This window comes from Halichoerus grypus, chromosome 7 (assembly GCF_964656455.1).
Source record: "Halichoerus grypus chromosome 7, mHalGry1.hap1.1, whole genome shotgun sequence".
NCBI lineage: Eukaryota > Metazoa > Chordata > Mammalia > Carnivora > Phocidae > Halichoerus > Halichoerus grypus.
The window spans coordinates 148,760,167-148,822,034 of record NC_135718.1 but is presented as its reverse complement, the minus strand read 5'-3'; the positions used below and the strand labels follow the sequence as shown (position 1 = coordinate 148,822,034).

The following is a 61,868-nucleotide window of genomic DNA, read 5'->3' as shown; positions in this document are numbered from 1 at the left end:
ATCAGTGGTTTTTAAATCTATGACTTAGATGAAAATGTGGAATGTGTATTTATGCTGAAAAGTTCACTTAATATGTGAGGCGTCAGGATCTGGAGTCAGAAAGATGCTGACTATGGAATGAAAGTATAAAATTATAAAATTCAGTAATGGGAAGTGCAAATCCTTGCTTAAGGTTCAAATAATTATGTTAAGAAAAACATGGAGAAGTCCTGGCTTGATATCAATGGGTCACATTGAAGAAGTTCTGTGAGTTTTAGTTGATTGTGTGAGTGTGTGTGTGAGAGAGAGAAACAGAGACAGAGTCAGTAAGTGCTACAGTTGTAGACTAGATTAGCGTGGCCAATGTCTACTATATTAATATTCTGCCCTAGGCAAACCGTACCAGGAGTATTGTGTTCACTTTGAGCATTACATTTTAAGAAGACATGGACAAAATTGTTTTAGAGGAAATTGAGTAGAATGGTAAAGTTTCTAAAATAATGTCATATAAGCAGTGGTTCTACTTAAATTATACTTAACCTTAGAGAAGAGATGGCTAAGCAGAGATGTGATAACTTTCTTCACATTTTCAAAAGTGGTGTCATGTAAACAGAAATTAATACTTTCTTTGTAGTTGCGTTGACCAATGGGTAAAGATTACAATAAACAGATTTCTACACAGTGTGAGGAAGAGTTATTTAATTATTAAAGCCATACTGAAGTGGAAAAAAGTTGCCTTGAGAGTTAGTGAACTTTGTGATGTTTGCACGTGTTCACGCAGAAGTGCCAAGTTGTTTGTCGGTCATCTTTCAGAATGGCTTTCTACATTTATCAGAGGTTAGGAAAGTTGCCGAAGCTTCTTTTAACTATAATATTCTAAGAAATATTAGGCACCTAAAGAAATGGATTTCCAGAATTGTGGGTCATTTCAGTTTGTTTGCAACGTTGAGTATATTCACATTGGGGCTCTTGAATTATGCTGCTTCCTCACAGAACAGGTGATCTGTATGTAATAAATCCGATATTGTCAACTGAGACGCAGAGGCGGTGGCTGCAATGGCTGGTGCTCCTGCTGTTACTACTGCTATCCTGCCGGGCACGGCTAGAAATAAGAAGAAAATGCAAAGGTGTCAGCTTACGGGGGCTCAGAATGTAGTGTCAGAGTTCTAGAAACCTCACAATACACTGTGGCAGGTATTATAACAGTTAAAGGCAAGGCTCTAGGACAGGATTTCTTAACCTCAGCATTATTGACTTTTGGACTGAATAATTCTTTGCTACAGTGGAGGTGGGGGGGCTATCCTGTGCATTGTAGGTTGTTTAGCAGCATGAGCCTCGAACCACTAGATTCCAGTAGCACCCCCATTCCAGTCCTGACAGCCAAAGATGTCGCCACACATACCCAGATATCCCCCCGCAGGAGGGGTGCAAAATTGTGACAATGACTGCTGTAGGGGGACACAGGTGGGAGTATCTCACATCTGAGGACATTAGGGGAAAGTGGTTGTTGTTGTTTTAAGTTATCTATCTGGTGATTGGAATTCCTACCAATTACAGCATTCTATTTTTACTGTATTTTTTCCCCTCTCTCTTCCTACGTGCATCTTAAATCTTATTGCCCATCTCACTATGTGTACATCAAATAGGATGTTAGATCAGAGTACAGTTTTATTATCCTTATGTTGATACTGTTTATATAGAGCTTCCGCTGATAGTGTTGCCTATATATCTTGCCTTGAGGATTAATTCTCAAGACCAATCTTGTTAAACCCTAAGTCCCCCAAATTTAACAAAGAAAAAACAGGGATTTTCACGTATATGCGAGCAAAGTCCTCTTTCCCATATGAAAGAGAAGAGCATTAGGAAATTAGAGAAAGAAAACCATTTCAGAATAAAAGATATTTCAGAATACATACATGTATATACACATTTATAATCTAGGATATACATGTGTATGTAATTTGTGTTATCTTACTAGGATGTTTGATGATAGTTAACACTACTATGAATAGTTCAACGTTAGCTTGTTAATTTTGCTTATATTTATCAGCTTCCAGATAAAGAGAACAGCTAGTTGTCCATGTTTCTGATCTTTGCTTTTTCTTCCTTCAGACTAGGAGATTCCCAAGATGGAAACTTTGTCTTTCCCCAGATATAATGTGGCTGAGATTGTGATTCATATTCGCAACAAAATCTTAACAGGAGCTGATGGTAAAAACCTCTCCAAGAATGATCTTTATCCAAATCCAAAGGTACAATGTGATTGTGTTTCCATGTGGATGATGGTATTTAAAAAGAAATGAAACTGCTTGGCCTATCGTATTTGCAAAAGGGCATGTACCCTACTACTTGATGTGGGCCAGTCATTTTAATCCAGAAGCAATCTCTCACCAAGTGTAATTTTAAAATAATGTTAAGTTTATATGTGAGGTGACATCTACATTTCCATTAGGAATTCAATTCCTTAATATGGTTGTTTCCTTAAAACAAAAGAACACTTCTAAATCATAGACTTATTAAAGTATATTAAATTTTTTTTATTATTGTAGTGGTGGTCTGAGTGTATCATTTATTGGTAGGGCTTGAAGGAACCTATTCCAAGTGGTTTCCAACCATAAAAAGTGCTTAGAAACAATTCTCTTTGGAAACTTACAGATTAATTTTCTTGCATTATGCCCCAAGGGGGGGATTGACTTGTTTTGACAGGCTTCATTCTTATTTCTTTAGTTATTAAATGCAAAAATGAACTATTTATGTGTCATAGAAAATCCCAAAGTCTCCTTCCATTTTCCTGCATTGGTCTTGAAGTAATAACATAATAAAACCTGGTTTAATGATGTAGAACTCAAACTTCTTGATCTCAGTCCCTTTGTAATTCTTTAAAATGGAAGGAATAATCTCAGAATAAATGAACTTGTATATGGGTCAGAACAGGTTCTACAGGCCAGTATTTGGCAGCTGCTGAATTAAAAGATAAAACTTTTGAAAATTCCATGCTACTCTATTAAATTTATACCCCCAGGATAATAGTGTTCACTTAAACTTTAACCTCTCAGGAAACCTTAACATCTAAAGTGTGAAATAAGTTTGCCCATGGTCTTTAAAAAAAAAAAAAATACACCCTCAGTGTGCCGTTATGTTTGCCCCATGCCTGCCATCTATTTTGAAAGACTTAACCCGTCTTCCCTAATGTGGATGGTTTGCTTGGATTGGATTCTGTATATAAGCTTAAACAACTGATCTTATTGACCACTTATTATATCTGAGCAAACTGATAAGTATATATGTGTTTTAAGATTTGGAAAAATTAAGAAATATTTCAAGAGAAATAGAGTAACTTTGTTACTCTTCTCTTTGCATCCATTGTCTACAATATCAGATGATGGTGATTCAGCTGTCGAGTCATGCATCAGAGTATTAAAAGTTGTTTTTCTGTTGTAGCCTGAAGTCTTGCACATGATCTACATGAGAGCCTTACAAATAGTATATGGAATTCGACTGGAGCATTTTTACATGGTGGGTTTAAGATGAGGCAAAATTACTTTCTTTTGCTGCATTTCCCTTGTTCATATTGCATACTGGTTTCAGGATAGGAAGTTCTTGACTTTATTTTTAACAAAATCAAAGGCTTGTATAAAAGTAATGTCACTGGCAAAAGAATCTTAGGTATAATAGTGGCTTATATTGATAGCTTTAGTAAGACAACAGTAGTAAAAGACTTAAATGACAGAAATTATTGGTGCTGTGTGGTTATTCACAGATTTACAGGTTTGTCTTCAGAGGCTAATGAGCAACAGCACAGTCTTCACACATACTCTCTCTTCTGAGAAACGACTCCCAAATTAGAGTGTGTGATGTACACTAAGATTGAAAACAATTGAAATAAGGCATCTGAGCTTTTAGCAAATTAGGTATTGCTAGTAGGAAAAGTCATTTTTCTTAATTTTGTTGTTGCTGTTAAATCCTCAGGGCATGATCTGAAGTTTTACTAAGAATGTACTATCTTTAGAATCTCACCAATATGATTACATATTGTTTAAAAATCAAAGGCTTTGCCACATATTTGCTATGAAACCTTGCTAAGGCTTACTTTCTTTGTGTATAAAATAGGGATAGCACACTGTTTTAGGGTAGTTATGAAAATTAAAGAAGAATACATGTAAAATGCTGAGCATAGCTCCTGATTTAGTAAATGCTGACTTGACCTCTTCATTCATTCATTTAAAAAATCTTTACTGAGGACCTGCTGTGAACCTAGCATTATTAGTAACAACTCTGGTTTTGTGCTAGGATCGTTATTGTTTACTAAGTTTTAAACATTTAATGATAATAAGGTTATTTTGATCTTAATTTATGATTAACAGGGGGCACGAGGTTGGCTCAATGGAGTGTATGACTCTTGATCTAGGGGTCATGAATTCAAGCCCCGCATTGGGTATGGAGCCTACTTAAAAAAAAAAGTTATTTTGAGGTTGAAGACTTTTCTCATTTTGTCTAATCAATGTGTAACTTAGATTTTGTGATATATTACATTTAGATGCCAGTGAACTCAGAAGTCATGTATCCACATATCATGGAAGGCTTCTTACCGGTCAGCAATTTATTTATTCATCTGTGAGTAAAGTGGTTTTATTTTCTGAGACTACATACATTTATTTTCTCATTACATTAAGCTTTCTTTTTTTTTTTTTTTTTTTGAGATTTTATTATTTGTGTGAGAGAGAGAGAGAGAGCATGAGAGGGGAGAGGTCAGAGGGAGAAGCAGACCCCCGCCAATCAGGGAGCCGGATGCGGGACTCGATCCTGGGATTCCAGGATCATGGCCTGAGCCAAAGGCAGCTGCTTAACCAACTGAGCCACCCAGGCGCCTGCATTAAGCTTTCTTAATGACAGGATTTTCTTGGAGAATTTCTATCATCTCCCTCTCCACTCCATCAGTACATTGAAAATTGTAGACTTCTTCAAATAGAACAAACTGCTTCCCTCTGTGGCACTATCAATTCTGCTTTCAGTGGGGTTTTAAGATGTTGTGAATCTAAAATTGTTTGGAGGTTTTGAGTTTTTAAAGAGTCCTAGTACCTCCAAAAGTGTGTGTTGTTTATTAGAATTTATAACTTTACCTTGGTATTGCTTGAATACTTGTGTAGTGTACAGAAAACATAGATTTCTGTGCTACAGGATTATGCGTGGTAGTTGACTTCTGACTTGGTCTTTGGACATTGAGAAACATATCCAGAAATCTCTTGGAAAATAAAATGTTTGTAGTGTATGGTTTATATATAACTTAAAATATTCTTTCTCCACTTCATCTTTAAGGGATTCATTTCTGCCCATCTGTCGGGTGAATGACTTTGAGATTGCTGATATTCTATATCCAAGTAAGTGAGAATTTAAAACAATTTTTAATGTCTGACTTTAATATTTTACTTCTCTGTCAATAAATGTAAAAATAAAAACTACAGATAATTGGTTTTAGAAAGTTTATCCCATTTTTAAGGATGAATTTTTTTATATCCTTTTACTGGAATTGTTTTCCTTTGTAGGTCCATAGGAAAGCTGTTTTTCTGATCCATTTTTCTTAACTCCTTACATTTAAAAGATATCCTGTAAATTTGAAAACACGGATATGAGTAATATGCAAGCTGTGATACTGCATAGTGGATTCATCACACTAATTTTCTCAAATGTAGCAATTACTTTTTACTATGAAGAAAATATCTTTTAGCACTGATAAGAATAGTCTTGATATTATATTAACATGTCAATTTCTCTTAACTTTATTTAAATGTCCCTTAATTCATTGGACTCTGATATTTATACATCAAATTATTTTATGTTGCAAGAGATTCAATGTGCTATTTAAAAATGTTTTTTTTCTCTTTCTGTTCTACCTTTTTGTTTTGTTATTGGTCTATAATTTACACAAAATAAAAATTCACCAATTTTAAATGTATAACTAGAATTTTAACAAAGGTACATAGTTGTATAACCACCGCCATGATCATGTATGGAAATTTCGGTAGCCCTACAAAAGTTGCCTCGGGTCCCCTTGAAGTTGATTACTTCTGGCCGACCCCTCTTCCCTGGCAACCACTGATTTGCTTTCTGTCACTGTAGTTTCTTGACTTGTCTGATATTTGATATAAATGAAATAATAGTCTGTATTCTTTTGTGTCTGGTGTCTTTAACTTAGCAGAATGCTTTTGAGATTCATCCATGTTAGTTACATTTATTAGTTCTTTGTTTCTTTTTATTTTGGAATAGTATTCTATTGTAAATATAAACTGCAATTTATTTACCCAGCTGATAGACATTTGGATGTTTACAGTTTTTGGCCATTATGAGCAAGGCTGCTCTGAACGTAGGTTACAAGTCTTCGTAAGGTCATGTGTTTTCATTTCTCTGGGTAAACACCTAGCAGTAGAAATGCTGGTTCATGTGTTAAGTACACACTTAACGTTTTAAGAAACTGCCGAACTGTTTTCTAATGTGGCGGCATCATAACCATCAACAGCATCTGTAGTTTCAATTGCTTCATTTCCTCCCCTGGACTTGATATTGGAAATTTTTAATCTTAGCCCTTCTAGTGGCTATATAGCTGTATCTCATGGTTTTAATTTTCATTTCCCTAAGGACTAATAGCAGCATATTTTCATATGCTTATTTGCTGTCCATATATCTTCTTTGGTGGAGTGTCTTTTTGAATAATTTTTTTACGTAATCTCTGCACCCAATGTGGGGCTCAGACCCAATCCTGAGATTAAGAGTCACATGCTCCACCAACTGAGGCAGCCAGGCGCCCCTGTCTTTTTTTTTTTTAATTGTTTGTCTTATTATTGAATTGTAAATCTTCTTCAGATATTATAAAAACACATAGTTTATCAGATATGTATTATGCAAATATTTTCTCCCAATCCATTACTTGACTTTTTAGTATTATAACAGTGTCTTTTGAAGAGCAAAATATATTTCCATTTTGAAGATTCTAATTTATCAATTTTTTTTTCATAAAAATTCATAAAACCATTTTTTTGTGTGTACTATTAAGAAATCTTGGTTTCAGAGATGCTAAGATTTTACTCGTATATTTTAAGCATATTATAGTTTTATTTATTAATTATTTATTTATGAGAGAGAGAGAGAGCGAGCCAGAGTGCGCGTGTGAAGGGGGAAAGGGAGGGAGGGAGGGAGAATCTCCTTGGGGTTCTATGGGTTAGATCTCAGAGCCCTGAGATCATGACCTGAGCCAAAATCAAGTGTCGAACGCTTAACTGACTGAGCCACCCAGGCACTCCAAGCATATTATGGTTCTAGCTTTTGTTATTTAATGCTTGAATTTTTATACATGATGTAAGGTCAGGGTCAAAGTTCAGGTTTTTTCTTTTTTGCATATAGTTATCAAATTATTTCAGCACCACTTATTGAAAAGATTCTTCTTTTTTTTTAAAGATTTATTTATTAGACAGAGAGAGACAGCGAGAGAGGGAACACAAGCAGGGGGAGTGGGAGAGGGAGAAGCAGGCTTCCCGCTGAGCAGGGAGCCCAACGCAGGGCTCTATCCCAGACCCTGGGATCATGACCTGAGCCGAAGGCAGACGCTTAACGACTGAGCCACCCAGGTGCCCCAGAAAAGATTATTCTTTTCCCATTGAATTACCTTGGCGCTTTTTGTCAAAAATCAATTGACCAACCACCACACACCTATTAGAATAGCACAAATCCAGAACACTGATAATATCAAATGCTGGTGGTTTATTGCCAACGCCCCTGAGTGAGCTTTGGTGTTTCCCCTTTTCAGGGAATTTATCCACTTCATTTAAGCTGGAAAATTTATTAACATAAAGTTGTTCATAATTTTCCTGTATCATTTTTAACAGTCTTTGGGGTCAGTAGTGATGTCCCCTCTCTCATTTTGACATTTGTCATTTGTTTTTTCACTCTTGTCGTTTTCCTGGACCAGTCTGGCCAGAGGCTTATCAATTTTGTTTATCTTTTCAAAGAACCAGCTTTTGGTTTCATTGATTTTTCTGTATTTTATTTATGTTTTTGTTCTATTGGTTTCTGTACTTATTGTTATTCCTTCTTTTTTTCCATGCGTAGTTTGGATTTGCTGTTTTTTTCCCCTATTTTTTTTTTTAAGGTAGAAGGTGAGGACGTTAATTTGAGACCTTTCTTCTTTCCTGATATACCTGTTTAGTGCTATAAATTTCCCTTTCGTCCTGCTTTAGCTGCATACCACAAACTGATGACAGATGTGTCTTCCGCGTGTGTGCGTGCATATGCACACCTGCCTTTGGATTATAAATCTAAGCTTGTCTTCAGCAGAGTCGTCCTATGGTCTTCTGCTGCTGGGGTTGAGGCCACATCCCTCCTGGGATACCTTCTGCTTTTGGCAGTTGTTCCCGGGTTATCATTGGCTAAAGATCACTTTTTAATTCCAAATTTTGGGAGTTCTTGGACCACATATACAATTTAATTCAAACTAAAAATCCTTATGGCAGTAGGTTCAAGCTTTGGAATTCTCGAGATCCTTTGCTCCCCAGAGACAAGGCTAGGAGACACTAGGAGCTTTGTCATTTCCCTCACTGGCATGAGAGATTTTTCTTGCCCCAATCTACCTCTTCACTAAGGATGCAGCCTTCCTAGAGTCCCCCATCTGCTAGGGTGCTCAGCGCCAAGCCCCTAAGGCATCAGCAACGATTCCTACATGAAAGTTAATAATCCAAACCACTTGCTTACTTAGCCTGGACTTATTTTCTTTTGGTTCTCCCCCGGTCTAGTTGCTTGTAAGACTTTCTCCTTATCACAAGTTTTTAGCAGTTTTATTATAATGTGCTTTTGGGGGATTTTCTTTCCGTTTGTTGTTGTGTTCCTCTCCCCCCGCCCACCCCCACTAAGACTCACTCATCTCCTTGGCTATGTCTGTAGTGTCCATCAAATTTAGAAAATATTTAGATATTTTATACAAGTTTTTTCTGCCAGTCTCTTTTGTGGGACTCCAATTACACATTTGTTATGCTACCTTGATGTTGTCCCTCAGCACATAGGTGTTCTATCCATTTTTTCTCTCTGGCCTTTTAGATAGCTTTTATTGTTGTGTCTTCATTGTCCCTAATGCATTCATCTGTCAGGTCGATCTGCTATTAATCCCACCTAGTGTATTTATTTTTGCAGATATTTTATTTTTTAAGTACAAAAGTTTGATTTGGGTCTTTTTAAAAAATCTTCCCCTTCTCTTTTAATGCTGATGCATTGCTCTGTCTTCCTGAACAAACAGAATATATTTATAGAATATATTTATAGAGGCTGTCAGGAAGATAGAGTTTAGTTGGGAGAGGCCAAGACCTCTAGAACTCATAAATTCTAGTTGCTTTGACCTCTCCAAACTCGAAACTCGATCTTTGTGACTTAGCAAAACCCGTGAGTTGTTTGTGTTCTCCCTCCTTGCAGTACAGCCTGAAAACGCCCAAGTACTGGGCTGGTGCATTAATAGGGTTCACCTCGTTTGTTTCTCTTAGGGATGGCTGTCCTGTATTCCCTGTTGTCTGGTGTCTAAAATTGGTTGCCTTGTATATTTTATCTGGTTTTCTAGTTTAAAATGGGAGAGTAAATCTGTTCCTTATTATTCTCTCTTGACCAAAAATGATTTACCTTTTTTTTTTTAAGTTATTAATGCAAAGATAATTCTGATCTTTATATTAGAGCACATTTTTTGCACTTTGGTTCGTTATAGCATGCATGCAGTTTTATTCTATGTGCTATGAGCAGAGTATATTGTGGGAGAGAATGAATTTTTATTTTTACATTTGTTTCAAAGATTTACTTAAGGAGTCTTGCTTTCTATTTTAGAGGCAAAACGGACAAGTCGATTTTTAAGTGGCATTATCAACTTCATTCACTTCAGAGAAGCATGCCGTGAGACATATATGGAATTTCTTTGGCAATATGTAAGATTTATACATATTTTTGAGTCACGTAGCAGATCAGTAATATCACTTACAAAGTGCTGATCTGTTTTGAATTAGTTGTCACAGATACCTAATTATCAGATGGCTGTTAGAATCAAATTTATTTTAATATTTATGTAAGTTGCAGATTTTCGTTACTGGAAAGCATGTATCAGAATGAGATTTTCTTTGCTATTGGATAACATTAGGGAAAGGCTGGGTTTTTTGTTCTAATCTTACAGCTAAGGCTCCTTTTCCTATATTAGGAAATGTAAGGGAAGAGAAATAGTGACGAATTCACATTTTTTTCCTTTGGAGTTTAATAGATAGTGCAGTGTTCTTTATTTAATTGAGATATTTGAGGTTTATGTTTGCTTTCTAAAAAATGGCCTAAAATGATGTTTTATCATGCTTGCCCAACAGTGCATTATAAGATCCAGTCCAAGTAAATCACTTTAACAGATGGAAACTCATTTCATCAACAATTTAGAGAATTTGGAAAGATTATGGGTCATTCATGTGATTTGTTTCCATCTGTCCTCAGTTTTGGGTTATCATATTCTTAGAAAAGTGCCAGAGTAACACCAGATAATTAGAACTTCAGCTCCAGCGACACTGAGCTGTATAGATAGAAGCTTCCTTGCACAAATCATGTCAAGCTTATACTTCCCAAACATCACACACTCTCCAAAACTTCGTGTAGATTTGCTAATATACACACAGAAACATACAATTTTGCTTGGCTGATTTCTCCTCATTTTTTAAGACATAGCTCAGACATTTTTACAAAGCGCCCTGTGATGCTCCTCCCCAGCCGTTACCCAGGTTGGGCTGGATGTCGTTATATTTAGTCCTGTAGCAAGTTGTTTGTAGACTTACATGCATGTATCTGACCCTTCAAGGAGAATGAGCTACTTAAATCCCAACTATAACTACTTCTTCTTGGGTATTATTCTTGGCACTTAGCACAGTGCCTGACTATGGTAAGAACTCAGCATTTATGCGTGAATAAGTAAATTCCTAATTCACTCATCATGAATGCCTGTTCTCTCTTAAAAATGTCTTATTTCTGATAGTGAAAGCTGAGGAGTAAGCATTTTGCAGTGTGTACCGGTAGATGTTTTTTTTTTAAACACATCACTGTTTGTGTTGAAAAGCACTAATATGAAAATTGCTTTAATAGAAATCATCTCTGGACAAAATGCACCAGTTAAATACTGCTCACCAGGAAGCGTTAATGAAATTGGAGAGACTTGAGTAAGTAGGAGATAAATGTATAAAATAAAATAAATGTAATTTCAAGAGGCAGAATGAATCATGAGTAGTATTTGACAACCCTGTAGTCTACCTCAAGTCTCCTTCACCTTCCTCACTAAATAGCAGACTATTTAAGTTTACCTGTTCCAAAAAAAGAAAAACTCGTTCTCCTCCTTTCTAACTCTTAGTACATAATATATTCTTTTACTTTATTCTTGTTGTTAGTGAATTAGCCTGAGATGTTTAAAGCCATTAACTTGCCTCCTAAATTATGTCTGGAAGTATTTATCTTGTATAGGTGAGTAGTAACTAAGTGGACTCTCTTTCTTCCTTAAAGCCAGTTAATTCTGTTAAGAGAGCTTTGTTTTGTTTTGCCTCATCGGTCCCATTGGAGAGTCATTCGGGAGTTAGAGTTCTTGGCCAGATAGATAGATCGATTTTGAGCAGAAAGATTTCCTATCCCTTCTCATTTCTTGATAGCTTTGAGTTTCTTTGTTTCACGGGAGAGCTTTCCTAACCTGCCCTGGTATAGACTGTCTTAGAGACAGCAGTAGGCTGCAAAGACTGGGAATAGGAGGCAGATACTAAAATTTCACAGGTAAATTTAGTGCAAACTAAGTTAAGAGATAAATGACAAACTGGGGGTGGGTATCTGCAGCCTACCCAGCAGAGCAGCACCGTCCCTAGTAAGAAAACCTGTGTAATACTCCTAAAATACGAAGAACTCCTACAAACCAAGGGCAAAAGGATAATAGGAAAATGGGCAAAGGCCAAGAACAGGGGATTTACAGAGGAATAAATACAAATAGCTAATTAACAATATGTAAAGATTATTAAACTCACTAGCAGTCAGGGAAATGATCATTAAAACCATAATTCTGTACCATGTCTCAAAAGCAGAAGTTGAGAATGGTGCACATGGCAGAGACTTTTACATGGGCAGGTGCTGTTAGGAAGGACAGGCAGAGCAAAGGGAATGGATGATCCAGGGGAGGGAGGCGAGGAGAGGAGCCAGGCAGGAGCCGGCACTGAACAGGGAAGGGAATGTCGCGCTTCTTGTATTAGGAGCTGAGTTAGAAAAGGCGGGTATGAATGCAGATGAGTCCATACGCAGATTCGGTGGTGGAAGGCTAAAGGAGCCCATCTGATCTTTATTTTCTGTGTTGTAGAGGCCAGGTCATCTATTTTAAATCTCTGTCACATGGAAGGATGAGAATTCAGAAACACGAAAGCAGATAGTTTTTTTTGTTTTGTTTTGTTTTTTTCCATTTGAGTCATTTGAGGACAGAGACTATTTTGGCCTTGCAAAGTTAAGAACTTGATATATGTTATTTTCATCTATTTTGCTGTGTTTAGTTCTGTTCCAGTTGAAGAACAAGCAGAGTTCAAACAGCTTTCAGATGATATTCAGGAGCTGCAGCAGTCACTGAATCAAGAGTTTCGTCAAAAAACGGTATCAGCTGTGTTGACCTTAAAAATTAAACAGCCAGTTATCTTATCAGCAAAAATGGGTTTATTTGGGAATAGCAGAGAATTGCAATTTGGTACAAGTAAACTGCAGCAAAAACCATAGGCTCGTCCAACAAACAAAGGAGAGAAATGTTATTTTATGGAGAAGAAGGAGGAGGTTGGGAGGGGTTGTTTGGAATCAGAGTCCTTGGAAGAAAAGCAAGAGTCTAAACACAGAGTTTGATTCATTATATGACAAAAAATTCTTCTTTTTGGGCACTTTGGTTTTGTTTTTGCTCACAGCTAGGGAATAAAAGCAGAAAGCACGGCAAAGTAATTGCTATGCAGGAACTTTGAGAACGCTAAGAGAACCACCTTTCTTGGGCTCAGAAAAGACTAACCTAGCATGAGGGTGGTGATGGTTTCTCATTGGGGGAGTTGCAGGGAAAGAGGCTTTCCTGTAGAGACTCAGTGGACCTCTTGCCCTGGTGGGGGGCCTAGTTGATGAGGCTTCTTGGAGTTGACACGGCTTCGTGGGGGCTGAGAGCTCCCCCTCCTGGCCTCCCGACTCCATGTGAGCGAGGTTTCATTTTATTTTCACAGTTCACATAAATTAAAAACAACTTTGTTTTTTTTTCTTTTGGCTGTGGAGGACGTAAGAGCACGTTACTTTCAGTTACAAAAGATCTAGGGTATATTGCTGTGCCCATTTGTGCTCCTTATAATGGATATATATTTCTGTCAACCATGGTTATCAATTTGTGTTGCCCAAGTCCTGTGCTGTCTTGTTGACTAGAATTTTTTAGGATTTGCCTTTTTCTAAACTTGCTGTTCCCAAACTCTACGGAGGCACCCTGGACTTCAGGGGCTTTGGGGTATTTTAAAATTTTATGGGAAACAGTGATTGTTAGCATCTCTTGTACCCTGCTTGAACTCCTAGCTCAAGGCACATTGCCTTCCATTCATATCTTTGTGAACCTGGGTTCTGGCATTTGTCGTGGTGAAAAACCAGTACTACGTGAACAACCTCACAGAACAGGAAATGAGAATGTCTGTGTCCAATCTGATTCCAACTTGTGTGAATTTGTGCAGGGTCCAATAGGTACACACATCCAATTTGGAAGTAGTTGTGGTTATTTAAGAATAAAATAAACATTATTTTTTTCCAATTTGTATGCATAATTTTTTCAAAGGGCTACTAAGTTGTTAGGATGTAAATACTTATGCAGTTATTTGGACTCTCCTACTTAGTAAAGAAACCGTTAGGTATTTCTTCTGGCCTGGGGGCATCGTAAACAGAGGAAGTTTGAGAATATCTGGTCTAATCCATTTAACTTCTCTCCTTCCTTACCTTTATTTTATGAGAACGCACTGAGTGGCTAAATTTAAATCTGTTTTGAATCATCACAGAAAACAGTTTATTGGCGTTTTTCCTTAGATAGTGCTCCAGGACGGAAATTCCCAAAAGAAGTCTGATATTTCAGAGAAAACCAAGCGTTTGGTAAGCGTCTTTGCATATAACCAGCATTTAAGGTTTGGATATTTTGTGTGGTGGAGTATCTTAACTGTGTGCATTGTTACAGTAAATGTTTCTCCCTTTTTCCTTAAAATGAAACTAGTTTAACTTTTTTCAGTTTAAATATAATAGCTGACTACCTTTTTTTTTTTTTTTTTTAAATGGAAACATGGAAATGTGTGAAGAGAGTAAAAATCACCCGGTGGCTCACCACACAGTCTGATGTGTGCATAGACGATATTTCTCTATGCAGAGAGCCATGTGTAATGTTACCTCAGAGCTGTGAGACTCTTCATGCCACAAACCTGCCTTTTTTCACTGAACAAAAGAGTATGAATACTTACCACGCCACCATAGAGCCTCATTATCTTAATGGCTGCTTATGGTTGTACGTCACACTGATGTAGATCCTTCTGGTGTCCTGTTGGTGGACATTCACTGGCTTCTAATGTTTCTGCTACTAGACAGCAGCGTGTGTATGCTGCACACCCACTCACGTACTCACACACCGAGATCTGTGTACCAGGCTGCTTTTCATCTTAGACCAGATTCCTGCTTGTAGGATTTCTGGGTTAAAGGGAATGCACATTTAAAACTGACCCACCTTGCCAAGCTGGCTTCTAAAAAGATACCCATTTACTTTCCTACCAATAGAAGATGAGAGTGTTCTTTTCCCTACTGTCTTGCCAAAATGGGAGGTTTTTAGTTTGCTTTCTCTGTCTTTGTCGCTTTTATAGGAAAAAAACACCTCATTTTCATTTTGATTTTTTTGATTCTTAGTGATTTTGACATCCTCTTCAATGGTTTGTTGTTATGTCTTATTTTGTAAACTATGTGTGTTCCTGGCTTCTTTCATTTTTTTTTTAAAGAAACTTTATGAATTAGGGATATTAACTACTTGTCTTTTAAATTCGTGATTTTTTTTCCATTAGAAGGCTTATGTTTTTAATGTAAAATTTATAGACATGGCCTTTATGGTTTGTGGCCTTAGTTCTATACATAGAAAACCCTGTCCCATTTCTCATGTTTTTAATCCCAGCTTGTCTCATTGTACTTTTATGTCTTCTCTATTAACACGCTATATAGAACCACCTGAAATTTACTTTGGTGTAATATATTCTGTATTTTTCTGTCACTCTTTTTATTAGCAAGTGCTTTCTTCTGAGTAGTATTGACTGGTTATTTTATTATTCATTTTTTTCTGTCCCATTTAAATCTACCTTAAAACAAAATCATCTTGTAATTATAGTATCGGGTTTAGGCTTCTTATAAAGGGAAGAAATGCGATGAAAGTCAACGTCAGTCGTAAGGAGGTTGGGCTCTGGTTTTGTAGAGCACGCGAGAGTAGAGTAGACGTTGTGACTGTTTGCTAGAATAACAGACATATGGTGTCAAACATTCAATTTTGGGCTCTGAGTTGATCAAAATGTAAGATCATTTGTGGTTCTTTTTAGTTGAAAGTAATTTGTAGACAAATTACAGAAGCCATCCAGTAATACATTCCTGTTATAAAATACTCAAATGACGTGCCTCTGTGTGTGTGTGTGTGTGTGTGTGTGTGTGTGTGTGTGTGTGTGTGTATCGTGAGAGAGACAGAGAGTCAGACACAGAAGGCCCTCTTCTCTGGGCCTGCTTCCCCCAGGTTGCACCTTCCCATTCCTTTCCATGACGTTGCATGCACTTACATAGACACATACAGTTATCTATTGCCATTTCATTATTCAGTGTTCCTAGAAATGGGCCTGTATTGTTTGTTGATCTATAATTGATTCTTTCACTTAATATTTCTTGGAGATCTTCCCATATCGATACATAGAGAGTATCTCAAAACAATGTAAACATAATTTATCAACTAATACTTGGGGAGGAAGTTCATATGAATATTTTTTATCTTTATATAATTTTAGACTTGCAGAAAAGTTTTCACAAAAATCTCCGATGCCCTTCACCTCAATTCTGCAAATGGTTTGAAATTCAGGAGAGGAAGGAAATTTGTTTTAATTCAGCAGGCATGTATTGAGCGCCTGCTCAGTGCTATGGCTTTGTCTGTGTTCTGGGAGAACAAAGATAACTTCTCACAACCCCAAGCTGCTCAGTCAAATTCAGCCACACAGATTAAGTACATAATTACAGCATTGCATGTACAGTGATTGTACTGTTCATAGAAGGAATGCAGGGGAAGTGGGAGCAGGATTTCCAAGGATTAATGAAACTCAGAGGCGGTACAGGGGTGGGATGATGGTATTCAGGAGGACCGTACTGATCAAAGAGACATCACTTGCATCTGTTCAAACCTAGGACTGGTATTAGCAGGCTGTAGGTATGGTGGGGCACTGGCAGCAGGGGACCTTGCAAGGACAGGAGAAGTACACAGGGAAGGACCTTGAATGTCCTGCTTTTAGGGGCTTGGTCTTTGGCCCATAGACAAAAGGGAGCAAATAAGCAGGTGATCATAATTTAATTGTTCCCCCACTACAAAGAGCACAGACCCAATTTCTTTGTTCTTTTCCATTATTGTAATGGTAAGTTAACAATTTTATTACTGTATCTAATATATAAATATGTTTTCTCAACAGAATGAACTAAAATTGTCAGTAGTTTCTTTGAAAGAAGTACAAGAGAGTTTGAAAACAAAAATTGTGGATTCTCCAGAGAAGCTAAAGAATTATAAAGAAAAAATGAAAGATACAGTCCAGAAACTTAAAAATTCCAGGGTGAATTTCCTTTTTTTGATTTTAATGCTTTTCTATATATTTTTTTCTTTTTAGCAACTTTTGTTTAATCGTGGGTACATTTTGTGATTTCCAGTTTATCTACACTTCTTTTCCTCTTAAGCTTTTTGCCCTTGTCTCTGATATGTTGCTCTCCTCTAAAGTAGGTGTAGGGAAAAGAAGTACAATTTCAAGACATTTGTTCAATGATGCAACAAATTTTTGAGACTTTACCCTGTGTGAGCAGAACAGAAATTCTCTGTCCTCCTGAGACTTACTTTATATGATGGAGAAAAGTATTAAGTTTATAATCAGTGATATAATTACAGGTTATATATTATGAATACGTATAGGGTGTGCACATGTTGGGGTAGGAAGTACATGGGAAATCCGTGTACCTTCTGCGCAGTTCTGCTGTGAACCTAACACTGCTCTAAAAATATTTTTTTAAGAAACACCAAAAAGAGAAACAAAAAATAGTATAGGGTTCTTTGAAATAATGAGGGTAGCCTAATTTAAATTTTGGAAATCTGGGGTGGAGAGGGGAAGGAAGTAGAAATTGATGCTGACATCTGAAGAATAAACCATGGTTATCCTACTAAATTTGTACATGGAAGACCATTGGAGGCAGAGGGAACAGCATATGCAAATTCTTTGAGGTAGAAGGAAGCGAGGTATGTTCCAGGAACAAAGCCTCATGCATAAGAAGGGGAGTGGCATGAGGTGACCATAGGAAAATAAGCAATAGGCAGATTATTCAGGGAGCTGGATTTTACTTTAGGGGCAAGGGTCATGAGGTGACCATAGGAAAATAAGCAATAGGCAGATTATTCAGGGAGCTGGATTTTACTTTAGGGGCAAGGGTACACCACTGATTAGTTTAAAGGGGGATGTTGGAACATGATGTAATTTATGTTTAACAAGGTGATGGGTTGTTGTGGGAGATGGATAGAGGCACGGTGTGACAGAAGTAGAAGGGGGCAGACAAGTTAGCATCCTTTGTGGGGCAGAGCTTTTAAGCCATCAATTAACAGAATGTTTCTGGTTTACCTCTGAATTTGCTATTCTAGTCATTCCTGATAATTAAGAATTATCACCCAGGAATAGACAATGATTACAAGAACAGAAATGAGAGCCAAAAACTAGATCTGAGTATTTATGAGAAAAGTGTAGTTTATTTAATAAAAAACAGTTCTGGTTCAGTTGGTTGTTCACATAGAAGAAAAGGGAGCTGGGTCTATACCTTGCACCATTTACAAAAATAAATTCTATGTGGATTAAAACTTCAACAATTTTAGAAATTTTAGGAGAACATTTGTATAATCTTGAACCGGGATAGATTTTTTTTTTTTTTAATTAAGTTAGAGAAAAGGAGACCTATGGATCATGTTTATAATGCATATGAGAGGTAACATGCAAAGATGCAGAGTGGTTACAGATTGGTAAGAAAAAAGACAACAAAAATGAGTAATGATATGATTAAGCATTTCACTGAAGACAAAATCCAATTGGTTAAGAAGGTGGTTGGAGGGATAGGCTAGTGGGGAGAAGAAAAGTAAGTCGGTATTGTTACATGTTCATTTTCTAATTTTAGAAGAGGAATTAATCTTTTAAAAAGAATCAGCTGTAGTAATAGTTATTATACAGATGAATAGGAAGATCATAATTGGTAATACAATTTGCCCAGGAGTAATTAGGAGCAGTTTGAATATTAGCAGACATGAACTCTTTTCAAATCATCATGAATAACCTTTGGAAGGTACTTCAGTGAGTGATTTAGTAAAATTGTGGCAGTTTTCCTTTGTGTAAGGATATTTGGCAATTAAGAAGCATAATTATATGTACTTAGACACATGTCAGTAATAGCGCTTTCTTACTGACCTAGAAACTTAATTGTTCTCTGCTCTTAAGCTTTCAGTATTAAGTGCAGAAATTATTTAAGAGCAAACAAATTGACAGTACTGCAGTTTCATAAAGGAGACTATCAAACTGGTTTTTATGTTTTCTTTCTTTGAAAGCAAGAAGTGATGGAAAAGTATGAAATCTATAGAGACTCCGTCGACTGCTTGCCTTCATGTCAGCTGGAGGTGCAGTTACATCAGAAGAAAATACAGGACCTGGCAGATAACAGGGAAAAATTAACCAGCATCTTAAAAGAGGTTTGTATTGTGTGGAATTTTAATGTTTTTATTATGGAATAGTTTACTATAGTTCCTTGGCTTTGCTTTTACTTTGTGTTACTATTTTTCCTAAAGAAAGGCAGGATCATTCTAGAGTATAATAGATGTGGCAGTGTTCGCTGAGCAATACAACAGTTTTCTTCTTAAACACAGCCGTGGTAAGACCTCTGTTAGCCTTCAGATGAAATGAATGATTAATTAACATGGCACGTTGCTGTGTATATTTTGGAGGAAAGTAATGGAATTTTAAACCTGTTCTAACAGTTGGAAATGATCTCACCAGTAAGCCCAAAGTCCCAACTCACGGTCTCACATCGTACCTGCGATTTAAGTTTATGCCCTTAGTGCCTGCCCTGAAGATGGAGAGTGAATGCCAACATTAATTTTCCCAGGCTAGAAGCTTGAAAATCCTTTTTTACTTCTTAACTTGATCATAGTAACCCACGCTGTCCCCAGGATCACTAACACTGCATTTGATAAAGGATTTCTTTTTTTGAGGGAAGTAGGGGTTAGAAGGCGAGGTGACCTGAGGTATTCTATCCCAACCATACACTCCCTTGTCTGCCATCCAGAGTCAGCAAAAGAAGGTTGAGGTTCACTGCTTTTAATGGTTCTAGGGTTTCCCCTTTTCTCTTTATTCCTCCTACTTTAATACAGACCCAAACCCCCTTCATGTAGCCCTGCCCAGGGTCCTGTTCCTTCCCAGCGTCCCCAGTGCCTTGCTGTGGTCCCCTCCCAACACTTTGCCTTCTTCTGCTCGGCTTTAGGCCTGAAACAGTTTTATCTCATCTTCAAATTGTATCTTCTTATAGCTCATCCCAGGAAATAGATGTTTGTTTTGTTTATAAATCCTAATTGGTTGTATCGACTTTAAGTACTTCCTGTCGACTATAGAGCCTGAACTTGGAGGACCAAATTGAGAGTGATGAGTCAGAGTTGAAGAAATTGAAGACGGAAGAAAATTCCTTCAAAAGACTAATGATCGTGAAGAAGGAAAAACTCGCCACAGCGCAATTCAAAATAAATAAGAAGCACGAGGATGTCAAGCAGTACAAACGCACAGTGATTGAGTACGAACTTGTTTTCAGTTTAATGTGTTAGAAAATAATTGGGAAAAGCTAGTCCACTTTTCCCCCCTAAGATCCCGAAACTCCTATAATTTCAACAGGGTATTCCACCTTTGGGTGAATAAAAAAAGATGAATTAATTATGAATTTTATAATGCTGGGTCTAGATTTAGAGCTGTTTTAGGTCCTAGTTTTTTCCCTTTCCAGATATCACGCTTCCACATCCTTTGCAGGATTCTCCAAAAGGGTTCTGGTGCCCCTGCCCATTTCAGTGCACTCAGAGGAGTGGGCTAGGGCTGCATCAGATGAGTCACCTGGTCCATCTTACGGTCCAGCTGGGCTCCGGCATTGTAGCATCCATGTTTTGAGAAAAGGTCCTATTTATTTATTTATTTTTTAAATCCAGGTAAGAAGTAATATTTCACTAAGCGTTTTATGGCCGTTAGCCAGCATGCTGGGGTGTTCCCGTGGTAGAGCCTTCTTCCCGTCAGTTCTCAGAATATATTTTTAGAATACACCCCCAGATACGTCTATGAGATGTCCTTGTTTCAGTCTGCACGTGGTGAAAATTTCCTTTGTTCTTCCTCATGCGGATGAAGACAAAGGGCAGAACAGGCGGATTTTGTATTTGCTGCCCAACTGCCTTGCAGAAGAGTTGTCCTGAGTCACATTCCTCCCAGTAGTACGTACGTGAGCACAGCTGGGGAGTCACCTTAAAGTCTCCGGCGTAAATAACAGCCCTCGGCTCCAGCACCCTCTGGGGTTTGCAGCTCTTTGCTTGTATGTCCCGAGAAGCGGTTTAGGTTTGTCAAACAAATATACGTGATCTCTTTGGAATCAAAATTAGAGTTTCATGTTTTCCTTTTCAGATGCTTGAGCGGAATTAAAATTTAGCTGTCTGTTTTCCTTTAGAGATTGCAATAAAGTTCAGGAAAAAAGAGGAGCTGTCTACGAGCGAGTAACCACAATTAATCAAGAAATCCAGAAAATCAAATTCGGAATTCAGCAACTGAAAGATGCCACTGAGAGGGAGAGGCTGAAGTCTCAGGTGAGTGGGTGCCCACAGGTGCCTTTTTAACGGTCTCACCAGCTCACCGTGGCGACTCTGCCGCCCTCATGTTCAGGATATTGCTGGCTCTGTGAAGTAGAGATTGATCCCCAGTTCCTTGGTTCTGATTCCATTTACAGCCCCTTTTCCATTACCACTGTTTGTTTGGATTTATGCCTCCTTCATACATTTTTCCCCCCATGTCCTTTCCCCTGACCTAGCCGAGCATCCGTGCTCTGCTGTAAGAGTGCATGCTCCATAAAGGTTCTGAAATTTTTTTTTTAATTAATTTATTTTTTAACTTAAATTCAATTAGTGTATAATGTATTATTGGTTTCAGAGGTAGAGGTCAGTGATTCAGCAGTCCTATATAATACCCAGTGCTCATTCTGAACTTTTTTGATAGATGAACTTGGATAGTGATTTTAAGTAATGTCCTTTAAAAAGTTTCTGCATTTTTTCGTCCTTATAAAAGGATCTCAGAAGTATTTCTAGGGGTTCCTGAGTGGCTCAGTCGGTTAAGTGTCTGCCTTCGGCTCAGGTCATGATCCAGGGTCCTGGGATCAGAGCCTGCTTCTCCCTCTCCCACTCCCCCTGCTTGTGTTCCCTCTCTCTGACTAAATAAATAAAATATTAAAAAAAAAAATGTTTCTCACCATCAGTGTTAAATGTGTTTGAGCTATTACCTGAAACAGAATAGCTGAGGGTGGTCCCTATGTGATGAGAATTTTCATGATATCTTTATCATAATTGCCTAACGTTACTTGCTGCTTCTATTCTTGGCTTGTTTCAGTGTATTTATTTTATCATTTCATAAACAGTTCTAAGTTTAATGAGGACAGACATTGTCTACATTTTTGTCCTTCCAAAATGTTAGTACAGCGCCAAACATCAAATGTTTACCTCTTTCTGTCCTTTTCTTAACTGCCAGTGTCTCCAAGAAGTCGTCTATTCCTGATACATGTATTATACCTCATTTTCTCTTAACTTTTGAAGTTTGACCTGTATCTTCCAGATTGCCCCAAAATGCTCTACTAGAAATCACTAAAAACAACTTTTTATCGTGTAAAATCCCACGGCCTCTTTCTTTTTTCCCCTCATTCTTTTTCACCTTCACTTTATTGACATATTGGATCCAGGTTTCCTAAAACTCTGATACCTGAGAAATATTTAAATACTTGCTGTCTCTACCTTCCACCACCCACATCCAATTTGCAAGGAGTCCTAAAACTAAAAGCCACTGCAGACAATCCCCTCACCCGTTCTCAGGAACCTGTATCCTCTCGAAAGATGGCACCGCTGCCCGTGCACATGGAAGCATGCGTAGACGTACCCCAAGTGCTGTCTCAAGGCTGCTGGGAAGGGAGGAAGGAAGGAAAAGAAAAGAGAATGGCCATCTTCCCTACTGTGGTCGGCCCAGTCTGCTGTCCTGACTTTCTGTGTTCTTCCCTTTCTTTCCACATTTCAACTGCTTCTCTTTCTCCTGCCCCTGAACGAGATATTCACCAACGCCCAGCTCTCTGTTTCTCTCTAGAATGCAGGTTAGAAAGATCGTAGGAGATATTTAATCCTACTTCTTAATCAGGGCAATCAATCAGTGAATATATATATATATATTTTTTAAGATTTTATTTTTTGACAGAGACAGCGAGAGAGGGAACACAAGCAGGGGGAGCGGGAGAGGGAGAAGCAGGCTTCCTGCGGAGCAGGGAGCCCGATGCGGGGCTCGATCCCAGGACCCTGGGACCATGACCTGAGCCAAAGGCAGACGCCCAACGACTGAGCCATCCAGGCGCCCCAATCAGTGAATATTTATGTTATCACATGGTCAGGCCCAGTTAGCGAACCAGCTACTATGTGCCTCAGCACTTCCAGCCCATCAGTCGTAAAGGTGCCCCTGCCGGCCTCACGTCACTGTGTTTAGTGTCTGTGTCTCGCCAAGAACATGTTCAGTTTCTCAACAGTAGCAATCATGTATTTTCTACCTTAGTATGTCCTGTCAAACCATGCCTGGAATGGCACCTTATATGTAGTAGTTTTTCATCAATATTTGTAAACTTGGATGGTCATCTAGCATGGTGTTTCTTAAAACCAGCTGCATATTAGAATTCAAAAATGAACAAACAACCCCCCCCGCAAATGTCCTGAATTAGAATCATCAGCAACGAGGTTCATGAACTGGAATTTTTTACTGTGGCTTTTGAGAACCATTGATAGGTTCTGCTTCATTGTTTTCAATATCATCGAGCTCATAACCACCCAGGCTGTTCTGCTAGGACCGCTTTAGTGGTTAAAATGTTATTTCGAATTTAAAATATAATTTCTGTACTCAAGTGAACCAAGATCTCTCTGGAACAAATCTGTATCATCCTCTGCTTAATATCACTTCAGACATTTGAGGATAATGATCATGGGTTCCTCCAGCCTTCTCATCTGGGTTAATGAGCCCCAGTTTTCCAGCCATTCTTTATATAGCTTAATTTTCAGATTCATTACTATCCTGTTTACTGTCTTCTCCCCTCTGTTTCCTGTTTGTCATTATTCTGTGTAAAATGTAGGACCCAGGACTAAACATAGCCTTCCAGATAATGCTGGGACCAGTCCCAAAGCACAATGCTTCTGTTACTGAAGTGTAATTCTGGCTTGGATTCTAGCAGCCGCATCTCGCCCACTTAGCTCATACGGAGCTGCTGATCAATTAAATGACCCCTATCCGTTCCGCATGTAGTTCTGCCTAGTTGAATTGCTTCCCCGTACATGAATGCAACCATTTCATGGGACTTTTAAGTCAGAATTTTACTAGTATTTCGTTAAGGCTTCCATCTATTTACTTCTATGCAGATGTCAAAGTATCAAGGTCATTTTAAATCTTTGTATCATTCACATTTATTTCATGGCTTAGCGCCACCTGCACATTTGATCAACATGCATATTCTCCAAAATAAAAATGTTGAGTAGAATTGGGCCCTTTGTTACAGTAGATATTTCTTCCTTCAGAGTGGCGTAGAGCCACTGAGCAGAACTTTGGATACAGTTGTTGAAGTTGCTAAGTTGTTGTAGCTTTTCCCAGTCTGCATTGTGATACCCATGTGTCCTGAGCAGCATGGGAGAGTCTAAATCCTATGGCGAATCATGATGCATTTTTCCAAAGAGCTCCTTTTAGCTTCCTTCATAATCACCCTCCATGAGAAGGAAAAGACAGGCTACAGTTGCCCATTTGTTCTGGGTGCAGTTTCTCTAAGATCCTAATGATCTTCACATCCCTTTTTTCATTAAATATTCTTTCCCAGAGATCCTTATCTCTGCTGCTTTCAGTTAACACCTTTATTTAGATCGGTTTCTAAACTGGTGTCCTGTTCTGTCCAGTCACCCCATCCCTGCTCCTTAGTGGAGCTGCCTGCCGGATGTTTTCAGTGGGCTCGCTCATCACAACAAGAATAACATTTATAGAATGATTTCTAGCAGCTTCCAGCATCTCTCCTCCTCACTGTCTCTCTCCTTCCCCTCTGCCTCTCTCTCTTTCCCTTTTACTCCATTTCTTCACAAATTTCTTCTTATGCTTTGATGGCATCATCATTTTTCCATTGCAAGGAGTTGAAATTTTGGACTTTCTGTAGATAATCCTGACATCCAGACAAGCACCCGGTTAGTGTTCAGATTTTTTTAAACGTCATTGATACTGTTCATCACAACCCCTTTCTGTTCTGCTTCTGTCACCTAATTTTGTAATGCTCATGGATTGTGGCAAAAATCTGCTAAATTTCTTCCTTGACTTGAGATTCTCTGCATCAGATCTACCCTGAATGCTAAGTACTGCCAAATTTATCCTGCTAAACTATCCCTGTTGCTATACTTTCCTGCTTAAAACGGGAACTCCCGGTTTCCCTGTAGTGCATTCACTCAGTCCCTTGTTCACCTATGGCCTGTGCATCTTCTGGGCGCCAGGGGCGCCACCTGACTTGGAGTCAGTAGTGAATAAGGAAGACATGATCCCTGCCTTCTAGGACTTTTAAAGCTTTAGATCTAAGCTAATCATTTCAGTTATTTACAATTTACTAGAAAGTATAGTCTCTGATTCCTGTGACATATCTTCGATCTCTCTCTCTCAAATACTACTATAGTGCTTTTAGTTGATTCCAGATAATCTGGATTTGTGCTGTCCAGTAGGTAGCTACTGGCAACATATGGCTATTTATATTTACATTTAAATTAATTATAATGAAATAATATTTAAAATGTAAAATATTTAAAATATAGTACAAAATTTAGCCATCCTGTAAGCGCTTGGTGTCCAGTCTGGTCTGGATTATATGTTCCTTCAGGGTAGAAAGCACATCTGCATTTTCTAGTGTACTTATTATGCACAGTGCTACTTCTAGAAGGTACTCAATAATGTATTTTGTTGATGAATTAAATATGTACTTGTTGGGTAATGATTGGCTGTAAAACCCCATGTATATTATATACAATTGAACCTTGAACAACCCAGGGACTCAGGGTGCCAACCGCATGCAGTTGAAAATCCACATGTAACTTCTTACTTGCTAAAACCTTAACTACTAATAGCCTGCTGTTGACTAATAGCCTACTGGTAAGATAAACAGCCAATTAACACGTGTTCTGTATGCTATATATATTGTGTACTGTATTCTTACATTATGTAGGCCAGAGAAAAGAAAATGTTAGGAAGAAAATCATGAGGAAGAGAAAATACATTTATAATCCCATACTGTATAAAAATCTGTGTATAAGTGGACCCGTGCAGTTCAAACCCATGTTGCTCAAGGGTCAACTGTCCTCTTCAATTTATCTGATGTAAAAGTGAGACAGTTCCCTGGACCAGTGCCGGCCAGTAGAACTTTCTGCAGTGATGGGGATGTTCTTCTGTCCTGTTCCGTACGGGAGCCACTGGGTCCCTGTGTCTGGGCAGCAGCTCAGGAGCCCGGAGGTATTTAAATGTCCATTTTCTAGCCACAGGCACCTGGTGGTTACCACAGAGACACCACAGAACCAGACTGAATTTAAAAATATTTCACTTTAGTGAAGTCATCACCGTAAGATGTACTTATTTTGTGGATTAGATGTGGATTAATAATCTAAAGTTCCACTTGGATACAGAATTTAATTGGAAACTGAAATAGCATTTGTGAGGGCTGTGCTTGTTGCCATTAACATCCTCTGAGGGTTGCCTTGTTACTTCAGATGTGTGCTTGCTGCCTTCTGTTGATGTGCCCTGGAGTGGGCTTTTTTTTTCTTTTTTTTTTTAAGTAGGCTCCATATCCAGCGTGGAGCCCAACATGGGGCTCGAACTCATGACCCTGAGATCAAGACCTGAGCTGAGATCAAGAGTCGGATGCTCAACCCCCACCCCGAGCCACCCAGGCACCCCTGGAATGGGCTTTAACATGTCATATATGGTGGCTCAACCTGTGGGGTTTGGTTCCTCCATGAGAGTATCTTTGTTCTTGGAAGGAAATGGTTTCTTTAGGTGTGTTGAAGTGGTTGGTTCAGATATTTAGATTGTGTATCTTTATTTAACCACACTTAGTCTTAATAGTTTCTTATGAGTACTATCTTTCTACCAAATTTATTCAGCTTCCTTTTTAGTAAGAATAAATATACACTCCTATGGAACTAGGAAGTTAAATTGATCTATAGCTGCTGAATGTGCTGAGTTTTTTTTTTTTTTTAAATGGTGTTTACACAAGCTAGCAACTAATTTCACCTTGTTTTTCCTTTAAGATTGAAGAAATAAAGCTTTCAAAAATGTTTAATTTATTTTCTTAATGATTCGTATTCCATCACAGTTGTAGTAATTTGATGCCCAATTAGATCTTAGAAATCTAAATAGACTCTTCTATTTTTGTATTAGGATTTAATAAATATCTGTGTTTGGATTTTTGGAAAGTGTTTAGCCTTAAGCATCTGTTTATATTCACTGAATCTTGAGCAATAGCTCTCAAACTTGCATAGATGACAGAGTCTGGAAATAGTTTCATTCTTTTATGAAACACTATGAATTGTAATATATTAAATTATAATCTGTATAGTTTGTTCAAAATCAGATAGTATCTACACTAAAATTTAAACTAAGCTAAGTAGTACCAAACTATAGGTTTAAGAAAAATTTAATGGCAGGGATGATTAAAATTGAGAACATTGTACCCATTTACTACTTCTTCCTCCCATTGGAAGAGAACTGCTGTTTTATTTCAGTGATGAAAAACCATCAACTTAGAATACCACTTCTTGTGTCTGGATTTGAGAATTGTTTTGTTCAAGAAAAATGAATAATACAAGGATCAAAATTGCACTGGATGAGTGTGAGTGTTTGCAGGCCAACTGGCTTCTTTTATTATTTTATCCCATCTATAAACATTGTTCTCTCATTTTTTTCTTAATTCTTAGCACATCCACATAGGTTTATTAGAAAACTTATTATTGCTTATAGTAGAATTACCCAATAAGTTTATTAAAGTGTCTCTAACGTGTATTTTTCAGTCATACAGATGACTTATGAAATCTGTTGACCTGGGCGCCTGGGTGGCTCAGTTGGTTAAGCAACTGCCTTCAGCTCAGGTCATGATTCTGGAGTCCCGGGATCGAGTCCCACATCGGGCTCCCTGCTCAGTGGGGGGTCTGCTTCTCCCTCTGACCCTTCCCCTCTCATGCTATCTGTCTCGCATTCTCTCTCTCAAATAAATAAATAAAAAATCTTTAAAAAAAAAAATCTGTTGACCTATCTTTCATTGGTGATTGGGGCCAGACACAGAGGGTCTAGTTGTCCCGAGTAACCCAGGGACTTGCCTGGAGATGAAAAGCTCCAAAGTAAAAGCTTTTCCTTGACAATTACAAATACATTCTTCATATCTTCAAATCCAAGTCTTTGTTACATGTCTCTCTGCTCTGTTCTTTCTAAGCAGCAGACCTTTTTGATGTGTCTGTTCCGCCTAAAGAAGGAATTTTTAAAACGAGTAGGTCCATGTGTGTGTGCATGGGTGTGCGCATGAGATCATTTAGGCTTTAAAATGTTATTAATAAATATTAACGAGATGGTTAGAATTCTTGTAACTCTTATCAGTTTAGGTTGATGCACGGGATAATTCTTACTCCATTTCATTTTCCGCTTAGGAAATATTTCTGAGTTTGAAAGCTGCTTTGGAGAAATACCATGAAGGCATTGAAAAGGCCACAGAGGACGCTGGTGCTCAGTTAGAGCGGAAGACAGGTGAACTGAAGAAGAGGATGTTCAGAACGTCGACCTGATGGACACAGTCACTTGGCTTCCTGTAAACAGCTCACCGCCTTCATTTTACCTTTGGAAAGGGAACAGTTAAACTGAAGTCAACAGAAGTATCAGAAGCAACACATAATGTTCTATATCCTCTCATAGGTTGTTACTTTGTAAGATAATGCATTTAACGGAAACGTTTATTAACTTATAATTCAAATAACTTGTGTAGTGATTCATGTCTCTGCCCCTTGAAAGTAGTTGGAATAAAACCAAAATAGGTGCATTTGAAAGATGTAATTTTTCTATTGTTTTCCCGGCTGTTGGTGCTTTGTTTGTGGACATCAGGGGGTGTAGTATTTCTGATCATTGTGGTTGGGATCTCGTTTGATCCTCACTTGGGCAACTCTGGATGCATTTTTTTTTTTTTTAAGATTTTATTTATTTATTTGACAGAGAGAGACACAGCGAGAGAGGGAGCAGAGGGAGAGGCAGAAGGAGAAGCAGACTCCCTGCTGAGCAGGGAGCCCAATGCGGGGGCTCGATCCCAGGGCCCTGGGATCACGACCTGAGCTGAAGGCAGACACTTAACAACTGACCCCCCAGGCGCCCCTGGGTGCATATTTTTATTACTGCCTTATGGGTGAAGTAACCATGAGGGTCCTGAGATTAAACGGCTGAGCCAGAGTTTGGGCTGTGCTCTGTGTGGTGCGGGAGCCTGGAATGTCCCCCCCATACCACACTGTCTAATGTAATCATTTGAAAGAAAGTTTGAGTGTGGGCTTCTGCCCTTGATCCTCAGCCTCTTACTCCTGTTTGAAAACTTGTATCTACACCCACAGCTCCAATCACAATGGAGACATCCATGCAACTTTTACTGCATTATGTACATTTAATTACATTTTGCTTATTTCTCCTGAATTTCACACTTGCATGTCCAATAGTCAGTAGATGTTTTTAACCTTTTGGCATTCTGGCCGAGCCTAAAGGACCCACTCAAAATAATGTTTTTCGTGCATGAAATAAAAGACAGGATTGCAAGGGGAACCAATGAGATTCAAGTAAGATTATCAAAATACTTAACACATGTTCTGCTAAATAGTATCGCTAACTACACATAGTTGGAACCCCTCCGTTTTCCCTCTTGTGCACCTCACTCCTTTTTTATAACATTTAGTTAGCAAGAACTGTGGATCAGTGTACCCAACTCTGCTTCTTCTCATGTCTTCCCCCGTGCTGCAGTTTGCATTGTCCTTTCCTACCTGAGAAGCTTGTGATGACCACCTCACCAGGCTCCTGGTCTCTACCCACCCCTACCCCCAAAGGCATCAGGGCGTTCTAAACTTGCAAGTTAGATTATGTCAGTGATTTGCAGTTTTTTTGGATTTTCAAACTGCTGCTGGGGTGTGATGGTGACCTCACAGGGGAACCATGGAATAGTTGAAATTTGCAAGGGAAGCATAGAGATGGTGACTTTCTATTCGACACCACTGCAAACTGCTAGCCCAAGGTAGCTCACAGTTTCAAAGTTATATCCCACTGCATTCCTTTCAATGATAACATCTTGATGAAATGGGTTTCTGGCCTTTGCTGTGATAATAAGTATCACATTCTTTTTTTTTTTTTTTTTTTAAAGATTTTATTTATTTATTTGAGAGAGAGAATGAGAGACAGCACGAGAGGGAAGAAGGTCAGAGGGAGAAGCAGACCCCCCGCTGAGCAGGGAGCCCAATGCGGGACTCGATCCCGGGACTCCAGGATCATGACCCGAGCCGAAGGCAGTCGCTTAACCAACTGAGCCACCCAGGCGCCCCAATAAGTATCACATTCTTATGGAATAAGAAATGAGGGTGGTGATGTCCAATCTGACTGCAAAGTTTGAGAACTTGGGCACTGCCCAGTAGGTACACACATCCAATTAATAATTGGTTATTTAAGAGTAGAATAAAAATACTTTCAGTTTTTGTGTTATTCTTCCTAAACACACATTGTTAGGACAAAAATGCCCAAGAAGTTGTTTTAATCTAACTACTTAATAATGGACCTGTTAAGTGTTTGTTGTTTTTTTTTGGCCAAGGGGCACAGTGGAAGAATTTCCTAAACAGAAAGGGCTTCATGAACTGAGAACCTCATGGAACCTCTCAAGGACAAAGTAACTGTGCCTGAGTTTTAAGACCCATCTTAATCCAGACTCCTGCCTTGTCTCTTGCTGCTTCTCGTCAGAGCTTTATCCTGGAGCGATCCCGGGCACATCACACCTGCATGCGTTTACACCTGTTTCCTCCTTTAGTTTCTATTTTTCCTTTGTATGTTCAACTGGAAAATACTCATTTTTCAAGTCTCCATCCAAACTACAGCTGAAATGCCCTTTTAAACTTTGTCAGGTTTTCCTTTATGTCTGTTACAATTTTCATTAATTTATATCACTAATTTTTTACACATCTTCACTTGCTAGACTTACTGTTTCTTGGGGCTGTGTGTCTCTCTCTGTTGTTTTCTCTCTCTCTCTCTCTCTCCCATACTTCTAGGATAGCATAGAGCCAGGCACCTGGTAGTCACTTACTCTGTTTCCTTAAGGAACTGCCATTTTTCTCTCCCATGACCAAATAATTTGTCCATTGAGGTCAGGTTTATCTAAATCCAGCAAGAAACTTGTATCTTCCATGCATTTTTTCACACCAAACCACTAGTTTGCTAGCTTCACTCTCCCTTCCCAGACAGATAAAAAATCCACCTTCAAGAAGCCCTGAGTATAATCCACACTAAAACCTATGTTTGGCTGTTTCAACTGAAGACTACATTACAAAATCTGAAATTTTTTCCCAAAGCCTCCTTGAATATATTTGACTTCCTTGGGCTGTGTAGCATTTTAAAATGTATTAACAGAACAACGACTGCTCTGAAGGAAGGAAAGAGCAGTGTGTGTATGTGACGTAGGCTGAGGCCTGATCTCGAAGGAAATTCTGCCCATATTTAGACTCTAGGCATCTTTTTTTTTTTTTTTTTTAAAGATTTTATTTATTTATTTGAGAGAGAGAGAATGAGAGAGAGTGAGTACATGAGAGGGGGGAGGGTCAGAGGGAGAAGCAGACTCCCTGCTGAGCAGGGAGCCCGATGCGGGACTCGATCCAGGGACTCCAGGATCACGACCTGAGCCGAAGGCAGTCGCTTAACCAACTGAGCCACCCAGCTACTTAGCTATATGTAGAGCAAATATTTAATTTCAAATTTAACTGGCATATTTCAAGGAGCTAATCCATTTTATGACAAAGCAAGGGAAATTGAAATATGTACCTTGCAGGCTGAAGTTAATACATCTGATTTTAGCTTAATGGGATGTTTCCTATTTTTGGTAAGACCAGAAAAGTTTTATATGAAATTCCATTTCAAATTCAGGGCCCGCCACCGACTTCAATTAAGTTGGCTCTCTCCCTTTGATTGAGACTGGCCTCTCATCTTCCTACCCATATTGCCACCAGGGGGCATAACATAGCTTGCATGACCAATGCCGGAATAACTTGATTTTAAGATTTGAAAGCTGAAAAATTTAAAGTGATAGTTACAACTCGAAAAAAGCATCAGAAGGAACCCGGAGACAATCTATTTAGAGTCAAAATAGGTTCTAAACAGTAACTTAAAATTATTTAAAAGTCTGCTTACAAGGATGACTCAACACAAAGCTCCGATATCTGACCCTATTTTATTATCTTTTTAAGATTATTTTATCTAAATCATCCTCCTAGTGCTTGGTGCTGGATTTCCAGCTCAGATTTCATGCAACTCTTAAAACTGAATTTTCCCGAGACAAGAATTTGAGAAACCCCATACAACGATTAGCAAGTCACTTAGGAAAAGAAGCTTGAGGACTGGCATTGAGGACTCTGGGGGACAAGCTTTTTTCTGATAAGATGATAAATTCAGTCTCTACCACTGCATCCTCCTCTAATCCATTCATACTGCCGCCCCACAGATCTCCCTTTGGAGGTCCCCTTTGGTCATCTCTTCCCCACTGCTCTACGAATCTTTGCTGCTCACCTCACCATTTCAGGAACAGTCCATTGTCCTCTTTGAAGGACAATGTTGCGATGGAGGGAGTTCAGTGTAGCGCAGCAGTCCTCAGACTGTGGGAGTGTAACATTTGCCTGGGGTGCCTGTCACACATGCCTTGATGTGGTGGGTCTCTGGGAACCTACACTTGAAACAAGCACACTAAGTGACTCTTACAACACTGATCCTCAGGGATCACTTTAAGAAGTGCTGCTATGTGATTAAGAGCCTTGGCATCAGAATCAGCCCTCACATTACTTTCTTTATTATAAAATGGCAATAGTAACTACATCTCTAGCTTGTAAGGACTGAGGGAGTTTGGGAAAACAATTAGCACAGATCCTGCCACATAGTAAATATTCCAGGGGTAGCAGGTGCCGTTATAAATATAACTGTTAGTACACTGCTCCGGGGACCAATCTGATATGCTTTCTACCTTCTGCACTACTTCGACTGCAATCTTTTACACTTACTTGGTGATGAATGAGTAAATGTTCGCTGAATTAAAGGATCTAGTCTGCTTGATCACAATGGGCACAAGACCTCAAAGTAAACAGTTCATAGGGAAAGACATTAGCTTTGTATTTTTAGTGCAAAGAACAAAGATCACGACAGTTTGACCTTACCAGGGAAAAGCAGCAGGTACATTCATAGAAAAGGTGCAAACTTCCCTTGGCTCCACAGGGTGTCGCTGCTGGCTCTTCTTTCCAGGTTGAGCAGAGGTAAGGAAGGCATTAGCAGGTCTCAGACCGCACTGAAATCACCTGGACGCTCCACCAGCTTACCGCTCCAGAGTTTCTGATTCAGAAGGGCTGGGGTGGGGCTCTGGAATGTGCCTTTCAGTCAAGTTCCCAGGGGAAGCTGATGTTGCTGGTTCAGGATCCCAGTTAGAGAACCACTGCTGTAGGGGAATCCACCCATAGCCGGGTTAGGGTTTTTACAGATCTCCTATGTGTTCAAGTCACTGAGAGCTCTTGTTAAAATGAAGATACTCACTCACTCGGTCTGGGTGAGACTTGATAACCTGCATTTCTAAAAAGCTCATAGGTGATACTGGTGTGGCTGGACCACAGACCACACTTGGAATATGAAATTAACAGCCTCTCATCATTGGTTCCGTCTTCATACTGCCGGGTTCTTTGCCCTTCAAGGCTGAGATGACGTACGTGGAATGCTTGGTGCAGCGGCCGGGCCATCGTCAGGCACTTTAGGTGTGTTGACCATCATGAAGACAAGGCATTTAGCACAGTGGTTCAGGACGCAGGTTTAGGAAAGACCTTCGAAATCCATGTTTACAACTGACCAGCCGAGCGAACTGGGGCGCATCCTGGAATGGCCCTGAGCCTTCGGTTTCTCAAGTGTGAATCAGGGATTATAGTGTCTTTAAGTTGCTGTGAGGATTAAATCAGATAATAAATGTGAACTACTTAGTACTCTTTGTAAGTGGCTATTGTTACTGGTAAAGCTCAAGAAGTTGAGGTGATAAAACTAGCTGTGGCCGTGCGAGGTCAGCTTTTACAGTTGAAAGAAATAAAATCGAAGCAGAAAAATAAGTCCTGCTGTACTCGGGACTCTGACTACCCACTACCCACACCAACGTTCATTTATGGCTATGGGGTCTCTCGCCAGGCAGAGGAGAGAGGATTCAGAAACTACTGAGATGCTTAAAGCCATCCTTTCGACGAGATTTGAAGGGAAAAAAAAATGTTATGGGAACGTTAATATCTTCCTAAAAGTTCTCAGAAATCAGCTGCATTTTTCCAGGAGGGCAAAGCTGTCCATTGTCACCAAGGCAACTTTATATCAGTTCTCCTCCAGAGGCCAGAATTCATGTTTTCATCGTTAGAACTTAGCACATAAAGGAAGTGAAATAATATTTGGTGAAGAAACTTCACTGTCTTCAAGGGGATAATAGACTGCTCCTCATTAGGTTTTCCATGAATTCCCTGCTTTCCCTGGAAGGTTCCTCTAATGGGGCTCTCGCTGTTGTAATTTTAGCACTCATGTCCCACCTTCAGGAAACCCCTGTGTCCTGGGCAAGCCAGAATGGTTAGTCTCCCTAGACATGTCTTATCCCTGAAGCCCTAGTCACCCATGCTCCTGTCTGTGGTTGGACTCTCTTTACTTTCACAAAATTTAGCCCCCCAACCTTCACTCAATAATTCAAGCGACATCTACCAAGAGTCCACCTTATTCCAGGTCCAATCAGACTGCATGGAAAGAAGTGAAAGCATAATTTCTGCTCTCCAGAAGTATCCATGGACATTGTCAACTCTTTTTTTTTTTTTTTTTAAGATTTTATTTATTTCAGAGAGAGGAAGAGAGCAGGATTCGGAAGAAGGGCAGAAGGAGAGAGAGAATCTCAAGCAGACTCTGCACCGAGCATGGAGCCTGAAGTGGGGCTCGATCTCCTGACCCTGAGATCATAACCTGAGCCAAAATCAAGAGTTGGACACTTAACCAACTGAGCCACCCAGGCGCCCTGACATTGTCAACTCTTAAAGACTTTCTTTCCATCCAAATGTTGCTAGTCTTCCTTTTGCTCCAATCCTTGTATTAGTAATCCATGGCTGTGTAACACATTAGGTCAGCAGGCCCCAGATTCTCCTGGAGAGAGCTAGCCCATCCTCTGCCAACGCAGAGAAGGGTGACTTTTTTTTGCTTAAGTTTTATGTTCAGGGGAAGGGAAACTGCCAAAGTTCCTATGAGTGAAGATTCTTTTTCCAACTGCCCAGAAAGGTGGGTGGGGAAGCCAGGTCAGAGCCCCACGTGCCCTCCCTACAAAGCATATGCCTGGGGGTACACTGCACTCCCTCACACCTGTCCATTTGTGGGATCTAGGCGTTCAAGGAAGAAAGCTCCTCTTTTCTACACAGAGTCCCCCCAGCCCTGGCAACACATCCCAGCTCCCCTCTTTTGTTAAGCAAATGGAAAGGGGAAAAAAATGCAAACGTTGGAGTTTTAGTTAGAGCTTCTCCCTCCTGCTGTGACTTTTAACCATGCAGCGATGTACAAAGAAAGTTGGTGGTGTTCTAGGACTCTGTGCAACTATAATTTCTCTGTATCTGCAACTAAAAATATAAAAATATTAAAGATTTAGTTAGTTATTTGAAAAAAATATTTTCTTCCATATAGGGTCTGACTTTTTTAACTTTTAACAAAAACAATCAGATATCTATTAGCCACATTTCCAGAATTTTGGAGCCTGCAGGATGAGCTCTACAGCCAGATGTGATTCCAGAGAGTTAGATCTGTAGGTTCTGGGAAGCATGGTTTGGCTCCCTAGTTGGGGTTCCCTTATAAGAAATACAAATACAGCTCTTTTCCAACTTCTGTTTCTATTGTGGCCCTCTGGGATTGCCACCAACCCCATGCCCCATATGCATCTTGGTTCACTTCAATTTTTCTTTGAAACTCAAGACCAGCCCATCCTACCCTAGTCCCAGTGATTTGACAGTTACCAAGCATGTCCCAAATAGTTGACTTACTTTCCAGATGTGATTTCAGAGTAAAACAGGCCCACTAAGTCAGTTCTGCCTCCATCAACCCCAGGAGAAATGTCCCCTCGAAGTCTTTGAAGTAGATCATTGGCATGCATGGGTAGGCAGCACTGCTATAAATGGAACAGGGCTAGGAATCCAGGTCAGATTTGGAGTACCCACTGAGAAGTTTTCCCTGACTCTTACAGATAAAATTACTCCTCATTTTCTACTTCCCTGAAGGCTGCCATCTTTTTTTTTTTTTTTTTTTTTCCTGGTTACAAGGGAATTTCTACTAAGGAATTATAAACATCTGACATGGGATCCTAGCCCAGAAACCCTGAAACAACAGGCTATGTTTTAATTGATAATGCTACCAAACCACATCACTAGTTTCAATGTAATGAAAACTCTATAATGTTAATTTCTCAAGAGCTAGTTGAATCTATTCTGGATATTCAGAATATCAAGCAGACTCTTTAGTGTTTAAAATATTTGGTTGTAATACTTAATAATCGAAATCTTTATGTAATGATTGAATGTGAAGACATTACTGTTTTCCTAAAAGAAAGGTATTATATTTCAGAAATATACAAGGCTACTACATGGCAAATATTAATAAACATCCCTGTACCATCCCCTAACTTAAAAGAGAAAACACGAATGCAATTAAAGCCCTTTCCATAGCCCCACGATGACCAACCCCCTCACTGCTCTCAAGTAACCATTATCCTGAAATTGTAGTTTATTATTTCCATGAATTTCTTTATACTTTTACTGCTTATATGAAGCATCACTAACAATACGTGGGCATAATGCTGAATGGCATGCTCTGTATGTTCTTCTGCAACTTGCTTTTTTTCACTTACTGGGAACAAATTACAAGTGATGGCTTTGTTTTGTTCACTGGTATATCCATAGCACCTAGAACTATGTGCCCAACACATAGTGGGTACTCAAGTATTCCCGGACCAAATCAGCATTTTATTTGTGAGCTATGTCTATATTTATATGGATATCTCTTGTTTCATTTTTACTTCTGTGTAGCATTTTACTGCATGGTTATATCACATACTCCCATCAAAGGACATTTAGAGCATTTCCTTTTTTTTTTTTTTTTTGCTATTATAGATGTGCTATGCACTATGAAAATTTGTTTACCTTTCTATGCACATAGTGACATTTCTGGGATATATATCAAGGAGTAGAATGATGGACTCTCCAAAGTGGCTTGCCATTTTATCTTAGTGCCAGTGACATTTGTGCCTTCTGAAGATTTCCTACCTTTTTCACACTAGGTATAATCAGAAGTCTTAATGTTGGTCATTGGGGTGAATGTGAAATGACATTTCACTGTGTTTTTCATTTGTTATCTTCCTGTTTACTGTTGAGGATAAACATCTTCTCATATGTTTATTGGCCATTCATCTTTCTTCTTTGGTTAATTACCTGTTCATATTTTTTGACCGCATTTCTGTTTGGATACCTATTTTTTTTCCCTTACTGCTTTCAAGAATATACGTATTTTTAATTTTGGGTACCAGCCTTTGTCAGTTTACAAATGTCTTATTCCATTTGTGGCTTGTCTTTTCATTTTCTTTTCCCCCACAGCATTTTTAAAAACTTGCACTGTAGTAGTTATTCCACTGAATCGTAATTTTTTAATCCATTATACCCATTAAATCCATTAAAAATACTTCATCCACCAGATTGTGGAGTTCTTGAAGGCCAACTGTCATTCATTGTGCCTTGCACGTGTTGGGGCCTAGTAAATACTTTTGATTTGGGGTTTTGAAATGGATAGGGCTCTGCCCTCAGACAAAGTGAAAAGCAGCAATTAGGAAGTAGTCCAGGGGTTGGTAAACCACAGCCCATGAGCCAGACCAGACCGCTCCCTGCTTTTGGGAATAAAGTTATATTAGAACACAGTCACACTTATTGCTTATAGATTGTCTACGGCTGCTTTCTTGTTACAATGGCAGAATTCAGTAGTGGGGACAGAGACCACATGGCCCACAGGCCCAAAAATACTTAATGTCTGGGTGTACCAGGGAGAAACTTAGCATGTCTGACTCCATATTGCTTCTATTTCCCTTGCTGCTGTGACCTAGAGCTTAGAAACTTCCTAAGTGGAAGTTTAGGCTGCACATTGGCATGTTACAGCTGAGATTTGCAAAAACGACTTTTTACCCAGAACTACCTTGCTTGAGGAGTTAAGGAAGTGGGTGCAGAAATGACTAAGTATGTCTAAGATTTATGGGAACGACGTGACCATATTCCCATATGCAAAGATCAACTGACCAAGGACAAAGAAATCACAACCTTCCTCAGGTATCTACAGAGATCAGTCACCTTTTGACACCAACCCCCTCCCGCGTCCCCCTTTTCCTGACATAGAAGAAGCTCAAATTTCATGCCCAGAGGAGATGATCTTTGGGACAATGGTCTACCATCTTCCCGGTTTGCTGGCTTTCCCAGTAAGGTCACTGTCCTTACCCCAACTTGCCTCTTAACTTATTGGCCTATTATGCAGCGAGCAAGACAAGCTTGAACTCCATTATGTGGCCCTTTACAGAGGAAGGTTGTAACCCTTGGTCCAGCAGATAAAGGTGATGTAGTGGGAAGCATGTGATGATGACATACTTACGGCTTCAAAAGAAAAAGTGCACCTAATCTCTTCTGTCATTTTCCTAACATTACCAGCCTATATATGTCACAACTCCTTACCTCATCCTATTTTAAAAGTTCAATAACAAAATATACAGAATATTTTAAAATAATCTAGGGGTGCCTGGGTGGCTCAGTGGGTTAAGCATCTGCCTTCGGCTCAGGTCACAATCTCAGGGTCCTGGGATGGAGCCCCTGCAGGAGGCTCCCAGCTCAGCGGGGAGTCTGCTTCTCCCTTTCCCTCTGGCCCTCCCTCTGCTTGTGCTCTCTCTCTCTCTCAAATAAATAAATAAAATCTTAAAAAAATAAAATAAAGTAAAAATAATCTAAATTAATGTAGGCCCATGATGATGCCATCATTCTATCTTTAACCCATCAATACAGAAATGGATATTATTTCAAAAAAATTCCTACCAAAAATTGCCTCCAGGGTCACCAACTACTTAGGAACAGAGAAAGTGTCTTTGAATTCCTTTGTCACCACCCTCCCCTGCCTTCCCCCCCCACCCCCCCGCACCACAGTCAGTGCTGTGTACGAAGGTCACTCCATAAGCGTGGACTTAGGGCTGCTGATAGTATAGCACGTTATTTACCTGGTTGCACTTTGTAGGAAATAATTGGGGCAGAGAGAGGGGGCCGAGGATGGGGGCTGGGGGCCAAGGGACAGAGGGAAGCAATGAAGAACGATGGTCCTGAAAGCATTTGCTAATTTACAGCTTCTGGGGCTGCTGAAACCACTTTCGGATTTTGCAGCCTTTGACATTTCTGCAATTTTTCCGTGTCTTTGCTGCGGTTCCAGGACCGCAGATAAGAAACCCTCAAACCTCGCTCTGTTCTGTAATAATGAGATTGGAAAGAAAAGATCTTTTTCATCTTTTTAACATTAAAAAAAATACTAGTCAAAGCCCAGCAGTTCAACAAATATTACTCATGTCGTTGGCAAGAAGAAAAGGGTACTTTTGAATTAAAAAAAAAAAAGGACAAGACGAACACAGAAGCATTGTTTGCATATCAGGAAAATTAATCTACGTAGGAAAGTGTGAGAGCCTGCAATTCAGAAAGCAAAGAATTAGGACAGCCCAGCTGAGAATAATTTTCTAGCCAGTTAATTTAATTGCATAAATCATTCCTTTGTTAGCAATAAAGAGATATAATTAAAATGAGATTGCCTCTAGTTTCTATACTCTAGAAACTAAAGGAATTGATTTTGGGCAAAGCTTTCTTCCAAATACCGGATCGGCAAATTACATTTACCTTTTTAGAAAAGCTAAATTATTTTGCCGTAATATCATGGTGGGTTTAATTAATTATAGATCTGCCGTATGATCTTAAAGAAATAATTTATTTAATGTCCTTAGAACAGAAGTTTGCAATCATGTGTATATCCCTTTGGTAGATGGTGTGCAGATTTTTACAAACAGGTCAGAAGTTTAACAGGCAGCTGTCAGGAGGAATTTGAGGCAGTATAACGATTGTTTGGGGTTTGGATTTGCTGTCCTTATTTAAAATAAAAAACGCCACTACTTAGTATTGCATAATTTAACTGAACTCATTTAGATTGGCTTTATTCTAAAATTGCTACTAGTAATTATTTGCTGTCTCTGAACCTTTGGGATTTAAAGAGCCTATAATTGTCTATTAAATAGGGGGAAATCAGATCAAAGAAGAATGCAGAAAGTCTCCTACTATAAAGCACAGGTCTGCTGATCAGTCAATTGAATGTCAGAGAGAATTGCAAGCTGTGACAGAGAAGAGGCTCATTTTTATGGTAATGAATTTGAATTTTTAAAAAAATGTACTAAACCCTACTTGCTTGCTGCAGAGTTTTAAAGTTCCTTGGCATTCCTTGGCAACAGGGATTTGTGCGGTGGTGGGAGGGAATCCCATCAGCCTTCAGGGGGCCTGGGCTCCTGGAGAACCATGTCCCAGAGCTACAGCTGCCTTGGAAGTTCTCACACCACGTCCAAGCCTCCCAGGGGCAGGTGCCCCTCTTTCCATTTTAAATCTCAATCACTTTCAGGTTAGCGGTTACTGGAGAATGGTGAGGCGCCTTGTCCTCGCGGAGGGCTAGAGTAAAGGCTTCAGTTGGATTGCTAATGCTTTCTTTCTTCAGTTAGAGGATGGTACATGGATGTCCACTATTATTCACAATGTAGCAACATTACATATTTCTGAAAGATAAATACCTTTCTTAAAGGAGAACAGAGTGTTGTGAAATGCTCAGATTCATTTTTACACTGGATACAATGTTCTGTGCGGCTGTTGGAGGTTTACATTATTGACCTGTTACAGGGTTCTAGAGGGGAGGGGGGTGGGAGGATGGGTTAGCCTGGTGATGGGTATTTTTTTTTTTAAAGATTTTTAATTTACTTATTTGACAGAGAGACAGCGAGAGCAGGAACACAAGCAGGGGGAACAGGATAGGGAGAAGCAGGCTCCCCGCAGAGCAGGGAGCCCCTTTGCGGGGCTCGATCCTAGGACCCCGGGATCATGACCTGAGCTGAAGGCAGACGCTTAACGACTGAGCCACCCAGGCGCCCCAGCCTGGTGATGGGTATTAAAGAGGGCACGTTCTGCATGAAGCACTAGGTGTTATGCACAAACAATAAATCATGGAACACTACATCAAAAACTAATGATGTAATGTATGGTGATTAACATAACAATAATAAAAAAAAAAGAAGTACACCACCGTTTATCTGAATTCCTGGCTCCTGAGAAGGCAGCTGGAGGAGAAAATCAGCCCAGTGCTCAGGGGAAATGAAATCTTCCTTCATGATTTCCACTGCTCCCTGAAGATCTTCCTGACGGGCTGGACAGTGAGGAAGACTATCTAGACACCTCTGCACCCCACATTCACTCCCCAGGATAGAACCATTGGATCTGAGCGTCTTCTGCCTAAAAATCAAAAAGATTCCATGGACACTTGGATCGGGCTTTGAGAGCAGGGTCCAGCCCTCGGGTCCCAAATGCCTGCTAGACTTGTCACCTAACGCCACAACTTTTGGTCTCAAATTCTTCCCCTTGGCTCACTGCCAGGCACCTGGACCCACTGGCTGGTCCTTGTCACCCTTTCAGTGTGCTCAAAAAAAACAAAAAACCAAAACAAAAACTGGCATTATCTCCTTCCCTATGCCTAGTCTTTGTGACTAAAACAATTGACTTGAGCAGGACATCAACACAGCAAAAATAACTAAAAATTAATGTGAAGTTAATCAACAAATGCTCTGATTTATTTGGGAAGTCTAGACTGAAAAATTAATGTGGAGGACATATTGAGCATTAAAACGATGGTTTCAGCCAAAATTGTTATGGACTCTAAATACTATTACATTGTTAGGATTAGAAACAGCTCTTACTCTGGAGCAGTTTCAAACTTATCACCCGATTCTGGATCATCTCTGCTAATTAATCCCAACTTCAGGCAATTCGGGTCCTGTTCTGTATATTGTTTTTCTTAACCCACATTAGTCAGGTGGAGATTCTGACTTGCTCCCCCAGTACTGTGGTTTTGGTCATTCTATCTTCTACAGTAAGTATACTTTCTATTCAGTAAGTTTACTCATGGGTGGCACAGATAATGTTGCTAATTGAATGGATCAAGGGATATCTCAAGATGCAACACCCAGGTCCTTCAAATGTGATGCCTGTCCTGAAGATACATCTGGAAGTATCCATCAGTGTTACCAGGTCTAGCTAGAAGACTTAGGACATCCTGGGCCATCTCCTGAGTGCGTGGTCTGATTTGGGGACATCATGACATCCATCCTCATCATGTGGAGAGTGTATCATACACCCCTCCACCCCCCCAGATTACCAAAGAAGGAACTTAGGGTCAGAGAAGTGTGATATCCCATGTGTAGCCCACACACAAGAAGTAAATTGCCAACAGTTTCTGATAGCAGCCTCTGGCTGTCCTACTTTAATTCCCAATCAGTCTCCCGATGTGGACCAGGTAAGAGTGATGTTTAATTCAATTATTTTGCCATAGAAGGCTTTTATTTTTGTAATGTTTGAAAATAGGTTAAAAATACCCACCAGCCCACAAGTATTTTATGAACCATCAAGAGTTTTAAAGGCTTTATCTTTGTGAGTCCTAATAAGGGTTATTACCATTACTTGGTACGACCTGTCTCCGTGCTAGCATTAGGCATTTGGCCGCAACCACGGGTCAAGTGCATCACCTCCTCTCCTTGGTGTTCCAGACCACTACTACCCCCTCCCTCTTCTATGTCCCACAAAATCCTTTCCCTGTCTCTTTGCGTGTCACAGTGGTTTGCTATTACTTTCCTACATGAGAAACTCCACCCCCATCTGTGAGCTTTTGGGCTCATTCACTGTTTGATCTCCAGCATCCAGCACCGTGTCTGGAGTATAGACAGTCCATGACTCATTATTGTTGTTATTACCAATACAGGGGTGGGGGAAGTCACTCACATCCTTGGCCCCCATGGCATCCTCGTCAGGTCCCTGGCCTCCTATACGCAATTCTCATCAAGAGGTGTATTTCATGTGTTTCACCGTGCTTCACAAAGGACCTTTATCATGCTAGATATATAATAAATTTTGCAAAATGCAAATCATCCTGAGCTGCGCCAGGCCTTTCAGCAACTGCCAGGAGACATGTTTCAAGGATGTCCAGCATGCTTAATATTGGACATGGAAAATCGTCATGCCCCTGAGCGCCTGAAGCTGGCCCTCCTCAGGGCTGTGTCTGAGGTCCTCCATCTGTGGTCTACTCTTTCCCTCAGCTTTGTTGTCTGCTCTTCCATGATAGTTACATGTCCAACACAGACCTTTCTTCTGAGCCCAGACCCATGCATGTGCCTTTCCTCTGAGCAGCCCCATTTAGATGTACTATAGGGACCCCATTCCAACACATCCAAAATATAATTCATCATTTTCTTCTCCCCTTTTTAGCAAATGGTACCACCAGCTACCCAGTTGCACAAGACAAAAAAAAAGAAAAAAACCTAACTGAGATGAAGCCCCCTGTGGCAGCCTCATGTATACCATACTTTTCCTATCAAAACACTCAACATTATTGAAATTATTAATAAATATCTGCCTTCTGCATTAGACTATAGGGGGAATTTTTTTTTTCATTTCTATTCCCACAGCCTTGTGTAGCGCCTGGTACATAATCGGTGCTCAGGAATAATTTGTGGAAGAATGCATGAACGAAATCAATGTCTCTGCTCTGTGGGGAATTTATTTTCAGATCGGACCCCAAATAGCAACGGCACTTTCTCCCAAGACGGGGGCCAAACATCCTCTGTCACCGCAGCATGCCGGTGATCCCATGGGGCAGAACGCTGAGCTGCAGCACCAAGAGAAACTATTCCTAGGGTGGTAAGTAATTAGCGCACGTTTGGCAGAGTGTATTGGAAGGAGCAAACATCCTTCGCAGTACTCTTGGAAAACACTCAGGACTTGGAGCTGAGAACAAACAATGCCCAACTGCAGACAGATACTAAGAAAAATCTTCACAGCGCCATGAGGACCTTGCTATTTGGAAGCATCACTCCGGAGAGACCAGTGTGGGGGTGAGGACAGAGGGTAATATAATAATAATATGGCGGAATCTCCTAAATTAGGGCTACATGGGAGAGGAATTTGGCTGTCTCTAAAACAGAGGGTTTTCTATGTTGTTGTTTTTTTTCTTGGCCACATCAAGCTGAAGGGCATTTTTTTTCTAATTTCTTTTTTTTTTAAGATTTTATTTATTTGGGCGCCTGGGTGGCTCAGATGGTTAAGCGTCTGCCTTCGGCTCAGGTCATGATCCCAGGGTCCTGGAATCGAGTCCCACATCGGGCTCCCTGCTCCGCGGGAAGCCTGCTTCTCCCTCTGCCTCGCTCGCTCTCTCTGTCTCTCATGAATAAATAAATAAAATCTTAAAAAAAAAAAAAAAGATTTTATTTATTTGACACAGAGAGAGAGAGACAGTACAAGCCGGGGAAGTGGCAGGGAGAGGGAGAAGCAGGCTCCCGCTGAGCAGAGAGCCCGATGCGGGGCTCTATCCCAGGACCCTGGGATCATGACCTGAGCCGAAGGCAGACGCTTAACCAACTGAGCCACACAGGTGCCCCATTTTTCTAATTTCTTAATGAGGAAGGAATTGAAGAGGAGTGTCCAAGTCCTATTTTATAGTTGCTGTAGCTGATGTACAGGGAGTCCTTCCTCGGATGGTCAGATCCCTCGAAGTGAATATGTTCATTTGCAGTTCATACTTTAGGGTTTTCATAAAGTCTTCATTTTTTCCTAAACTCCAATATCCTTGCACATTTGGACTGGGTAGCTGCTACAGTGACTCCAACAGTCAAACTTTTGGCTCTCAACACAGCAAATTAGGTAATTGTGCTTAAAGAAGCTTATTTCTCTCCGGGTAAGCTACATAAAATTCGATGGAGTCATTTGGAAGATAATGAAATCCACAAAATGACTTCCCCAACCAAAGCGCACCAGGGTATTGTGAGGAAAGAGACTCCAGCGGCGGCTCGGGGAGACCAGGAGTTCCTCCATAGTTGTGCTGACTCAGACACCTGGCCTCCCGTCTGGGTTCTCCTGTGCCCATTCAGAGTCCCGCTGTTTCTCTGAAGAAGGGCCTTTGCCCTCCCAGCAAACACTTAACATCGGGGTTGGCACATGAAATACAGGATGCCCAATTACATTTGAATTTCAGATACACTACAAGTAATTTTTTTAGTATAAGTATGTCTTACATTTATATTTGTTGTGTATCTGAAATTCAAATGTAATTGGGCATCCTGTAGTTTTTATTTGCTAAATGTAGCAATCCTAATTAAAATTCATTCATCATTACAAGAAGAATAACGTTTCTCCCGGTTGTCTCTACTCACCATCACAGAAAGCCACGGAAAGTTAGACAGGGAAGTAAAGAAACTTCCCTGAGCTTTTACTAAGGTAAAAGCTGTCACAGGCAACACACACACGTTACATTCCTTGGGCTTCTTAAGAAGGGAAAAGAATTGACAGCCTCCTGCGTGAGGTGGTGTCTGTCGAGGTGGCGACTGGATTTCCACACATGACCTTCCATTCATATCTCTGCTAGTGTGGCAGTTTGCTGTGTTTTGTTGCATTTTTTTTCTCCTTTGGTAAGTCAGGCACTGATGAGGCTGTGAACTCGATTTTTGGAACAGGTGAAGTCTCTTGGTGGCGGGGCAATAGCCCACATTACACTGGGACCATGAGGGGTCCCTTGAGAAGTCATAAACAACGAGCTGATTGATTGGCTCTAGGAATTTAAATATCTAAGCATTCATTTTAATTAAGCACTTCATTGGAAAACACATAACATAGACTACTGTCACTAGAACTGTGACAGCTATATTGCAATTTTATAGCCCAAAATTTAATCAGCAGGTGCTGATTAATCCTGCTTTAAAAAGCTTCCTTAGCAGGCAGTTGCCCAGATTCCCTACACTTCAAAAGGGGAAGGGGGTGGGGGGGTTGGTCAGCACTGCTGAGAAAATAGATTGTCGTCCTTTTTACTTCTGCACCCTTGTTCTTTGGGAGTTTTGATCTCAGCTGAAAGCAACCTCTCTTCCTCAGCACCAGTGTCCCCATGACTATAATTTAATATTTTTGAAACCTTAAAAGAGGACTGCCTTTCAAAATGATCCAGCTCTGAGTTTATAAGGACTGGGTTTAAATGTTCATAGCTTGTGTCCAGACAGTAAAAAATAAGCCCCCTCCGTGTACCACCTTCCCACCTGATCCCCCTCCTCATTTCGGTACTCTTTCCCCCCACCCGCGAAGGGTTTTCTTCTTGACCCATTCTCTTGCCTTCAAAGTCCCTCCCTCCTTTGCTTGGCCAAATCCTCTTTATACTTCCATCAACCTCCAGCTCAAATGCCACTCCCTCTAGAAGCCTGCTCTGACCTCCACCCGAGGCTGTGATCCCACACCTGCTTTGATGTGTCTACAGCGCTAGATGCATGTACACTAGATAATACATTTCTCATATTAATTTCTATCTGCTTCTAAAAGCAAAGTTTGCTTTCAGAAAAGGGAAAATTGTAAAAAACTAAAAATCACCAGTCATTCCACCACTCAGAAATACAATGTTAATATATTGTTAGTATTACTTTTCAAACCTTTTTCTATGTTTATGGTGATAGGTTAATTATAAAACATTTCCTCAGTTCTCCACCTCTGTCTGTATTCTGGTCATTTGCAATATGTCTTTGTGGCTCCTTCCATCAGGAGGGGGGGTCGACTTTCCCTCCCTTTTGTCTGGGTTGAACTTGTGAACTTATATGGAAAGCGGACTATGGCAGACGTGATAATGTGCCAGTTCTGAGCCTTGTACCCTTCCCTTTTCTCTCTTGGAACCTCAATACACCATCAGAACAACTCCAGGCTGGCCTGGTGAAGAATAAAAGACATTTGGAGAATGGATGAATTATTCCAGTGGAGGCCGTCCTACACCGGCCAGCTCCCAACTGACCAGCTAACCCAGATGAGAAGAATTGCCCAGGTGAGCCCAGCCTGAATTGCCTGCAAAATTATGAGCTAAATAAATGGTTATTTTAAGTCACTAAATTTTGAGGGGCTGTTTGTTATGCAGCATTAGCTTACTGATACATATTTTTACATGGTAGAGGTTACACAATTACAATAAATTTATAGCTTTCTTTCCCCTTAACATTTTAATCATAATCATAATAGAAAATTTCTGGCCAAGCATTATGTTTATCACTATATGATAATCTACTCTATGGATGTAGAATGAAATCTTACTATTTCCCTATTTTTTATATCTAGATTGTTTTAAAAAATCTTTATAATAGAAAGCAGCATAATGGACATCTTTAAAGTAGAGGTAGAAGTACCAGGCTAAGAGCCATATGAACATTTTGAAGGCCTCGGATACATATTGACCAATTCCTTTGCAGAAAGATTACAGCTCTGTGCAAAGTCACTGGCGCTGCCCCAAACAGCTTATTTTACCCCAATCTTGCCCCAGTCAAGTGTTACTTTGAAATAAATTGTCAATTTGGTGGTCAAGAAATGCATCTCATTCTTTTTTATTTTTTTATGTGGGAAGTTGGAATGCTATTCTTTTTTTATTAGCTATTTGACTTTGTTCTTTTGTGAGTGGGCTCTTCCTGCATGTTTTCTGTTTTTCTTTTTTTTTGGTAGCTGGGCATTGATTTGCACGTCCCCTATATTAACAGCATATATTGCAATAGCTACTATTTATTTAATGACTACTAAGAAGCTAACATTACACATAAAATATCTCATCTAAATCCTCACAAAAAAAGTCTTTCAAGGCAAATTGTAGTATTCCCCTTTTTACAGATGGGAAAACTGAGGCCTGGAGAAATTCAAGTTTACACAGAGGAGGCCCAGGTTCTAGAGTCTGGTTTTTATCCTTGGATACTACTACTTCACTTGTTCATCACAGTTTTGCAAGGTGTTTCTTGTTTTGTTTTGTTTTATTTTGTTTTGTCCTAACTTGTTTGTTACCACATCATAGAGATTCTTTCTTTACAGGTTCATCTGTCTTTCCCACTTGACTGTAAAACTTCTTATGGTTGCATCATAGCCTTATACCTCCTGCACCTAACATGGTTCCTGGACATGATGTACATCCCATAAACACTTGTCAATCTCAATTCTTTGCTCTCACATTAACACTGATAACCTGATGGCCAAAATTTTTGTCTGATGGGCTGTTACATATATTAGAATACCCCCTTCCCAACCAGATGTTATACAGTAAGCAGGCTCATTACATTAGATTATTTTACTTTGTCAATTTGTTTTCCCAGAATGAGGGAGCAACTGATGCCAGATCCATGGTCTATAATCATGATTGAAAATAAATATCACCGGGTTTCATCATCCCCCAAAAGCCTATGATCTTGAACCCCTGAAGTAGAAAGTCATTCACAATACTTTTGAACCCTCTTCCATATGACAGGAATTTGGTCAAAAGTACATTGATGGTTCCTTTCCCCACCCCTCAAAAACTGTTAATGATCGATCCAACTATTCCTTGAAAAATTGTTCTGGAAAAAAAAACTAAATTTAGTTACTGAAGATAAGACCTATGTCCAAGTTTCTTGATCCGTTGGTCGCTTAGAAAATAAGGTCCAAAGCTATGTTTCAGAGAACATCAAGCTAATGTAATGATACATTAAACTGGTGATTCATTTTACCATGCCCATTTAAAAATTGTATGTGATTCCCCTGCTTTTAAATTCACCCTAAGTTGGTCCAATTTTGACCTTTGTAACTTTTCAGAAGGCCAGATTATACCCGTTATTTCTGTGGAAGGTTTTGGAAATCCTTGGTCAAAACAGAAAAAGTTCTGATCAGATTCATAAAAGGGAGTCTTTCTGATCCGCCTGTGTTTTTGTCTGTGGGTACAGTTAAATCTCCTTGGAAACAGGAAGGATGATGCCCACATATATTTACACAATGAAATAGTTACCAGGTTAACAAATGAGTCCTCATAGGCCCGTACTAAAATTTGTGTGTATTTGCTTTTTAAAGCAAATGAAAATTAAATAAGCAAGACTCTTTTCTTTCCTGGTGGGATCCCTAGCTACCTTGGGGACAGACTGACAGAACTGCTAGCTTCAGCCTAGGGAAGGGTTGGAATCGCCTGGAAATGCTGAGCCATGCCTTTGTATGAATGTGCAGCACCTGGCCAGTATTTTAAAACCCCCCGGAGAGAATCACCAGTTCTTTTAAAAGCTGAGCAACAACTTGCTGGGCTCCAAACTAGGTCAGTGAACAGAGAAGGTGGGAACTTTCTGTTAAGATCAACTTCTCATTATATTTAATAACGGTTTCAAAGATGAAGTGGGGGGGGCATGCTGACAGTGAAAGAATCCACTTTCTTAGAATAATGCACACAGGATTTCTCAAATGGAAAACCACCTGGCTCCAGAATTCTGAAGTCTGTTTAATGACAATCCAATAATTTTTCATTTATGTTTTACAAGAGGTGTTATTAACCAATAGATTGGAATTTTCTAGCAAATACTATTTTCTCTTCAAAGTATTTATATTATCAGGTTTCAGAAATATGTAAATAAATCAACTTGGTGGCATAGTGTAAGTAGCCTAGAAAAAAGGGTCAAATATATATGAATGTATTAGATGATCACTGTGATGTTTTAAAATGATGGGAAATGGACAGTGTAGATATCAGAGGCTACTTACCTATAGAAGCTAAATTCCTTCCTTGTACCTTGGATAAAAGTAAATGCCAAAAGAACTAAGCATAAATGTCAGAATTACAAAAATATGATACAATCTTCTGTTCTTCATTAATCCTACACATTTCCTTACATATTTATTTCTGGATACTTTATACTTTTTCTGCTGATGTGTAAGCACTGGATATCTTTTTCAATTACAGTTTCCAGCTGATTTGTTAGTATCAGAGAAAGTCGTTTAATGTTAATCTTGTATCCAGCCACTTGCTGAATTCTTCAGTAGTTCTAATAGTTATTTTTATTTCAGTTGAATCTCTTGAAAAAAAATATATCTTTTTTATTTTATTTCATTAGCTATTAATTCCAGAATACTGTTTAGCTGGTGATGGCTGCAGGCATTTCTTTCATTTCTGGCTTTAGAGAAATACATCCACTGGCTCATCATATAATTTTACATTTGTTATGAACTTCTGTTTCATGCTTCTTACTGTTTTTATAAATTTTCATCCTATCCTATTTTAATTAGAGTTTTTGTTATGAATTAGATATTTTTTTTTACAATCATTGTTCAATGTTTTTTCTCTTTTAAATAACATGAACATATTTAAGGTGAAAAACCACTGAACAATAGCTTTTTTTTAATGCACTTAACAAAAATAACACAACTAATATCATTTATTGCTGCTTTTCCTCCCACTTAACCTTGGAACAAACTCCACTTGATCATGAATAATTTTTAATGCATTATATGACTCTTTGTTAATGTTTTAGGTGGAATTTTTGTATCTAAATTTGTAAGTGATATTGGGCTATAAGTTCTATTTTGTGCTTGCTTGTACCTTTTCTAATCTTTGACAATGTACACAATATCCTCTCCTGATACTGGTCTATTCAAATTTCCTATCTCATCTGGACTGTTTTGATAATTTAGTTTTTTCTGGAAATATGTCCATTTCAGGTACGTTTTTCAAATTGTTAGATTACATCATTTATATATTTTTTAAAATATTTTAGTTTTAACTGTAATTGTAAACCTTTCTTGCTTCTGAATTTGTATCTTTTTGTTCCCCTTCTTTTTTCTCATTTATTTCCTTTTTGAAATAAGTGTTCAAACTTTTTTCAAATTGTTACAGCTTTGCCTGTGTCTTTTTGTTATTTCCTAGTTTCATGGCATTGTTCTTAAGAGAGTCTTGGAGTCTACTTTCTTTGGGGCCAACTGCACAAATATGTGTTCTCCTTCTGTAAGATATAAATTTCTATATATCCATTAAAACAAATGCACTATATGTGTTAACCAATTGTTTCCTTATTTACTGAGCATCTACCATGTGCTGGGCATATACGAAGTACCAGGTTCACAGTGGCAACCAAACAGTTACGCTCCCTGCTTTAGAGTTATCTTTTTTTTCCTCTTCAATTTTTAATAGTTTTAATGAGATAAACTTTACATAAAATAAACTGTTCCCACTTAAAGCACACAGTTAGATGAATTTTGGCAAATGTGTGTACTCAAGAAACCACAATCCCAGTCATGATACGGGACATTTTATCCTTCCCTAGAGCTTCCTTGTGCCTCTTTGCCCTCCATCTCTTCTTCTGCTCTGGCCCCAGGCAACCACTGATCTCTATTTTGACACTGTAAATTATTTTGCATCTTCTAGAATTTTCTATTAATGAAATCATGCAGTATATACTGTTTTGTGTTTAGCTTCTTTCATTCAGCATAATGATTTTTTTTTTTTAAAGATTTTATTTATTTATTTGACAGAAAGAGACACAGCGAGAGAGGGAACACAAGCAGGGGGAGTGGAGAGGGAGAAGCAGGCCTCCCACCGAGCAGGGAGCCCGATGTGGGGCTCGATCCCAGGACCCTGAGATCACGACCTGAGCCGAAGGCAGACGCTTAACGGCTAAGCCACCCAGGCGCCCCCAGCATAATGATTTTTGAGATTCATCCAAGTTTCTGTATATGTCAGTAGTTAATTCCTATTTATTGCTATGTGATATTCTATTGTATGGATACATCACAGTTTGCTTATTGATTCACCCCCTAATGGACATCTGGGTTATTTCCAGTTTTTGCTATTACAGATAAAGTTGCTATGAACTTTCATGTACAAGTGGTTGTGTGGACATATGTTCTCATTCCTTTTGGGTAAATAATTAGGAGTGGAGAGGCTGTATCCTCTGGGAGCTGTATTAGATTAATCTTTATAGACAGCACAACACTGGATTTGGGGGTTGGAACCAATATATGAATTTTTTCCTTTAATGATAAAACTTAATCCATATATATTTATGGACCCAACTAATCTATAAAGTGTTATTTTATTTTTATATGCTTCCTTCTTATTTTTCTACTTAGATGTTTTCCTTAATAACTTTTTCCCCTATTGTAGCATTTCCCAAAATATGTTCTATAGAATAATAGCCCTATTGAGATACTGTACAAAAAGTAGTTTTTGTAATCAAATAAATTGAAGAAATGCATCTTCTTAGAGAATTACAATTTGTATTAGTATTTTAAGGGCTCTGAGGAGTCCTGCTTAATACTCTCCAATGGTTTCCCATTGCTTTTAGACCAAATCCCAGACCCTTAGCAAAGCCTGTGAACTCCTACAATCTGGTTCCTACCAACCAGATAGGTTGATTTGTTCTGTCAGACTTGATTTGTTCTGCGAATATGCCAAGTTCTTTCCCCCACCCACGCTCTGTAGTCAACAGTTTGTTGGCTTTATGTATTTATGTTTTTTGGTTGTTGTTATAGTTTTTTGTTGTTTGTTTTTTTCCTGACTGGAAGCTCATGGGGTTATTTCTTCACAAAATTCCAAAAGTTACAACAATGTATGCAGGTCTTGATTTCTGTAATATTTTTTCAGATTTTAGTATTAAAGTTATACTGTCTCCTTAAAATAAATTACAGAGCTTCCCATTTTTTTTATTGTTTAAAATACCTTAAACAATACTGAATATAAAGGATAGAATTTAATCATTTTCCAAATTCTTCTGTGACATCTGGTACTATTCAAATTATTTCTTCACAGGTCTTTTTTTATTCATTTATATTTTATTAGTAAATTATGTGTTTTCTCTAGGTTTTCAAATAGGCTCCACAGGGCACAGATTGTGTTCTTTCCTAATTTTCAAAATCTCTTGTCTTTTTTTCATTTTCTGATTTTCATATTTTTACTTTCTCCTTCTTTTCCCATTAAATAGGATTTCAGGAAGCTGAGTTTTTAAAAATAGTTCTTTCAAACAGATTTTGGAGTTATGAATCCTCTCTAACTTTTTGGTTTTAATTTAATTGTGGCATTTATCTGTATTAATTATCTCCTACTTTCTTTTGAATCCATTTGTTCCTTTTTTAAAAAGATTTATTTATTTATTTTAGAGAGAGAGGCAGAGTGGGGGACAGAGGGAGAGGAGAATCTCAAGCAAATTCTGCCACTGAGCATGGATCCCGATGCGGGGCTCAATCTCATGGCCCTGAGATCACGACCTGAGCTGAAACCAAGAGTTGGATGCTTAACTGCCACCTAGGCACCGCCCTTTTTTTTTCCTTTTTTAAAGTTCTTAAGTTGAATCCTAAGCTCCTTTGTCACTATTCTTTCTTTTTTTTTTTTTTTTAAGATTTTTATTTATTTATTTGACAGAGAGAGAGAGACACAGTGAAAGAAGGAACACAAGCAGGGGGAGTGGGAGAGGGAGAAGTGGGATCCCTGCTCGGCGGACCTGGGATCATGACCTGAGCCGAAGGCAGACACTTAATGACTGAGCCACCCAGGTGCCCCTGTCACTATTATTTCTTATTTAAAAATAAAAGTTTTTATTTTTATTAAATTTAAAATAAATATTTAAATAACATTTACTAAAAGTTTCCTTTTAGCTATTATGGGTTATAATATGAATCATACTCTAGTTTTTTACTCAGAATTTCAATTTTGACCACCTTTTGGATCAGTGGCTTTGTAGGACTACTTTTCTTAATTTCTTAAGAGTTAAAATCTCTATGCTAATTTTATTGAAATAAATTATAAAAATTTCTCTTATGAGAATTGTTAAAATTGTTTTATGACAGTTACATGGTAGATTTTTGTAAATATTCCATGGAAATATGAAATAAATTTACATTTTCCTTTTTTTAAAGATGTAAATTTCTTTCTTGCTCTCTCTCTCCACACACACACACACACACACACACACACACACGAGTTGTGTATGGGTGAAACTTAACTTTTTATTGTATCATGCTGTTCCCATGGCCTTATATACTTTTATCCACCAGATCTGTTTGATTATGTGCTTTTTGTACAAACAACCAATAGAAAAATAGGTAAAGGTCATGAACAGGCTTTTACCCAAGAGGGACTCATAGAGCCAATACAAACATGGAGACATGTTTACCATCATACGTGCAAATCAAGATCACAATGACTTACCATTTTATACCTGTTGTACAGACAAACATTTAAAAGTCTACAACATCAAGTGTGGGAGAGGATATGGGCAGGACCTCTCACATGGTGCTCTGTACTTTGAAAACCAGTTTGGTATCATCTTCGAAAGTTAAATAGTCACGTACCATGTATATGTAGGCAATAGACACTCTTGCCATTGCTCTAACAGGACACACGTACGAAATGTTCATAGCAGCACTGGTTGATAAAATCAACACTTCTAAAATCCCCAAAATCACCAACGGGAGAATGGAAGGATGAACTATGTTTGGGTAGAATATTCTATGACAATGAAAACTGTAAGGACACACAGCAAAAGGGGTGAATCTTAGCAATAAGATAGCAGTGACAAAGTAAATTCCTCAAAGATTTCATACATGGAATTCATTTGTATAAAACCAAGGATGAGTGTGTGTGCATGTGATTTAGGAAAATATAAATAGGAGGAGATTATGTAAAAAGGGAAGCAAATGTGTGATAAGTTCAGGACTCAGAGTGATATTTATGTCAGGTGGGTGAAAACAGGAGGTGGGCTAGAGGAGGGACATATGGTTAGATGTAGGTGATTGTTGCTTTCTTACCAGTAATTGTGTGTAGGAATTCTCAGGGGTTTGTAATATAATTAAAAATAATGAATGAAATATCCAACTAATTAAATAAAAGTAGGCTGTGAATGGACCAATGATGAGAACTAGGAATTATAAATAATCCACTTTTGGGAGCCTGAGGTCAAATAAAAATAATTTTAATAATAGTATTACATCAATAACTTAATAATTGGGCTTTAAAACAATTGACATACAATTTTCCTCTTTGATCATTTGTTAATTAACTTTAAACATCACCTTGTTTGATATTAATATTGACATTATTTTTTTATTTGTTTGCATTCGTCTGGTACTTCTTTGCCTACCTCTGTGTTTTTAGTGTTCTTTTCTAAATTTGTTTTAAATATGTGTCTTGTAAAAGGATGTTCCTCAAACTTTAATGTGCAGATGAATGACATGAGGATCTTATTAAGCTACAGTTCTTGTTCGGTGGGTCTTGGGTCGAACCTAGGATTCTGCATTTCTAACAGGCTCCAGGTGATGCTGATGCTGCTTGCTCCCCCCACTTTGAATAACAAGGTTGTAAACAATATATAGCTGAGCTTTGTTTGTTTGCTTTTTTAATTTGAGCTTTGTTTTTTCACCAAGAAAGTCTTAGTCCCTGTAATTTAATAAGAGAACTCAGCATATTCACATTCAGCAAAAACAATGTGTATACTTGGTTTTAATCTTTCCATTCTACTTTATATTTAATTTAGCATTTCATTTTTTATGCTAATTGAATGAAGTTACTATTTATTCACTTTTTCCTCTTGTTTGGAAGTTCTAAAATCGTTTTCTGTTCAACTCATGGTGATTTTCTCTTTTTCAACACCTACAATTTATTGCTTCAACAAATATTTAATAAGTGCCTACACTTATTTGTTGAGTGTATTTCTTCGCTATTCTTTGAAAACAAAATGCCAACTATTTCTTCCTTCCAAGACGCTGTTCATCTGCTGATTCCCCCACCCCAGAAAAATGAGATCTTTAAACTTTTTTTTCTTTTCCTCTCTTTCCCGAGTAGGTGATATCTTCATAATTCATTCACCCATCCCCAAGATTTACAACCCCCAGGTATTGCTGAAGTCGTGTTATACCTTTAATTTCAAACTATATTTAGGTTTTTCTTTGCAAGATGTGCTTTCTATTCTAGGGATTCTAGTCTCACAGTGACGCTGCTCCTGATCAATCGTTCTGTCATTATTCTTTTGGACTCAATTATACATATTGCCAGGTTTATCCCTTGCTTCTTTTTCCTCTCAAAGGAAATCTCAAAGGTATCTTCCCCTAACTTAAATTCTTCCTTGGGATTCGTTTGCTGTTTAAAGCCCTTTCCATTAATATTTTTCTCAGAGTATGTGAATGGTGTATTTTCTAACTTGTTGTATATCCTTCTCTTAACTTTTTTTAAAAAAGATTTTATTTATCTATACACTAAGAGAGTGAGAGTGAGAGAGAGAGAGCATGGGCAGGGGTGGGGATATGGGCAGAGGGAGAGGGAGAAGCAGACTCCTGGCTGAGCAGGGAGCCTGACATGGGGCTCAGTCCCAGGCCCCTGGGATCATGACCTGAGTTGAAGGCAGCTGCTTAACCGACTCAGCCACCCAGTTGCCCCTCGTTCTCTTAATAGATAGATGAGTTCTTCCTTGGCTGGATATAGAATTCTTGGGTTGCATCTACTGAATTTCAAAATTCGAAACCTGTATTTCAAGTTCTAGAAAGTGTCTGTGCTTTAATTCACTTTCCTTAAGTACTTATAATATCATCATCATCATTATTTTGTTCACATTGCCATCTTCTCCAAGACTTCTTCACCAGTAGGAACTTTGTGCTTTGCACTTGCCTTGTTATTCCTCTTTTTGGCTATTTGTTTTATTCCTTCCTCGGGACATTGCTCCATTAGCTCTTTGGGCTCAGGCTCAGCTGCCATGCGCTCTACACGGGGTCGGAGTCAGTGTCCGTGATGAAGCTGAAATAGTGATGTCGATAGGCATGGGCCAGTGGCACAGTGGCCAGCAGGTCATCCCCTGCCCATATCTCAGTTCTTTAAACTTAGATGCCAGATACTTCTGCAGATTCTCAGGACCTGGGGAGATCAGTTGGTCCTCCCAACACCACTTTCCCATATTTGTTCTCCTTTTTCTCTTGTGGGTTCATTCTACAGAAGACCAAGCTCTGTCTAGGAGGGTTCTTGGGGTAGAGCCACCCTGAATTTGGGATGCAGAGCACACTGTGATGCATCACAAATAGTCAGCAACTTACCAGATGTGTCACTTCTCCTGAGAAGTTTTAGACCCTTCAGCCTGGCTTAATAGGCTTTCTCCTCTTTGCAATATGAGCTCCTCCCCTCCATTTTCTTACAGACACCCAGAAAATTTACTCTTTTCTGCCCATGCCAAAGAGAAGGTGTTGCATTTCTCCCTGAATTATACTTTCTGACCATTTCTATTTATTAAAGCTGAAAACATACTTCAAAGCCTTACTGCAATGCCATTTTCCCCACAAAATTTTCCTTATATCTTCATATGGAAATAATCTCTCATTTAAGTCACATATATGTATCACTTCTTAATAATACCTAATACTTGAAACTTACTTAGCACTTACTGAATTTTAATCGGTCAGGCACTATTCTAAAAACTTCACATATATTAATTCACTTATTTCCTGCCTAGTCTGTTTTATCCCTCCTAGTAAAAGAAAAATCCATAATGTTCTTGAGTGTAATTCATGTTTTAATCCATCTTTGTGTCTCCTCAGTTGCCTAGTTGAACACACTCAACAGACATACTTCTGAAAAAATGAATAGCGATAACAATAATGTTGATTGACTTTATAGTAATATTTCCATTAGTTGAATTTTGATGTCTTACTGCATATGTCACCAGAGCAAATTTTGATTTAGTAAAGAGAGTAATCTGGATGCCATACTGCTATGCTCAGCCACCTCTAGAATATCACCAACACCAGGATACCCACTACAGTGATCACCAACCCAGAGATTGCTTCCAAGATCCAGGTATCATGGGTAATTGTCTAATCTGATTGGGCAAAGTCATCTGGTTACATTAAATTATATCACACACCCAGGTGTTCAGGGTTCTAACACGATATCAGTGTAAAACAAATTTTCAGAAGATATTGTTATGAAAGAGTACTTCTCTTAGTATCTTAGACATTAAAACCAAAGAGCCTTTGCTGGTATGGGTCTGCCATGTCAGACTGTAAAGAAAACAAAAGTTATTGTAATATTTGGACAAATGAATCAGCTTATTCCCCTCTTTTCTGTTTCTGACACAGTAACTAGTGGAACATAAAAGTTCCTCTTCCTATTTTCAACAGAGAGATCTGTATTGGCCACCTTGCTAGGAAGTTATGGTTAAAATGATTTGGAGATGAAAAGCAATCCTAATCGTCTGGGAAAATTCATTGGCTGATTGATTAATTTATTCTGACATCAGTTGCACAGGCACCTAGTGAATGTCTGCTTTGGGTCCGCAGCTGTGGTAATAGCTTGGACTTAACATTTATGTCCACCTTCTGGATCCAGTTCCTTAATCTGAACAGTTAGGGATGTTGGTATAATTTTGGCTCTTATCACTCAGACTTCATAATTCTTTTTATTTTGTCACTCTTAATATTTATATGACATCTAGTGAGTGATTGATCTTCTATAGGACCCTATGGTCACTCACATTTGCTTATCACCAGCACATAGGGGGCAATCCCCAGATTTATGGCTGCCAATAAAAGTTGTTACCAAAAGTACAGTTTCTTTTTTTTCTGTGTGCTAATTTCTAATAACTCTTGTGCATGAGAGCAATTACTGACAAAAGTCAGCCTCTGTTAATAGAGTTTATCACACTTCATCATATATCCTTTGTCGCTGGAAGCATTTTGACAAGCCCAGGGTTAATTAAAACCAAGAAGACAATAAAATATACCTAATCAAACATTACAGGTACAGAAATCAATTAACAGATTTATAGCACTTTGGAGGTTTCCATAATGTATAAAATTCAAAGAAAATGTCGTTTCCATTTCCTCAAGACAGTGTAATTAAATTTCTAATTGAAACTATTTTTCAGTAGGTAATGTATAATCCACCCAAGTTTGATTTGCATTAAATTCAGTCTATGGAGGTGGAAAGAGCTTGAGAAATTAAAAAGATCACTGAGTCATTTCCATTACTGTTATTTTGTCTACTTGAACGTTGGGAAAAGTGGCCCTGTATAAAAAAGGAGAGGAGAGAACAGTGGTGCTTTGCACAATAAAGAGAACAAGTGAAGTCATCTTGTACCAAGGACCTCTGTCTTTCTACAGTGGGAAAAATCACCAAAGGAGATCGAGTAGCTCAGATAATTCACTACATTTGTCAGCATCGTTAAATAATAAATCTGACTTTTTTATTTTTTCTAACTTGACTGATTGTTTTGACTGGATTGATTGCAGTGATGCATGGCTTTGATATCATGTAGATGTGGCCTTAAGTAAATCATATCCTTCTGCAGTTTCAGTCCCCACACAGTTGAGTTAAATGTGGTGCTGCCCACCATGCCTGGAACATGGCGTCTCCATGCGGAATGGGCAAGAGGATCAGATGGACAAGGTGTATTTGTTGAGTGTCTGCAAGGCGTGTTCAAATTTTTTTGTGAGCTAGCTGACTGTGGGCATGTTTTCCCTCTCTGCCCGAGGCTTTACTCCGTAAGCCACTTGTGAGAATTATTAACAAAATATCTTCCTGCCAGTTAAATATAGAAATGATCGTATTTTTTACCCTCCACCCCAAATTATCCGTTTTGAAATTTCTGTGCAACTGACATTTAACTTAAAGACAGTTTTGTTGCTTTAAACTTCTTTTCCCTTTAAGTAAGGACCTATCCTCAAATGTAATTATTATTATTAACAACAAAATAACTTGTATTTGTTTCCTCAGCTCAGAACCAAACCATCCCCATTTTTAGGGTTTACTTTTAAACTGTGAACAAATCAAAATGTACTACTACTTCCATAGAATGATTACTATCAAACAAACCTCAAGTGCAAAATTAGACTTTAGATATTTCTTTTGCTTTGTGCGGCTGCCTCTGAGGTTGTGCCCACATAACACCAACAAAAGCCAGATAATTTGAAGAATTTCATGGGAAAAAATCAGAGATGGTTTGGTCTCACATAGACAACAGTTAATTCATATTTTGCTTTAAAAGTTAAGATGTAGTGATGACAAAGTAAAATGGATGAAAGGTCCAAATGCGCATAAAGCAATTTTTAGTCAAGTGAAGGCAGATATAATAATGTTTTCATAAATCAGATTTTCTGCTTTTTCTTCCTCCCTAATGCTGCCTGCTTTCTGGCCAGTTCATTGTTTTCCACATCTTCATTTGAGAGAAAAGGGGCATTCGATGGATATGAAGGAGTCAGGCAACGAGCTGTGATGGCTGATACCACTGCAACATGGCGCTAGGTCCAAGATGCTGATGCTATCTGGGCTTGCATGGCTCTTGGTCAGAGGCGCATCAGGAACACACTTAGGTCAAAATTAGATTTCAAACTTGAGCTGTTGGAAAATCTATTATTTTCCTGTGTCCCTAAAGCTCCTCTTCCAGTTCTCCACTGGGTCTTCCTCCTCCTTCCACTGCTTAACTATGAACATATATTTAAGACCCAGTCCTCAATCCCCACTCTTGTTTTCTTCCTCTCGTCATCTGAGAATTCTTCTGTGGTGCCAAAAACTTTACTTTCAAGTGACAAATCTATTTCCTATGAAGTCCTTGCTCTTAAGCCTCGGTCCTGCTGTACCACTGGCTGCCTAATAGAATTTCTACTCTCTTTTGGTATTTTCTAAAGCCCCCAAATGAGCATCCCCTGCTCAACTCACTACTTCTGCTGGGGGTGCCACTATTCCTAAGACGATGGTTAGTCCGATTTCTAAAATAAATAGACAAAAAATGTAAAGGGATTCAAACTCTGTTGACGTTTTCTCTTTACATAACAGCGCACGATGGGAGAACAGGTATGCAGGGTCGTCCCTCACAGTGTCATGTGGGGACCCCAGCTTTGACTCCAACCCAGCCAGGGAGAAGGGCATGGAGGACAGGGCAGTACTGCTAATCTCTGCCCTCCCAATTGGCTAGGGCTTAGAGTCATGGCCACACACCCCTGCCAGGAAAGCTGGGAAATGTAGTCCAGTGATTTGCCACGGAAGAAAAAAGGAAATGGGATTTGAGGTGCAGCCAGCAGTCTCTGTTTTATCTACCAAATCAGGTCAAACCAAATTCCGCTATATTCTCATTTCGAGTATATCTCATTACGCGATGCATCTACTCCCAGCTCTGCCACATGGTCCAGGCTCGAACCACCTCACCTCCAGATTACTGTTAGATTTCAAGGTGATCTCCACAATTACAGGCTGTTCCCCGCTCAGTCCACTCTGCGAACACTTTTCATACTCCCGTTCCTTCTGTACAGCTTTCCTTGCTTTCTATCCTCGTTCAAAACCTTCAACAGCTGGCTTGTCTAACCCATCAAATCTAATCTCTCTGCCTGGCTTTTGAGAACTGATATAATTTAGAAACTTCTCGTCCTGCATCAGGCCACTTGATCACCCACTTCTGTAACTTTTTGCAGTGTATACAGTACCACTCAGTTTAGTCACATAAACTGTGCTGTTTTGAGTTGTTTAATATTATTTGAGCTGTCTTCCCTACTATGCTGTAAGCTCTTTGAGAAAAAAGAAGATGTCTGGTACTCTTCTGTTTTGTCTCCCATATAGTCCAGCATGTTGCTCAGTACATACACAATTGGTTTTCAATAAATACTTGTTGATGAATAGGCTAACTCTGAGAAGGAATTAGTCATTATACAGATTTTATGAAATTTGGATCACTAAAAGTGCCAGTTATATTGACAAATCTTTGTTACAAACTGCCAGTTATTTATGGAAATCTATGCTTAATTATAATTGGTGACAAAGTCTCAACATAACCAGATATAAACTAAAGACATTTAAAAGATTGGGAAAAGTAATTTCAATTAATTCTTTCTT

The 61,868-nt window shown here is 38.9% G+C and overlaps 1 protein-coding gene across 2 annotated transcripts; it reads left to right on the top strand.

Moving 5' to 3' along the window:
• The first annotated feature begins 2,090 nt into the window (after nt 1-2,090).
• On the top strand, nt 2,091-28,670 carry NUF2 (NUF2 component of NDC80 kinetochore complex). Of its 2 annotated transcripts, none has more exons than XM_078076887.1 (13): nt 2,091-2,190; nt 3,421-3,495; nt 4,517-4,593; nt 5,296-5,357; nt 9,829-9,926; nt 11,110-11,183; nt 12,540-12,636; nt 14,071-14,133; nt 16,725-16,862; nt 18,878-19,018; nt 19,934-20,109; nt 21,019-21,154; nt 28,286-28,670. In XM_078076887.1, the coding sequence occupies exons 1-13, from the start codon at nt 2,188-2,190 to the stop codon at nt 28,418-28,420; spliced, it is 1,275 nt and encodes a 424-aa protein (XP_077933013.1). In that variant the 5' UTR covers nt 2,091-2,187; the 3' UTR covers nt 28,421-28,670. The 2 variants fall into 2 exon arrangements, with proteins under 2 accessions (XP_077933013.1, XP_077933012.1); XM_078076886.1 differs by having other exon boundaries at nt 2,097-2,231.
• The last annotated feature ends 33,198 nt before the right edge of the window (nt 28,671-61,868 follow it).

Coding starts and splice junctions, on each gene's coding strand:
- NUF2 (XM_078076886.1), top strand. CDS start 2,109: ATGGAAACTTTGTCTTTCCCCAGATATAATGTGGCTGAGATTGTGATT. Junction 14,134..16,724: donor CAGAGAAAACCAAGCGTTTG/GTAAGCGTCTTT, acceptor TTTTCTCAACAG/AATGAACTAAAATTGTCAGT. Junction 16,863..18,877: donor AGAAACTTAAAAATTCCAGG/GTGAATTTCCTT, acceptor TTTCTTTGAAAG/CAAGAAGTGATGGAAAAGTA.